Here is a 72,089-nt window from a genome sequence, read left to right as displayed (position 1 = left end):
ACACTGCTCATCACAGCATGCTGTGGTGAGCATCCCACATACAAAATAGAGGAAGATTGGCACAGGTATTCACTCAGCAACAAACTTCCTCAAGCAGAAAGAGGAAGATTGGCAACAGATGATAGCTCAGGGCCAATCTTCCTCACCAAAAAATAAAAAAAAAAAAACGTTCAACTTGATTGCAAACCCATATGGCTCTGTTTTTTCATTTCATTTCCTTTCTTGCGATTTTAATATTAGAGTGTTAACCACTTTCCCAAATTCATCTGACAGACTAGTGTTTCCATTTCTACTTTGTTTGAAGCCAACAGATTACCTGGGTACCTGCCCCAGCCCAATTCCTTTGAGCACTTCTCATCCTGGTAGTACCGCTGGGTCCCACATAAAAGGAGCATCTCTAAATGAGCCCCTCAGTGAAAATCAGGTATCATGTGTTCTTGGCCAATAGTATGCTGGAGCTCAGGGCCAGTCTACGAGAGTATAAAATGCCATGTGGCTACTTAGCCGTGTTTCGATACTTACCAGCAAACTTAACAATAGTGCAGATTCTTTAATGTGTGAAGGTTTTAAAGCAGGGTGAGAAATATCCACTAATGGTTTTATTTGTTTAATGTATCATGCCTAAAGTTATAATTTGTCAAATAATTGTCATTTCATTAAACTATCAACATCCCTCTAGATTTGCACTGTCAGATACAATAGCCACTAGCTACTTGTGGCTATTTAAATTTAATTGATTAAAATTAAATAAAATTAAAAATTGAATCCTTCACGGGTACTAGCCATAACAAAGTGTTCACTAGCCATGTGTATCGGACTTTACAGATAAAGAAGTTTTCTATCATCATAAAACTTTCTATCACATAGGAATATTCTGAATACCTACATTTTACATAAATAAAGAGAATTTTATGGATTTAACTAATTAAATACTGCCACACATTTAATCATTTGCAAAATTAATTGAGTACTGTAAAGCATATGGTTAAAATCATAAATCTTTGTCAGATATTTGAAAGCATCTTAATTCTTGTCTAGTAGAAACAATATGCAAAAATATTGTTTAAAAATAGTAAGTTGGAAAAATGTTGACTTACATTTTGTTATTACCATTTTTATGTTTATACTTACTCATATTCTCATTTCTTACCGTATTTCCCCTGTGATTATGATAACTGGATGATTTTAGATAATTCCTGCAGTTTCCATGTTTTTGCCTGACACACACACACAAAGTGTAATCACAAAAAGTGAATGTTTTGGATCTAGCTTATCAACCAAATATTTCTCAGTCAGGGCCTAGGTGTTGGTGACCTTGCGATGGAGGCCCCTAAATATCTTTCCTTTATTTCCTTCTTACAAATACGTGATTGAGATGGGTTAAGTTATAGTTTCAGACCCTTCCTCCCCTATGATAGAGTAACAAGGATAGCAGGCACTCTTTCACCTCAAACAACTTAAAAATATAAAAATATGTGTGAAATGACAGTGTTCAGACATTAGTCAACTGCTCAAGACTAAGATCCCTGACTGCATAAACAGTCAAGGTGAACCCTATTATTTCTCCAAACGTAATGAACCAATAGCCACAGTGGAAAAACTCCATAATATATGGAATATTGGGTAAAGTACGCAAAAGGAGACTGGCTTAATAGAGAGGAAAAATTAGACCTATGACATAAAAAAGCCCTTAACTTTTTAAAAGCTATTCTGGTCTTGCCTAACAAAGCTTCAAAATGCACCTTGAAAGGATCAAACACTTTCCAAGTTATACCACCTGCAAAGAAGCAGGAAAATGTGATACACAATCAGGAGAAAAATCAATATTCAAAACTGACTCAGATATAGAATTAGTAGACAGGTTATTAAAATAGTTATACCTATGTTTCATATGGTGACAAAGGTAGAGCAAAATATGAGCATGTTAAGAGAGTCATGGGAGATTTTTAAAAACCCAAATTAAACATATGGAAATGAAAACTACAATGCCTGAAATGTAAACTACATTGGGGAAATTAACAACTGATTAGGTACTGCAGAGGAAAGATTATTGAGGTTGAAGGTATACTAATCAAAAAGAAACAGAATGAAAAGACTGTAAACTTATCAGTGAGCTGTGAGACAACTTTAAGTGAACTAATATTGTCATTAAAGCTCCCAAAGAATGAAGAAAGAGGAGGGGACTGAAAAATTATTTGAAGAATATGGTAAACAATTTTCCAAAATTGATGAAAATTATAGACCTAAAATTAAAACTCAGTGAACTGTAATCATAGGAATGTAGAAATATAAACCAAGGCTGATCATAACCCATGATTTTGAAACAGTGATGAAGTAAAGAGGAAGTCAGCAGAGAAAGGAGACTCATTATATAAAGAACAAAAACAAGAATAAAATCAGATTTCTATTTGGAAACAAGAAGGTAGAAGGCAATTGAGCAAACTCCTTCTGCAGTGCTGAAAAGAAAAATATTTCCTTGAATTCTATGTAAAGTAAAATATTTTCGTAAAAAAGTAAAAATTAGTGTATGTCCAATTTTCTCACAGACATAAGAAATGAAAGAATTGATTTAACAGCATACCTGCACTATAAAAATGTTAAAGTCCCCCAGACAGATAGAAAATAAAATCAGATGAAAACTTAGATCTACACAAGACATGATAAAAATGTGTGTAAGTATATTTCTTTCTTATTTTTTAAATTAGTAAAAAGATAACTGAGTGGGACCCTCAGAATGGTGTAATGAGGAGCTTGGCAATTTTCCCCACAAAGCAACGATGAAACTGAATAACGTTATTAAAACAATTACTTTCACTCTGTGGAAATTGAGCAAACACATAAATGAATCAAGAAGCATTTATTCAAGCAAAACTACTGAACTCCAGGAAGGGACAATGGGAGTGTCCAGAGTTTTAGCCTAGGGATGCTCCCATCTGCCTCTGGCTTTGTTTTACCAGAGTTGAACAAGCTCTGAAAACCAGCAGCATTGAGCTCTGGGAGACTGACATGAGTTGGAATGGAGTCTGGAAAAACCCCATGCCTGGAGGTGTTGTGCAAAAGGAGTGTGAACCTCAGTGCAAACAACTGGGGATGGATAGCCAACACAGACGGTCTGAGGGTGCAATATCATGAGACTAACCAGAGGTTAAGACAATTCTGGAAATGAGAAAGCCAGAGAAGTTCTTAATAAGATTTGACATATTCGTGGTGGTCCGGAAGGTTGGTTTATGCATAAAGTTGTGAGAACCCTAGCCATCTGTTCATCTCTGGCTGAATATGAGGCCTTGAGTATGCAAAGAGGTGACAGGAGAAGGCCCTGCAGAAAGTAAAAAGCCAAGGATTTGTTTGTTTTATTTTATTGAGGTCATAATAATTTATATCATTGTGAAATGTCAGTTGTACATTATTGTTTGTCAGTCACTATATAAATGTGCCCCTTCATCCCTTGTCCCTACCCCCCAACACCCTTCGCCTCTGGTAACACTAAACTGTTCTCTTTGTGTGTTAGTTTATCTTCCACTTATGAGTGAAATCATATGGTGTTTGTCTTTTTCTGTCTGGTAAAAGCCAGGGATTTTAATGTGTTTCCCAACCAACACTCAGAGCCATTGCCAAGGGGTAGAAGGCTCACCTAATCAAGGGGCTTATGGACAACATCTGAGCATTCATTGGCTGACCACTAAGCTATGCTGACCCAGAAGTGACGCTGTGAAGCCAGGCTTAAAGGAAAAAAAGAATTTAAAAAATAACAATAAAGTGGTTGGAGACATCAGCATCTCCACGTTGCAAAGGAGACAGATTACAGAATTAGCCAAGTCAGTACACAAAAAACAATATCAGTTCCTGGGGGAGTAGTAGATCTAAATCCAGAGTTGGTGCAATATATTATCTAACATGTCCAGTTGTCAACAATAAAAAATGGGAACTGCAAAGAAATGGGAAAGTGTGAACCATACATGGGGAAAAGTCAACAGAAACTGTTTCTGGGGGAGGTGAAGATAGTGGACTCAGGAAAAAAATACTTAAAAGGAGCTACTACAAATATATTCAAAGATCGAAATGAAACCATATTTGATGAACTAAAATAATGTGTACAATGGCTCATCAAATAGAGAATCAATAAAGAGAGATTACTTTTTAAAAACATAATAGAAATTCAAGATATAAAGTGTTGAATATCTCAAATGAAAAGTTCCAAAGAGAAGCTCAACAGCAAATTGAGTTGTCAGAAGGAAGATTTTGTGAACCTGCTGATAGGTCAATGGAGATTATCCAGTCTGAAGAAACAAAGATAAAAGGAATAAAAATTAACAGAATGTCACAACCTGCTGGGAAAACAATCAAGCATAGCAAGCATACACGACAGAAGTTCCAGGAGTATAATAGTTACTTTGAAGGAGAGTAGAGAAAAGGACAGAAGAGTTCTTTGAAGAAATAATGGCCCCACATTTCCCCAAATGAGGAAAAACCAATCTACAAATCCAAGAAGGTCAACAAACTTCAAGTAGGATAAACAAAAGGAAATTCACATATAAACACATCATAGTCAAGCTACTGAATGCCAAAGACAAGTAGAAAATCTTGCAAGAAGCAAGAGAAAGAGGACTCATTATGTACAAGGGAACCACAAGCAACTGACAGCTGACTTCTCTTCAGAAACAATGCAGGCCAGATGACATTGAAAATGCATTTTTCTCTTTCTTTCAACTGATTGTAAAGATGATTGCACAAAACGATGAAAAAACTGTAATATTGGACCTATATAAATATGTAATATATGAAAATTGCACAAAGACAGGGAAGAATGGAGCTATATCGAAACAGTTTCTAAACCTTACTGGAAGTAAATATTAATCTGAAGAGTATTATGTTAAGATGTATATTGTCTTCCCTTGAGTAACTACTAAGAAAATAATTCAGGCTATTAAGACAACCAGTAAAATGTTTCTCTAGAAAAAAATATATTTGATATGAAAAAGCAGTAAAAAAGGCACAAAAACACATAAGACATAGGAAACAGCAAAATGGGAGATAAAAAGTTAACAATATCAATAATTGAATTAAATTTGAAATGTATGAAGTACTCCAATTGAAAGCTGAGATGGTTGGGGCCAGCTCTGTGGCACAGTGGTTAAGTTCATGTGCTCTGCTTCGGTCACCCAAGGTTTGCAGGTTCTGATCTCAGGTGGGAGCTATCAGCTCTCATCAGGCCACACTGCAGCAGCATTCCCACTAAAGCAGAGCAAGATTGGCACAGATGTTAGCTCAGCAACAATCTTCTTCAAGCAAAAAGAGGAAGATTGGCAACAGATGTTAGCTCAGGGCCAATCGTCCTCGGGGTAAAAAAAAAAAGCAAAGATTGTCAGTCTCAAAACAAAACAATATACAACTGTATGCTGTTTACAAGAGACAAACTTTAAATTCAAATAGACAAATAGGTTCAAAGTAAATCATAGTAAAGTACACCATGCAAATAGTAACAAAATAGCTGGAGTGGCTATATCAATATCAGGCAAAATACTGTTTGATGCAAAAAATGTCACTAGAGACAAAAAGGAATATTTTATAAGGAGGAAAAGGGAAACTTACATAAATATTTAACAATTATAGACATAAACATATTTGACAGCTGAGCAACAAAATATATGAAGCAAGTCTGGCAGAATTAAAGAAGATATAAACAAATTGTCAACAATAGCTGGGGTCTTTAATATGCCATTCTCAGTCTGGGTCCAATGAAGGAAGAGAAACCTCACAGTAATTTGAACAGGAAACTGTTAATATAAATGACTAACTATTAATTAATACTTACATAAGGGGATTAGAATAATGAGAGATTAGCAAGTAAGTAAACAGTACGCTACAGAGTATAAGACTACAGATATAAGGAACACTAAACAGGGGTGAGATTGAGAGCCCATGGGAGATCCACTTGACAGGACTGAGATCCAGACCTTGTGGGAGAGGGCAAGGCCTTTACTTACTGAAAGGACTCTGCGAGTAAGCCATGGTAATGGATCTTCAAGAAGCCCACCTCCTAGTGTGCTGTGTAAAGCTGTCCGTGGGGCATCTCACCAGAGATACTTAAGTGCGAACCTGTGCAATGGAGGACACACATGGAAACTGCTGATTACTGTGAGCTGCTGGCACCAGGCACTGGAGATGCTCTGAGTGACACAGGAGCCAAGGGGATACTCTGCCATAAAATAACCCAAGGATGAGTGTGTGATTAAAGAGCACAGATGTATTTACAGAGCAGCCAGAATGAATGAAACTATAGCTGAGTCAATAATTTTTTAACTGTCACACAGCATTCCCAATAATGGAGAGAAAAACTAGATTAAAAAATGAATATGAACAATCTTATCTGCCAATTTGATTGACATCACATGTGTAGAATAGAGGCAGAGACCATATGCTAGGCTATAAAATGACTCAATATATTTAAAAGAACTGAAATAATGTAAAGTTCTCCTATCACAACATAATTGAATTAAAAAGCAACAGAAAGAAATGTGGGAAAAATCTCAAAGTTTGGAAATTAAACTACATGCTTCTAAACCGCCCATATGTCAAAGAAGAAATCACAATGGAAACTAAAAATAATTTGAATGAATGAAACAAAAACAACATCTCACAACAGATTAGAAGTAAACGAGGATGCAGAGGAAAATTTATAGCTTTAACACCTATATTAGAAAAAATTATTTTAAATAAATACCTAATTGTTCTAATTGAAGGTAGAAAAGAGGAGCAAACAAAACCAAAAGCAAGCAGAAGGAAGGAAATGATCAAGAATAGAGCAGAGATGGAAGTCTATTAGAAATAATAAAAAATTACAGCAAAGATACAGGGTACAAAACCAACTTACAAAGATCAGTTGCATTTCTATACTCTAATAATGAACTAAGAGAATTCAAGAATACCATCCCATTTACAATTGCAACAAAAAGAATAAAATATCTAGCAGTAAATTTAATCAAGGAGGTAAAAGACCTATACAATGAAAACTATAAGACATTACTGGAAGAAATTGATGATGACATAAAGAAATGGAAAGATATTCCATGAACTTGGATTGGAAGGATAAACATAGTTAGAATGTCCATACTACCTAAAGTGAGCTACAGATTCAATGCAATCCCAATCAGAATCCCAATGACATTCTTCACGGAAATAGAACAAAGAATCCTAAAATTCATATGGGGGAACAAAAGAACCCAAGTAGCTAAAGCAATTCTGAGGAAAAAAAAAAAAAAACAAAGCTGGAGGCATCACAATCCCTGACTTCAAAATATACTACAAAAATATAGTAATCAAAACAGCATGGTACTGGTAAGAAAACAGGCACACAGATCAGTGGAACAGAAGAGAAAGCCCAGAAATAAAACCACACATCTACAGACAGCTAATCTTTGACAAGGGGGCTAAGAACATACAATGTAGAAAGGAAAGACTCTTCAATAAATGACATTGGGAAAACTGGACAACCATATGCAAAAGAATGAAAGTAGACCATTATCTTTCACCATAAACAAAAATTAACTCAAAATGGATCAACTACTTGAAGGTAAGACATGAAACTATAAAACTGTTAGAACAAAATATAGGCAGTAGACTCTTTGACATGGGTCTTACAAAGATCTTTTTGAATACCATGTCTCTTCAGGCAAGGGAAAAAAAGAAATAACTGGGACTTCATCAGACTAAAGAGCTTCTGCAAGGAAAAGGGAACAAGGATCAAAATGAAAAGACAACCAGGGCTGGCCCGGTGGTGCAGTGGTTAAGTTTGCATGTTCCATTTTGGCGGCCCAGGTTTCACTGGTTCGGATTCAAGGTGTGGATCTGGCACCACGTGGCAAGCCATGCTGTGGCAGGTGTCCCACATATAAAGTAGAGGAAGATGGTCACCGATGTTAGCTCAGGGCAAGTCTTCCTTAGCAAAAAGAGGAGGATTGGCAGTAGTTAGCTCAGGGCTAGTCTTCCTCAAAAAAAAAAAAAAAAGAAAAGAAAATATACTAAGGCAGCAAGGCAGAAGAAAATAACTTGCAAAGGAACCCCATCAGGCTTTCAGTGGATTTCTCAGCAGAAACCTGACAGTCTAGGAGAGAGTGGAATGATCTATTCAAAATCCTGAATGACAAAACTTCCAGCCAAGAATACTCTATCCAATGAAAATCTCCTTCAGATATGACAGAGAAAAACTTTCCCAGATAAACAAAAGCTAAGGGAGTTCATTGCCACAAGTGCCCCCCTACAAGAAATCCTCAAGCAGGCCCTCATATCTGAAAAAAGAAATAGGAAAGGCGCTACAAAGCCCTGAGCAAGGAGATGATAGGCAGGCAATAATCAAGAAGTGGCAGATCTCTATCAGATAAGGTTAGTAAACAATTCTAACGTCAAGGATAATATAAACAGAAAATACCAAAACAAAAATGACCTCATCTTTTTATCCATAGATGCACAACACAGGTTGGAAAAAGATATGACAAAATAACTTAGAAGGGAAATAGTAAAGGGATGGAATCAGTATAGTCTAAGGAAGTAGGAGGCTGTCAGAAAATGGACTATCTCAACTATGAGATTGTTTATATGAACTTAAGGGTAACCAATAACAAATAATCAGAACAGACATCTTTACAATAAACGAGGAGGAAAAGAAGAAAAACAACAGAGAAAACTACCTAATCAAATTGGTAGTCCAAAATACATAGGAAGGAAACAAAGGAAATGCAGAAGAACCAGGAAATGTGTGAGAAGATGGGAGTGTTAAGCCCTATATATCAATAGTCTCTCTAAATGTAAATGGATTGAATTCTCCAATCAAAAGATACAGAGTGGCAAGATGGATTAAAGAACAAATGCCAACAATATGCTGCCTCCAGGAAACATATCTCAGCTCTAGAGACAAACATAGGCTCAGAGTGAAGAGATAGAAGACAATACTTCAAGTTGATGGCAAACCAAAGAAAGCAGGTGATGCCATACTTATATCAGACAAAGTAGACTTCAAGATAAAACTGATAAAGAGAGACAGAAAGGGGCAGTGTATAATAATAAAGGGGACTCACCACCAAGAAGACATAACACTTATAAACATGTCTGCACCCAACAGGAGCACCAAAGTACATAAAGCAACTATTAACAAAGCTAAAAGGAGATATTACCAACAACACAATAATAGTAGGGGACCACAATACTCCACTTACATCAGTGGATGGATCATCTAGACAAAAAGCCAACAAACAGATACTGGACTTAAATGAAAAACTAGATGAGATGAACATAGTAGACATATATAGAGTCCTCCATCCCAAAACAGCAGAATACACATTCTTCTCAAGAACGCATAGAACATTCTCAGGGATAGAGCAAATATTGGGAAACAAGGCAAACCTTAATAAATTTAGGTAGATTGAAATGATATCTACTATCGTTTCTGACCATAATGCCGTGAAACTAGAAATCAACTACAAGAAAAAAGCTGGGAGAGGAACCAAAAATGTGGAGACTAGACAACATGCTACTGAACAACCAAAGGGTCATCAAAAAAATAAAGGAAGAGATCAAAAGATATTCAGAGGCAAACAAAAATGGAAACACCATGTTGACTCTTATGAGATGCAGTAAAAGCAGTCCTAAGAGGGAAGTTTATAGCAACACAGCACCACGTTAACAAACAAGAAAAAGCTCAAATAAACTATCTTAATCTACACCTAACACAATTAGAAAAAGAAGAAGAAACAAAGCCCAAGCTCAGGAGAAGCAGGGAAATAATAAAAATTAAGTGCAGAAATAAATGAAATAGAAACAAAAAAGACTGTGAAAGGATCAATGAAACAAGGAGCTGGTTCTTTGAGAGGATGAACAAAATTGACAAACCCTTAGTGAGACTAAGAAAAAAAGAAAGAAGGCTCAAATAAATAAAATTAGAAATGAAAGAGCAGAAATTTCAATGGATAGCACAGAAATACAAAAGATTATGAGAATACTATGAAAAACTATATGCTAACACACTGGACAACCTAGAAGAAATGGATAAATTCTTAGACTCTTACAACCTCCCAAAACCGAATCAAGAATAAACAGAGAATCTGAATAGACCAATCACAAGTAAAGAGATTGAAACAGTAATCAAAAACCTCTCCAAAAATAAAAGTCCAGGACCAGACGGCTTCTCAGGAGAATCCTGCCAAACATTCAAAGACAATTTATTACCTATTCTTCTCAAACTATTCCAAAAAGTTGAGGAAGATGGAAATTCCCCTAACACATTCTATGAGGCCAACATCACCCTGATCCCACCACCAGACAAGAACAATACAAAGAAGGAAAATTACAGGTCAATATCGCTGATGAACATAGATGCAAAAATCCTCAACAAAATATTGGCAAACTGAATACAGTAATACATTAAAAAGATCATACACCATGATTAAGTAGTATTCATACCAGGGACACAGGGATGTTTCAACATCCACAAATCAGTAAATGTGATATAACATATAAACACAAAAGGAGGAAGAAAAACCACATGATCATCTCTGTAGAAGCAGAGAAAGCATTTGACAAGATCCAGCATCCATTCATGATAAAAATTCTCAATCAAATGGGTATAGAAGGAAAATATCCCCACACAATAAAGGTCATATATGACAAACCCACAGCCAACATCATACTCAGTGGGGGAAACTGAAAGCCATCCCACTGATAACAGGAACAAGACAAGGATGCCCACTCTCTCCACTCTTATTCAACATAGTACCAGAGGTTTTGGCCAGAGCAATTAGGCAGGAAAAAGAAATAAAAAGAATCCAAATAGGCACTGAAGAAGTGAAACTTTCACTCTTTGCAGACGACATGATTTCTATACATAAAATGTATAGAAAACTCTAAAGAATCCATTGGAAAACTCTTAGAAATAATCAACAACTACAGCAAAGTTGTAGCATACAAAGTCAACGTACAAAAATCAGTGGCATTTCTCTACTCTAATAATGAACTAATAGAGCAAGAACTCAAGAATACAACCCAATTTACAATTTCAACAAAAAGATTAAAATATCTAGGAATAAATTTAACCAAAGATGTGTAAAACCTATACAAGGAAAACTATAGGACATTACTGAAAGAAATCGATAATGACATAAAGAAATGGAAAGATAGTCCATGTACACGGATTGGAAAAATAAACATAGTTAAAATGGCCATACTACCTAAAGCAATCCACAGATTCAATGCAATCACAATCAGAATCCCAATGACAATCTTCACAGAAATAGAACAAAGAATCTTAAAATTCGTATGGGGCAACAAAAAACCCAGAATAGCCAAAGCAGTCCTGAGAAACAAGAAAACTGATGGCATCGAAATCCCGGATTTCAAAACATATTACAGAACTGTAGTAATCAGAACAGCATGGTACCAGTACAAAAACAGGCACACAGGTCAGTGAAACAGAACTGAAAGCCCTGAAATAAAACCACACATACATGGACAGCTAATCCTCAATAAAGGAAGCAAGAGGGGCTGGCCTGGTGGTGCTGTGGCTAAGTTTGCACATTCCTCTTTGGTGGCCCAGGGTTGGCCAGTTTGGATCCTGGGTGTGCACATGGCACCACTTGGCAAGCCATGCTGTGGTAGGCATCCCACATATAAAGTAGAGCAGGATGGGCACAGACGTTAGCTCAGGGCCAGCCTTCCTCAGCAAAAAGAGGAGAATTGGCAGCAGACATTAGCTCAGGGCTAATTTTCCTCAAAAACAAATAAATAAATAAATAATAAAGGAACCAAGAACATAGAATGGAGTAAGGAAAGCCACTTCAATAAGTGGTGCTGAGAAAACTAAAGAGCCAAATCTAAAATAATGAAAGTAGACCATTATCCTTCTCCATAGACAAAAATAGACCCAAAATGGATCAAAGACTTGAATGTAAGACCAGAAACTATAAAACTTCTGGAAGAAAATATAGGCAGTACACTCTTTGTCATCAGCCTTAAAAGGATCTTTACAAACATAGTGTCCACTCAGACAAGGGAAACAAAAGAAACAATAAACAAGCGGGACTTCCTCAGACTAAAGAGCTTCTGGAAGGCAGAAGAAACCAAGATCTAAATGAGAAAACAACTCAGGAACTGAGAGAAAATATTTGCAAATCATATATATGATAAGGGATTAATCTCTGCAATATATAAAGAGCTCACGCAACTGAACTATGAAAGAATAAATGACCCAATCAATAAGTGGGCAGAGGATATGAAGAGACATTTTTCCAAAGAAGATATACAGATGGTCAATAGGCAGATGAAAAGGTGCTAAACATCACTAATCATGAGGGAGATACAAATCAATGCTACAGTTAGATATCATCTTATGCCTGTTAGAACAGTTACAATCACCAAGACAAAAAAATAACAAATGTTGGAAAGGTTGTGCAGAAAAGGGAACCCTCATCTACTGGTGGTGGGAACGCAAACTTGTGCAGCCACTTTGGAAAACAGTATGGAGATTTCTCAAAAGGTTAAAAATAGAATTACCATATGACCAGGCTATCCCACTACTGGGTATTTATCCAAAGATCTTGAAATCAACAATAAGAGATGTATGCACCTCTAAGTTCATTGCAGCATTATTCACAATAGCCAAGATGTGGAAGCAACCCAAGTGCCCAACGACTGATGATTGGATAAAGATGATGTGGTATATATATACAATGGAATACTACTCCACCATAAAAAGCACATAATCGTCCCATTCACAACCACATTGGTGGAACTTGAGGGCATCATGTTGAGAGAAATAAGCCACACAGAGAGAGAAAAGAACATATGATTTCACTCATATGTGGAATATAAACAAACTTATGGACAAAGAGAACAATTTAGTGGTTACTGTGGCAGCAGGAGAGTGGGTACAAGGGGTGAGGTGGCATATCGATATGGTGTTTGATAAATACTGATGTACAACTGAAATTTCACAATGTTATAAACTAGTTAGACCACAATAATTTTTTTTAAACTGGTTTTTTGGAAAGTTCAAAAAAGGTGAGACAACATGAGTGACATCAGCCTCATGGTGGAATTTTCCCCCTTGTCACTCCCCTCTAAGTTACAGCCAAATGGACATGCACTGACCAAGAGAGGATTTCCTATACAGCACTAGAGGATGCCTAAGAGATCCATGCGTCTATACATCTGAAGGTGGGTGGACTCAACCCCCAGTAAGCAGTGGAACTAGGGGAGAAGCCCCCACCACCCTCCCTGAGTGGCAGCAATCCAGGTTGTGGATCCTCACACAGTGGCTTGCACAAGTGGTGAGGACAGCCCAGCCTGGCCTGTGTGACTGCTGGCACAGTGGAGGTGGCCTGGCCCACACAACTGTGAGCAAACGGGGTGGGGGCAGAAGAAATAGCCCCTTTGCCCCAGCAGTGGCAGGTGGAACCTGTGACCAGAGGCTTCAGGAAACACAGCAGATCTGGTGACCTAGCCCCCACTGGTGGCACCCCCCAACACCAGCTCAGCAGCAGCAGGAGATACATATAGTTCTCCAGGTCCCTGGCAGGGATAGTGACACCTGTGAACCCAGCACCCCTGGCAGCAGTGCAGTGAGCACCTTCAGACAACCCAGGACAAGCATCACCGGTCATGATGGGGCAGCAGCATCCAAGCCTATGGGAGCCAACAGAAAGCCAGGGGGGTCTCAAATAGACCAGCCTCACTATACCTGGAAGACCTAGAAAAAGAATAAACAAAGCCCAACATCAGGAAAAGGAAGGAAATAATGAAATCAGAGCAGAAATAAATGAAACAGGAAGTAGAAAAACAATAGAAAGGATCAATGAAACTAAGAAGTGGTTCTCTGAGAAGATAAACAAAATTGACAATATCTCAGCCAGATTCAGAAAAAAAGAGAGAAGACTCGAATAAATACAATCAGAAATTACAGAGCAGTAACTACAATGGACACTGCAGAAACACATTGGATTACAGAAGAATACTATGAAACACTATATGTCAACAGACTGAATAGCCTGGAAGAAATGGATAAATTCTTAGAACCATATGACCTCTGAAAACTGAATCATGAAGAAATAAAGAATCTGAATACACCAATCACAAGCAGAGATTGAAACTGTTATCAAAAGCCTCCCAAAGAAAAAGTCCAGGACCATACAGCTTCTCTGGTGAATTCTAACAAACATTCAAAGAAGATTTAATTCCTATGCTTCTCAAACTATTCTGAAAAATTGGGAGGATGGGACACTTCTGCATTCATTTTCTGAGGCAAACATTATCCTGATATGAAAACCAGACAAGGATGACACAAAAAAGGAAAATTACAGGCCAATATCAGTGATGAACATAGACGCAAAAGTACTCAACAAAATATTAGGAAATTGAATACAACAATACATTAATTGGATCATAGACCACAATCAGGTGGGATTTACTGTAGGGGTGCTGAAATGGTTCAACATTAGCATATCCATCAATGTGATGTACCACATTAACAAAATGAAGAATGAAAATCACATGATCATATCAATAGATGGAGAGAAAACATCTGACAATTTCCAATATCCATTTATGATAAAAACTCTCAATAAAATGGGTATAGAGGGAAAGTACCTCAACATTACAAAGGCCATATATGACCAACCCACCGCCAACATCACACACAATGGTCAAAAAGTGAAAGCCATTCCTCTGAGAACAGGAACAAGACAAGGGTGCCCACTCTTGCCACTCTTCTTCAACATAGTACTGGGAATTTTAGCCAAACAAGTAAGGCAAGAAAAAGAAATAATAGGTATCCAAAAAGGAAAGGAAGAATTAAAACTGTCACTATTTGTGGTTGACATGATTCTATATACAGAAAACTGTAAAGAATCCAACAAAAAACTATTAGAAATAATCAATGAATACAGTAAAGCTGCAGAGTACAAAATCAACATTCAAAAATCATTTGCGTTTCACTCCATAACGGGGGCCTGCAGTTTGCCAGTTGGGATCCTGGGCGTGGACCTACACACCGCTCATCAGGCCATGCTGTGGTGGCATCCCAAATAGAAGAACTAGAACTATTTACAACTAGGATATACAACTATGTACTGGGGCTTTGGGGAGAAAATAAAAGAGGAAGATTGGCAAAATACGTTATCTCAAGGCCAGTCTTCCTCACACACACAAAATCAGTTGCATTCCTATACACTAGTAATGGACCACCAGAAAGAGAAGTCAAGACTATAATCCCATTTACAACTGCAACAAAAAAGAATAAAATACTTGGAATAAATTTAACCAAGGAGGTGAATGCCATATACTCCAAAAACTATGACATTAATGAAATAACTCAAAGAAGACAAAGAAATGGAAAGATATTCCATTCCCACGCATTGGAAGAATAAACACAGTTAAAATGTCCATATTACCTAAATCAATCTACAGATTGATCTACAGATCAACCTACAGACTTAATGCAAACCCGAATGGAATACCAATGACATTCTTCATGAAAAGAGAAAAAAGAATCTTAAAATTTATATGGAAAAACAAATGACACTGAATAGCCAAAGCAATTCTGAGGGGGGAAAAAAGAAACAATATTTGGATGTATCATGCTCCCTGAACTCAAAATATACTACAAAGCTGTAGTAGTCAAAACAGCATGGTACTGGCATAAAAAACCCGGATATACAGATCAATGGAACAGAATTGAAAGCCCAGAAGTAAAACCACACATCAAGGGACAGCTAATCTTCAACAAAGGAGGCAAGAACACACAATGAAGAAAGGAAAATCTCTTCAATTAATAGTGTTGGGAAAATTGGACAGCCACATGCAAAAGAATGAATGTAGACCATTGTCTCACATGATACACAAAAATTAACTCTAAATTGATTAAAGACTTGAACGTAAGACCTGAAACCATAAAACTCTTAGAAGAACATATAGGCAGTACAGATTTGACGTAGGTCTTAGTAGTATCTTTCTGAATACCATGTCTCTACAGGCAAGGGAATCAAAAGACAAAATAAAGAAATGGGATTACATCAGACTAAAGAGCTTCTGCAATGCAAAGGAAACCATCAGCAAAACGAAAAGACAACCTACCAATGGGAAGAAAACATTTGCAAATCATACATCTGACAAGGCGTTACTTTCCAAAATATATAAAGAGCTCATACAACTCATTAACAAGAAAAAAGAATAATCCAATAAAAAAATGGGCAGAGGATACGAACAGACATTTTTCAAAGACGATATCCAGATGGCCAACAGGCACACGAAAAGATGTTCGACATCACTAATCATCAGGGAAATGCAAATCAAAACGACAATGAGATATCACCTCAGACCAGTCAAATGGCTATAATTACCAAGACAAAAAATAACAAACGTTGGAGAGGATGTGGAGTAAAGGGAATGCTCATAAACTGGTGGTGGGAATGCAAACCGGTGTGACCACTATGGAAAACAGTATGCAAATTTCTCAAAAACTTAAAAACGGAAATACTGTATGATCCAGCCATTCTGCTACTGGGTATTTATCAAAAGAACATGAAATCACTAATTCAAAAAGATATATGCACCCGTATGCTCACCACAGCATTATTCACAATAGGCAAGATGTGGAAGCAACCTAGGTGCCCATCAAGAGACAAATGGATAAGAAGGTGTTGTATATATATACAATGGAATACTAATCACCCATAAAAACAGACAAACTCCTCCCATGTGAGACAACATGGATGGATCTTGAGCAAAATAAGTCAGACAGAGAAAGAAATACTGTATGATTTCACTCCTATGTGGAATATAAGCAAACACATAAATGAGAATAGATTAGTGGTTACCAGAGGAAAAAGGGATGAGGGAGGATGAAATGGTAAAGCCACATATGTATGGTGATGGATAAAAACTGAATTATTGGTGATGAACACAATGCAGTCTAAAGAGAAACTGAAATATAATGATAGACACTTGAAATGTATACAAGGTTGAAAGCCAATATGACCCAATAAAATAATTATATATATATAAATACATATATATACATATATATATATTTAAATACAGACACTGACCACTAAAAATAGGCACATATAGAAAAAGCAAGTTAAAATGGAATTTTAAATAAATATTATTAACCCCAAAGAAGAAAAAAAGAGAAAGGGGAACAAAAGCCAAACGGAAAAAAAGAAAACATATAGTAAAACGGATGACCTAAATCTAACTGTCAATAATTACATTAAATGTAAAAGGATAAAATTCTCCAATTGAAACTTAGAGTTTGTCATAACAGATAGAAAAACAGCATTTAAAAAGAAACAAAAGAATATCTTAAATACTCAAATTCTTTGTTAAATTCTATCATATGTAGTTTCATTATTTTGACAAATATTTTGAATGGCTGCATAGCACTCTAACTTATGGTATAATAGAATTAATCATGTTTAGATGATTATGATTTTATACATTAAGTTGGACAACATATCTAAGGTCTTTTCTGCTCTTGCTCTCTGTTAATTTAAGACATGATTTTACTCTCTCTTATGGCCACTAGCAATCCGACTTAGTACTTCTGTGGTTCATGAGTTAGAGGATACTAATGTAGGATGATCCAGAATTATATCAAAGTCATTAAAATTCATCGCATCCTAGTCAGCAATAAAATAGTCATATTTATCATTCAGGAATCCCTTACCAAGGACCATGATCCATATATTTTCAAGTCTTAAATCATATTGCTATTCAATTCCAAAAACCTCACAGAGCATTGGATCTCAGCCTCCAGAGATCGTTCATTGCTGGGCTTTATCACGTGTATCTAGAAAACTCACGTCTGTGAGAATGTCAGAGTCTTTCCCTGCTTGGCCAAATGGGATCTCCATCTCTCATGCAACTACAGTCCTGACACGGGAAGCTCAAATCATTTCTTGACAGGACTTAATTTCTTCATTCCTCCATTATAGCTCTTAATATTACTAAGTTGAACATATAGGAGAGAATAATCTGGTCAGTGAATACATAAACACTGGCTAGAAGAGACTCGGCCACATAAGGAGGACTAGGTTATTTGGAACCATTGTTCAGTTCACTGGAATGGGAGGAACTGGGAAGCACATAATAACATGGGGTTCTTTTGGGTAGGAAGCTTCAGAACAATTAATGAAAACATTTACGTCCCACTATTTCAATGAGAAGGAAACACTAACTTACACATACCATGGTTGTGCACCTGCCAAAACGGATCAGTCCTCCTTGGGATTCCTCTACTGGGAAAGAACAAAGAGAATCCAGAGCTGGGAAAGGAAAAAGAGACCATGAGAGCAAGCATAATTTAGGGTTACCATGAGAGGAAGTAACATTTGGCTCCTCCATTCCATTTTGCATAATACCTCTAACTGTACAAACATAACAATATGAAAAAATTAGAAGGACTGTAGATAAACCCAAACTCTTCCCCTAATGCCCAGGAAACCCAAACACTTCAGCAGACAGTTTTCTGGCCAGACCTCCACTTTGGGGAAGCTGCTCTGCACCTGAGACTAGGCTGCTCAGCCCAGCCCTGAACAGGTCCTCCTCCCTCCATTCACACCTTCCAGGACTGAAAAGGAGCCACGCCATCCAGGCACACCTAACCTCATGGCCTTGGGGTCAGGTGAGGTTGAAGAGGTTAGAAAAGACATAGAACTGGTCAGGAAATATTCAGTATTCCAATTCCAGAAAAACTGACTGTGATTAAACACATTACAACATATCCACGTAATAAACGTGAAGTCAGGAAAAATATCGTGAACATGGAAAGCATTCCGGAAACACTGTCAGTAGAAAAATCAGGTTATAAAACTATAGGTACAATATGATACCATTTGAAGAACATATGTGTATCTCAATATCAAACGACTGAAAAATCATCAGACTTCAATAGACAGAAAAAATCTAGAAAGTTTTACATTTACATGTTGACAGTGCTTATCTTTTGCCCCTGATGGGGGATTTTGTTTGTTGAGTATATCTTAACTTGCTGATTGAATGTTCATTTGTTAAAATATCTATGCATGTGAAGATTTGTTGTGTGTTAAGTGGAAGCTGTTTTCCAAAATGTGGAAAGTTCATTCTTCTAAACAGAGTTTAGTTGGTCTTGGGGAAATGTACTAAATTTGGGTTGTTTTATTAAATGGTTTTTGTTTCCTTCAGTTATCAGTGACACAATCTCCTCTCAGGTTTCTAGGCATGCTCATTGTTGGATTACTGTCTAGACAGATGGCTGAAGTCCCTGAGTATAGCTAATATGTATTGTTGCTGGTCTCGGGGCTACATCCTTTTGCAAGTTCTCTTCATGGAACCCTTTCCCATCCTGTTAGCCACGTCCTCCAGAAAGCTGCTCAATTATCTTATCCCATCAGTCTCACTCAGCAACCATCATCATCAGAAAAAAAATGTAAAGTAGGAGTTACCATGTGACCCAGCACTTCTGCCCTTAGGTATATACTGAAGAGAATGGAAATATGCATTCACACAAAAACTAGTACACAAATGTTCACATTTGTCACAGCCAAAAAGTGGAAGCAATACAAATGTCCATCAACAGATGGATGAAGAAAATGCCATTTATGGATATAAGGGAATATTACGCAGCCAGAAAAATAAGGCTATTTTGATACCGACTCCTCATGGATGACCTTGAGGACACTGCACTAAGTAAAATGAGCTAGTCACGAAAGTATAAATTTTGCACGATTGCTCTACTATGAGGGTCCTAGAGAAGTCAAATTCATAGACACAGAAAGGAGAATGGTGGTTGCCAGGACTGGGAGGAGAGGGGAATGGGGAGTTAGTGTTTAATGGGACAGAGTTTCAGTTGAAGATGAAAAAGTCCTGGAAGTGGGTGGTGCTGATGGTTGTACAACAGTGTGAATGTACTTACTGTCACAGAACTGTACACTGAAAAGTGGTTAAAATAGCAAATGTAATGCCGTGTATACTTTCCAAAATAAAGTAAAAGAATGATGTGCTTATCTACCACATGGACGAACTTTGAAAACCTCAGGCTAAGTGAAAGGAGCTAGACATAAAAGGACACATACTGCATGATTCCATGTAGACTGAATTTCAAGACTCAGCAAATCCATGGAGACAGACGACGTGTTAGTGGTTTCCAGAGTATGGGAGGACGAGGGATAGGAAGTGACAGCTGACAAGGACAGGGTTTCTTACTAAGGTGATCAAATATTTTGGAATTAGATAGTGGTACTGATTTGTACAACCTTGTGAATATAGTAAAAAGTTTTCTTTTGAGTACATTTTTACAAGGTGAATTTGGGGCTGGCCCAGTGGCGTAGTGGTCAAGTTCAGCACATTTTGCTTTGGTGGCCCGGGTTCACAGGTTTGGGTCCCAGGCATGGACCTACACCACTCATCATGCCATGCTGTGGTGGCACCCCACATACACAACAGAGGAAGACGGGCACAGATGTTAGCTCGGGGCCACTCTTCCTCAAGCAAAAAGAGGAAGATTAGCCACAGGTGTTAGCACAGGGCCAAACTACCTCACCAAAAAAAAAAAAAAGGGGGGGAATTTTATGATCATGTATATATCTCAACTGAAAAAGTAAGGTAAAAATTTACAACATAAATTCCTTACCATCATGGTGCTCTCATAGGTCATCATAGTTTGATCGCAACCCGACAGTGGTGGCTGCAGTCAGAATGACATCACTGCCTTATCAAACACCAAGTCACATTATCTGAATCTCCCTAGTGGCCTTCAATGCATCTATTCCTATTCAGGGTTTACTTTACCTACCAGAAGGAACATAAGAGTATCAACAGTGTCATTTGAGTCTTTTTATCACCCCAAATACTAAGATGGCATGGTCTGGCATATGATAAGCATTTACTAAAAATCTGATTATTTTACCCCAAATTCTAGTTCTAGACATTTCTTAAGAAAATATTGAGATAAAGAAATGCATGTACGAGTATCTTCAATACAGAGTTTTTGACAGCCAAAAACTAGAAACACAAAAATCTAACAGGGAACAGGTTAACTAATTTGGTTCTGCTGTGTGATGGCATGTACAGGATTATTAATCAGGATGATACTGGTCCCAGTGTAAAGTACACACTCATAACCGGGGAATGGTATCCAGTTGAAACTTAAGACATAGATTCTGTTCTCAGATTTTCTAAATGTAACTGCTCTTAGAGTTCATGACATTTTAGTGTCTTGGGTTTTTCATCAGTAAAGGCAAGAGTACGAAGATCACTTACTTAGCATGAATATGTTGGAGAAATATGATCTACATTCAAACTTAGTAATATGTTGTAATCCCATATAAATATAAATATGTTAGCTATTTTTATTGAAGAACATTGCATGTCCCCTAATTGGGTATTATAAAAGAAACGATTCTCCTTCCTAGAGTAAAATTGTGCTTATCAGCCCTGCTCTGATAATGCTCACAAAAATAATGGGCAAAATTAGATCTTTTGCTTGAGAATGCATTTTTAATTCATACATCAAGAGTTTCTAGAAAAGAGGAGGAGGAAATTTCCCTCCCGCCGAAATGCAGCAGAAACAAAGAGACATTTGTGAATCACAACCTGCGCAAAGAAGCTGATGTGATCAAGCGTCTCATAAAGTGAGAACATCAGTAAGACTCTCAGTGCCCTGAAGCAGCAACAAAAGGCATGTGGGTGAATAAAATGATTCCTTATTTTCTTGTATTTCAATCAGTATTTGGAAATCTTTTTGGGAAGACAACTAAAAATCAGATATTATTGCAAAGTTTTGTTAAATTTTTCTTATATCAATAATTTAAAATCAGTGAATTTATGAAAGAAAGAAACAACTATCCTCAATGTTGATTTTTGCATGAAAACAATTCTTTCCCCTCCCCAAGGTTCTTCTTTGGGGGATGGCAGGACTGAGGAGGAAGTCACCAGGCACCAGGCTGTTCTTGGGGCACAGAATGACTCCCTTACACGACACTCTCCAGGTCCACACCCGCCCTGCTCATACACATAAACAGATGGAAAAGACGACAGAGCCTGGACTACGGGTATAGGTTTACAGCACGTTCCTGGGGTCCGAGCTCTGGGAACCCCGAGGCTCTGAGACAGTAGCTGCCCCTCAGAGCTCCCAAGTAGAGAACTCCCCAGGCTTTCCCAAACTAACCTCGGTGCCCCCTGGCTGGAAATCTTCCTTTAGGGCTCAATGTCCTACTTCCCTCTTGCAGCCAAGTGGCTGTGAGGAGAGAAGAGGAGGAAGCGCCAGGCAGCCCAGAGCCACCAGACAGTGACGCCACAGAGCCACAGCCATCACACCTGCACAGGTAAAGGACATGCAACCAAATCCCCGTCACCCCAGCACAGCCACGCACCTGTCACAGCCTCGCAGCCACACCCACGGCACGGAGGCGCATCCCACCACTCACTCGCGTCTCTCACACACACCCCGCCACACGCTGCCCGTCTGTCCCCACAGACACACACCGTCCTCTGCCTTTCAGGCCCGAGAGTCCCCTGAGGACTGGCGTCCTTACTATGGGCCTCCACCCTGTGAGCGCTTCTGCCGCCACCCCACCTGGTTCACGTCGGGCTCCGAATTGACTCGCTTCACAGGATTCCCGCATCCTGTGCTAACACATCCACAAATGAGCTCAACTCACCTTGCAAAGTGGGAGAAGCGCGCGAAAACGGAATGGAAGACAAAGATCTGGCGTGACCGCTGCCCTCTGGGAAGTGTCGCTCCAACCTGAACCTCTCTGGGCGCGGCGGCTCGTCAGACAGGCCGCCGAAGCGCGGAAGTCCCGGTGGAACTGCAGCGGCGAGAACCGCCCGGAGCCCGGCCCCGGAGCGCGCGATGCGAGGGCACGTGCACGGGCAAACGCCGCTGCGCCCAGGAGGCCGAGCAGGGCAGCCCGGCGCTGGTTCTGAGCCTCTGGCCTGTGCACGCAGAGTCGCACTGGAGTGTCGGGGGGCGGCCCCTGGGGCGCGAGCGCAAGGCGGGTGTGAGCTCTGAGGGCGGGGCCCCGGGCGAGTCCCCTCAGGCGGCTGCAGCCTGGCGACAGCATATGCGGAACCTAACTCCTGATACCGCCGGGGGCGGGCTGGTTTATTCAGAAAGCCTGTTAGCTGCGTTTAAACGGTGTGTAGGAGTGAAGTAACACATGTTTACTTAATTCTCTAGGCTAAGCTATAATAATAAAAATGGAATGAATATTTAATTGTAAAGGTGCTGTGGTGAATATTTTGTATATACTTTGCAATATTGATTTAGGGACAGATTTTCCAAGCATACCCAAAGAGAGGAATCTTAGTAAAATTCTAAGAGTTCACTGGATAATTATTGTAATCATCCTAATCACTTGAATGCAAATCAATTAATAAAAGTAAATCCTAGACAAAGATTTGATAGATTTATTTTAACAAATATAATGAGACTGCATTACAGCCCGCTGAATTAGAATCTCTGGAAAGCTTTTGTTTATGTCTGTGGAGGATTTTGACACAGCCAATGCATGGACTAAGATTTGAGAGTCAGTGCCTAATAACAAGTATAATAATGCAAATAATAACTAATGTATACTTAATCCATGCCATGAGCCATGCACCAGGCCAAGCACTTCAGATTATCTCCTTTAACATTCATAACAACCCAATGGTGTAGGTACTGTTACTATTCCTGTTTTATATGTGAGGGAATGGACGTTTAGAGGGGTCAAGTTACCTGCTTAAGGTCACATGGTAGGACTTGAGCTCATGAAACAGACAAACAGCTTTTCAGCCTCTAGCTGTAACCATCAATTATATACAGAGGGCCAAGGAACATGTTAAATGGCACCATGGGGATTCAATCAGAAAACTCCAGAATGTGGGAAATTCCATGACATAAATGACTTGGGTTTTTTTTGACAATCAAAATGGATGAAACAGAGAGGGAAGAGAGACTTGTAGATCAGCACTGTCCTATAACACTTTGTGCAATCGTGGAAATGTTCCGTATCTGCACTTTCCATGCGACTATTTGGCACTTGAAATGTGGCTGTTGCAATGGAGGAACTGAATTTTTAATTTTATTTAATTTGAATTAATTTGTGTTTAAATTTAAATGGATACATGTGGCTAGTAGCTGCCATGTTGAACAGTGCAGTTATAGATCAGACTAAAGAGACAGGTCAGTCAAATGCTATGTGTAGACCTTATTTAAATCCTGAGTCAAACAAAATAATTCTAAAAAGATTTTATGAGACAACTGGGAAATGGCCACTGACTAGGTATGTGTTAAAATTTTTAAGTAGCATAATGGCTTTATAGTTAGGCTTTTAAAAAAGAGACTTTACCTTTTAGAGATACACACTAAAATATGTAAGCATGGGGATGATATGACATCTGGAACTTGCTGTATAAGATTCCTTTGGGGGCAAGAGAGAGTACTGGTTGGAGTATAGATGAACATCACTGACCGTGAATGGATGATTGTTGAAGCTGGGTGATGGGCACATGAGGGTACAACTGTCTTCTCTCAACCTTAGAATAGGTTTGAAATTTTCAACAATTAAAAATGTAAAAAGATATTTGCGTAGTGCTTTTCCATGTATTATCTCATTTAATCATCAGAACTTAGGAAGCAACTGGAACGACTGTTTACAGATGGAGAATCCGAGGCTCAGAGAGATTAGGTAACGTGCCTGAGGTCACACAGCTAGTTGAAGGCCTAGACTCAAATCCAAGCAATCTACCTCCAAATGTTGTGATTCCATCTCCTCATACTCTGTGTGACAACCTGTGTCATTGTCACGGGTTGCTTAACGGTGAATGAAGCAGGAAGGGTGAGGGAAACAGAGTAAACACCATGGCTCTCATTCAGAATGATGGCTCTGCAGCACGTGCTCCTCTAATTAGGAAGAGATGACCGTCAGCCACCAGCTGCATGAGCTGATTAGTGAGCACAGAGAGAGAATGCTGCTGAACAGGATTAATTTGTAAGTTCCAGCTGTGAAAGAGGCTTTATTAACCTTTTTCTATATACCACCAATGATGATAATAAAAGCCATTTAAGACATTAAGTCCATTGATTGCAATTGCTCTTCTCAGGACTCAAAGGTTATATTATGCTCCTTTTCCTTCAAAATATAGTCAATATGTGCTGAGGAAAATTTTCTCAGGGTAGTATCTGAAACAAAAGACAAGTAACTTGTATTTGATCTTGTTAATGCATCTATTCTCAAATTAAATGATTTTGGTCTTTAATTTCTTATACCTTCCTCAAAGGCCTTGGTTCCTATCGGCATATGATGACACGTTAACGTTTCCTACATAAAAGATTTCACAGCAGAGGCACAGCTCGGCCAATGCTTTTAGGCAATATTTTCACTCCTTGACAATTATGATACAGTGAAGTATCTTTCTTAAGCTAATAAATTAACCACTTAGTATCTGTGGGAACTACAAACAAGAGAGATGAATATACTAATTATTACCCTTCGTATCCGGACCTTTGTCTAGGCTTCACTGCTTACTGGTTGTAGCCTATGATAGTAGTCACTCAGCACTTGAGTGAAGAGTCACATGTAGCTTCATCTCTAAAAATATTTGCAAATATTTGCCTGGATCTGTTGGAATGTAATAAAAGGGACAAAAAAATAATGGCCTAATAATGACAGGATGCAGGAAAAAGGGTTATGAATTGAATCTTGAAGCAATTAAACTGTGTCCCGTAGAATTTTATTCCTGGGCTGAGAGTAACGGCCTTGAAGCACTGAGCCTTCTTGCTCAGAACAACTGCCTGCTTCCCAAGCAGCTGCTCTGAATCCAACATCTCCATCATCTCAAGCAGCCGTCACTCCCTCCTCAGGTCTGAGCTGACCCATCTCACCTGAGAGCTGGAGTTGCAGGAAGGCACGAGGCAGGAATTGGAGTCAGAAGGCAAATGGCAAGCGCAGATTTATGGAATGGTGAGTTCCAATAATTAAGTAACCAAAATGTCATACAGAAATGAGATGTGCCACACAAATTGTAACCATGAGTGCCTTAGAGTTTGCTGAGGAGAGAATAGGATTACGAAGACTTTACCCTAATGGTCTAAGAAGGCTTTGAAAACTACGGATGTCTTTCCACGTGCTTTGAGTCAAGACTTGTTTTCTTCACGTTCTTATTAAAAAATCCACCTCTAGCCAAAAGGGTTTAAAGACATTACCACCTTCTAAAGATCATGAAAATTGAAAATCAAAATGACTTTGCTTATGTAGGATCCAAACTTTTCTGAAGTATTTGAGTTCTCTTCAAAGGAAATTTCACACATAATTTGGAGGAATGCACGTGTTGAGGTAAAGATTCTTTTAGGGACATTTAGATGGTGAAAGAAAGTAAGCCCTACCCTCACCCCCACAGATAGTGCAATAAACCATTATTAGATCTTATACTGTTATTAAATAATATGTTTTACAAAAAAGATTGAACACATAAAATAAGAACATACCTCTGATTGTTCCAGCAGTAAAAATATCATCATTTTGTGTCAAAAAGCTCTTCCTGATTGACCACACCTGCTATGTTCCTTGTTCACTGTGTAGTTTATTGCTTATTTCTACAGGCCGGCTCTGCAGATGTCACGTCTGGTTATGCGACAGGTTTGGAGTTTTAGTTTATTTTTGGCTGGGATGGCGTGACAAAGTTTAATGTCTTGCATAAGCTTAACATTTCAAAAATTTTTAGCCTGAACTTTGTTACATCTAGGACTTTCCTGAAACTTTGACCTGATAATGAGGAGAAAGTGAACATTATTCAAAAGATGTAGGACAAGGAAGATAGGGAGAAAGGAGCATCAGTACTGAACCCTCCAGATCAATCTTCGCCCTCGACCTGATACAGTTATCAATGCTGCATTAGACAACCCGGCTCTGGGCAGTGAGCAGAAGCCTTTCAACGAAGACGTCTGGCTACTACATACAGTGTTTAGCATGGTTTCCCAATTGAAGGTTTCTGAATTTAATTTAACCTCACCGTTAGCCTCCCTTAATATCTGGCAGGCAAAGTGTTGCACAGTCTGGATAGAATCCTGCTGCAGGATTACCAGATTTCTGGACTATTAGTACTATTCTCTTTTAATGTCATCGTTGTGAAACAAAATGAACAACCTGAAAACTATATTTGCAAGTTAAGCTGCAGTAACCATTTACTGCCAAAACTAAACGTGACCAAAAACCTCTAAACATGACAAAACACACGCACACCACCCTACACCACACACACACACACACACACACACACACACACACACGGGCCAGGAGCCATAAGGCAATAGTTTGATAAATTATACTACTATCAAAATCATACAACTCCCAAACACAGAGGATACACACAAGAGACAGAAAGGATGTGGGTAAGAGGAATCCTCACTTACTACTAGGGAAAAGTATGAACTCTAGGAGACAACCACGCTGAAGAACACTTTACAATAGCCAGTAAGGAGGGTGCAGGACTCACAAACCAACAGCCTCCCTTGTAGACAGACACACTAGGGAAATCCTTGGACACGTGCACAAGGAGATATGTCAATGCAGCATTGTTTTTACTAAAGGAAAAAGGAATAATCTAAATGTTTATTAATTTTAAAATAGAAAAATATATTCATAAAAGGGACTACTATTCGGTAGTTAAAAGGAATAATCTCAATCTATATGCATCCACATGGATAAATTTTGAAGTCATAGTGAATAACCATGCTGAATTGCAGAATGATATGCACAGTCTGGTGCAATTTATAGAAACTTTATAATTTTAAAAAATTATATATATACATTTTTTAAAGAAACAGATCTGTGAAAAAGTATAAAACCATGGGAGTGTATTGTTTAAGGTGTTGTCAAAATCACAGGTGACTCCCTTGTTTAGGCCAAGCCCAATTTGGGTTCTTTTAAAAATAAGCAATGAGGTAGAAGTTTCAGAATATCCAAAGACTAGAGAGTATTCAGAAGTTTCTTTTACCGTCCTTTAATTCTTTCTGCAAAAACGTTCAGACATGAGCACATTGGTTCCATCAGCCTCCTCAGGAAATGTCTTCATTTTTCATGTGCCCGAGCAGATAGGAACGCCCCAGGCCCCCTGCCTGCAACCTTTCATAGAGGCAGACGTTAGAGCTTTGACCCCAGCTAAAATCTGCTCCAAAGTGGGCAGAAAGAGGTATTATGGCCTTTTTCAAATGAACCTCTCCTAGGGTCAAAATAAATTATTGTATAATATATAATATATCCAATCGCAACTCAACGACCTCCCTTGAGGCAAGTTTGACGGGCAGATTCTTCTCTGTTCTTTATTAGCAACATCAGTCAGAAGGTGGCACAGTTTGTGAACAGCTTCTCACGGGAACTTTGCGAGCCTCACTGTTGCAACGATGTGAACCTGGTCTCTCTTGGAAAGATGCTTGCAGATCCCGGGAAGGCTTACTTGAGAACAACTGTCCACAGACAATTCATTATTGCTGTCTTTTTTTCTTCTAAAAGACACAGGAAAATATTTAAACCTTTGGTGCATGTGAGGGGGTTTTCAGGTGTACAAAGGGTCTCCACAAATGATGCACGTCACCTTCGAGGTGGTGGTCACCTGTGGGGAGACGTGGAGAAGAATGGCATCAGTGAGAGTGGAAGAGAAGCTTCAGCTGTACCTGTAACATTTTATTCTTTAAAAAACAAAGGTGAAGCAAATATTGCAAAATCACGGTAACATTTTAAAACTGGATGGTGGACATATAGGTGCTATTATATAATTCTCTCCTGCTTTCTGTACACTTGAAATGTTATACTTAAAAAAATGATAAAGAAACAAAGCAATGCTGAAGGGTGAACAACAAACTTGGAAAAATATATTCAGAACATGTATGGGTGTGGGCCCTGTGGCCGAGAGGTTAAGTTCATGTGCTCATCTTTGGCAGCCTGGGGTTTGCTGGTTCGGATCCTGGGTGTGGACCTACACACTGCTCACCAGGCCATGCTGCGGTAGCATCCCACATAGAAGAACTAGAATGACTTGGAACTAGGATATACAATTACGAACTGGGGCTTTGGGGAGAAAAAAAATACAGGAAAATTGGTAACAGGTGTTAGCTTAGGGCCACTCTTGCTCACCAAAAAAAAAGGAAAAGCATACTTAAAAAAAAAGGAACATGTATGAGAAAAGGGTCTATTTTCCTGATATGTAAAGACAAATCAATAAGGACAAGATAAATGACCCAAGAGAAAAATCTGTGGAGGATATGAATGGGGAATTTATAGAAAAATAGCTAATGAATTTATAAAATATATAGCCTAAATATATATGAATCTCTCTCCATGTGTGTCTATGTGTGTGTATACACTCATCAAACAAATGCAAATTGAGAAAACAATACTGCTTTTCACTATCATATTGGCAAAATTTCTTATATTTGGCAAAACACAGTGTTACTAATGGTGGAGAAGAAACATTCTCATGTGTTTTTGAGAAGACTGTATTGGTATAATCATTCTGGAAGGCAACATTTTTTACATTCCCTTTGAAAGACCAATTCCATTTCTAGGGTTTTTTCCCTTTGGATATAATTGCATGAATGCACACAGATATATGTATAAAGGTATTGTTTATCATAGTAAAAAATTGAAGAGAAAATAAATTTTCACCAGTGGAAGACAGATCAAATTGATGATGATACATCCAATTGCCGAATAGTCTGTATCAACAAATGAAGATCTCCACAATACAACATAAGTTTAGAATGAGCAAGTGGTGGAACCATGTATACAATACAATTCGATTTGCATGAAAGGCATGCGTTATACATACGTGTGCACCCAAATGTCTGAACGCAGCATCACAGTGATTACCTCCGGGGCATGAAACTGGAGGTTGGGAACAGGCAAGAAACCTTTTCTTTCCTCTTAGACTTTTATTGCATCAGTTAGGACTCTATGCTGCAAATGACGGAAAACGGAAACTCAACCTGCTCTAAGAAGTGGGTGGATTTGTTGGCTTAATGTAACTGAAAAATCTGGGGGGAGTTTCAGTTCATCTTGAATCACGGCTCTGCAATGTCACCAGGATGCTTTTCCTGGGTCATGACTTCATCTTTTGCGTATGTGAATGGTGTCCTCTAGGGGTGTGTACCTGATGGCCCTGATCATCTGGATAGCTCCCCTATCCATTACCAAAGGCAAGGGGGAATGCTTCCCTTTTCCAGAAGCCTCTACTTACTGGCTCTCAAGGGTTCATCAGTTCTAATTGGATTGTATACCAATCTTTGAATCAAACATCATCAATCGTGGCAACGGGCTTGTGGATCAATTCCAGGCAAACAAATTAACATAAAATGGAGTCTGGATGGTTTCCCAAAAGAAAGAGGGATGCTGGGCAGCAAAGAGCAAATATCCACTATTGCTAGATAATGTTTTCCCAAGGGCATGTAATTATCTGTCTGTCTATCTATCTATCTATCTATCTTTCTATCTATCTATCTATCTATCTATTTTATAGTCCACTAGGGCCTAGACTCTGAGCTCCACAGGAAGGGACTATGTTTGTGTCACTCATTATCTGTCCTTTGGGTCTAAGACGGGTTCCTGGAACATGATAGGTGGTCAGATAATATTTGTAGAATAAAAACAAGATGAAACAACCTACATTGCAACCTGACTCCTAATCACTGTCTACAGATTAAGAAAACTTAGTCACAGAATGAGCATCCTCAAGGCTATCTTTCACAATATTTTCATCCCAAGTGATCAGAAGAGAGGCTGATGTAGTGAGAGAGACACAATTTTTAGGAGAAACACTGATGGCTCTTTTAAACATTTGCTGATACTGCTTTTTGTTGATAGAAATTATTTGATACATTGTGTGAATTCATTACTCCTGAACTATTGCAATAGTGGATGAACTCAGCTAATTCACTTACTCTATTGTTCAAATAGCTTAGGGTCAGGCTAATTTAAGACTTTTCTTCTTCTTTCTCTTCCCTTTCCTTGGCCCTCCTTTGGGTACTCCCCTCACCGGGCCACCGAGAACTGCTTCTGCCTGTGCAGCTTGCCACATATTTACGGTTGCCAGATAAAATACAGGATGCTCAGTAATGTGTGAATTTCAGATAAACAGCGCATTATTTTTCAGTACGTGTATGTCCCAGATATTGCATGGGACCAGATATTACATGGGGTATGCTTATCTAAAAGATTATTCATTGTTTATCAGAGTTCACATGTAACTGAGCATCCAGTGTTTTTATTTGCAGTAATTTCTTATTTTTATTTGCTAAATCTGGCAACTCTACACATAATGCCGGCTACCTGCAACTACTTTCAGTTTCCCAAAGGGTAAACCCCTGGGCTTTCTGGACCATGAAATAGCTGATTATTGGATTTTTACTTGTTAGTATGGCTCTTTTATACTTAAAGAGCAATCCTAAAGTAAACCCGTGTGTAACCACCCCCCAGGTGAAGAAACATAGCAGAACGATGCCAGTACCTTAGCGCCATCTGTGGTTCTTTCCTATATCAGCATCCTCCTCCCTCCCTTGAGGGGTAACGACTGGCTTTTTTCATCATTCTCTGGCATCTCTTTAGGTTTGCCACCTGTGTAAGCATGCATAACGATATAGCTCCTTTTGACTACCTTTGATAGCTTCTTTGTGACTTGTTTCTTTCACCCAACCTTGCACTTGTGAGGTTTATCCATGTTTATGAGTGCCGCTGTGCTTCCTTACTTGTCATTGCTGCACAGTGTTCCAAAATGTGATCATACCCATGATTATCCATCCATTGTACTGTTGTGTGGTTGATGGTACAGTTTTAACTTAAGTTGAAAATTTTAGAATGTTTTAAATTTATTGCAGGAAACTAAAATAACTACCATAAAATAGTTTCATACCGTTTAGGGAAATTTCTAATACTTAGTACTCCTCTGAAAATTTCTGTTGCTATATTCAATAATTGGGCAAAGTTTAGAGGCTTATATAAATTGGTTCTCATTTATATTCACAAATTGTTTTTTATTGTGGAATAACAGACATATAGTAAAATGCACAAATCTTAAATATATATCTTGATGAATTTTTACATATGTATATACCTGTGTAACCATCACCCAGATCAAGATCTAGAACGTTTCCAGCATCCTTTTACTATGACTGTCTTGCAGCTCTTTTATTTCCTGTTGCTACCTACAAGATAGCTGTCTGTCTAAATTTTTGGACATGCCCAATACAAGTCTGTATGATGATGGGTTTTGGGCTTTCAGGTGCACCACATGGTGAGTCTGCACAATGCTAAGTGGTTCCTTTAGAGAAGGGCTCAAGCCATTCGATTTCCAAAAGGAAAAGTGATAATACAGATGCTGATGGGGCTAACAAAGTAGATGAACTAATGTTTCTATTAAATAAAAAAATATTTATCTTCCAAAAGGAGGATTTAAGATCAGGCAGATAGTAACATCACATGTCTTTATAGTTAAATTGAACATATAACTCTCTGCTTGTGTATTTATCATATAAAGAAAAAACTGACTTATTGCAAATATTATCACCCACTAGCTGTAAAATGCCTTGAACCTGGTGATGTGTAGAAAGTATAAGGATAAAGTTACATGCAAGCAATTTATTCAAAACTTTGAACTTATTGATATATTTTTTATTACTATAATGTATTCTGTATACTGCTCTGTATTCTGACCACAAATTGCTGTGATTCCCCTCAGAATTATGCCACTCTCTAATGGCTACATAACAGCAATGTCTCTTAAAATATACCCAGTGGCACAGTGGTTAAGTTTGCACCCTCCACTTCAGCGGCCCAGGGTTCACCTGTTCGGATCCCGGGTCCAGACAAGGCACCACTTGGCAAGCCATGCTGCGGGAGGCATCCCACATATAAAGTAGAGGAAGATGGGCATGAATGTTAGCTTAGGGCCAGTCTTCCTCAGCAAAAAGAGGGGGATTGGCTCAGGGCTAATCTGCCTAAAAAAAAATATATATATATATATATACACTCTGAAATTTATTTATTTATTTATATTTTAATTGCAGTAACATTGGATTATAACATTATATAGCTTTTGGATGTACAGCATAATATATTTCGAATTCTGTGTAGATTACATCCTGTTCACCACCCCAAAATTAATTATAGTCCATCCCCTCACATGTCAGCCTAATCACCCCTTTTGCCCTCCCCTCCTTTCCCTATGGCAACCACCAATCCAATCTCCATTGCTATGTGTTTGTTTGTCATTGCTTTTATCTTCTACTTATGAGTGAGGTCATACGGTATTTGACTTTCTCGCTCTGACTAATTTCACTCAGCAGAATACCCTCAAGGACCATCCCTGTTGTCAGAAATGGCCATGTTTCATCATTTCTTATGGCTGAGTAGTATTCCATTGTGTATAAATACCACATCTTGTTTATCCATTCATCCCTTGATGGGCACCTAGGTTGCTCCCAAGTCTTGGCTATTGTGTATAATGCTGCAATGAACATAGGGGTGCATGCATCTTTATGCTTTTGTATTTTCAAGTTCTTTGGATAAATGCCCTGCAGCAGAATAGCTGGATCATATGGTAGATCTATTCTTAATTTTCTGAGGATACTCCATACTGCTTTCCATAGTGGCTGCACCAGTTTGCACTCCCACCAGCAGTGTACAAGGGTTCCCTTCTCTCCACATACTCTCCAACATTTGTTGTTTCCTGTCTTGTTAATTATAGCCATTCTGACCAGAGGGAGGTGATACCTCATTGTAATTTTGATTTGCATGTCCCTGATAACTAATGATGTTGAGAACATTTTCATATGCCTGTTTGCCATCTGTGTATCTTCTTTAGAGAAATCTCTGTTCAGATCTTTTGCCCATTTTTTAATTGGATTGTTGGTTTTCTTGTTGAGCTGTATGAGTTCTTTGTATATTTTGGATACCAGCCCCTTATCTGGTATATGGTTTGCAAATATCTTCTCAATAAAGGAATACAGTCAAGTCGCAGGAAACAAAATCAATGTACAAAAATTAGTTGCGTTTGTACATACTAACAATGAAGCAGAAGAAAGAGAAATTAAGAATGCAATCCCACTTGCAATTGCAATCAAAAGAATAAAATACCTAGGAATAAACTTAACCAAAGAGGTGAAAGATCTGTACACCGAAAACTATAAAACATTGATGAAAGAACCCAAAGAAGACACATAGAAATGGAAAGATATTCCATGCTCTTGGATTTGAAGAATCAACATCATTAAAATGTCCATACTCCTTAAAGCAATCTGTAGATTCAATGCAATCCCTATCAAAGTTCCAACAAAATTTTTCAAAGAAATAGAACAAAGAATCCTAAAATTTACATGGAACAACAAAAGACCCTGAATAGCCAAAGAACACCTGAGAAAAAAGAACAAAGCTGGAGGTATCACACTTCCTGATTTCAAAATATACTACAAAGCTACAGTAACCAAAACAGCATGGTACTGGCACAAAAACAGACACACACATCAAGGGAACAGAATCGAGAGCCCAGAAATAAGCCCACACATTTATGGACAGCTAATATTCGACAAGGGAGCCAAGAGCATACCATGGAGAAAAGAGAGTCTCTTCAATAAATGGTGTTGGGAAAACTGGACAGCCACATGCAAAAGAATGAAAGATCATTCCCTTACACCATGCGCAAAAATCAACTCAAAATGGATTAAAGGCTTGAATGTAAGACCTGAAACCATGAAACTCCTGGAAGAAAACATAGGCAGTACGATCTTTGACGTCGGTCCTAGCAGCATATTTTCAAGTCACACGTCTGTCCGGGCAAGGGAAACTAAAGAAAAAATGAACAAGTGGGACTACATCAGACTAAAAAGCTTCTGCACAGCAAAGGAAACCATGTGAAATTTCTGAATGCTCACTAGAGATACGTTGTTCAGACAGATCTCTCCAGTATTTTACATTTTCAGCATGGGAAGGAAAGAGAACTCAAGCACTGAGAGTTTTAGTGAATCTTAAGGAAAAGTATTCACGTGTTAAATGAAATGATTTTGTGTGCACATGCAATACATGTTGAAGAGGAAGAGAGGGAAGAAGAAAGTGGATGGGCACTGAACAATGTTTTATTTCTATAAATGTGGAGCTTACAATTGAGAATCTCTTGCAGGAAAGATTCCAGGTCAAGATGTACGCTGTGACACATGATTAATCCCCACTCTCTCATCTCCCACTGAAATTCCAACACAGATACTTTTCAAAATCACAGAACTATATCTGTAGAAAACGATTACAGTCTCGTCAGTGTGCCAGAAATTTTGAGGACTACCTGGAAAATAGAAAGCAAATGGGTTGAAATTTCCTGTAAAAATCAAAAGAGAAGAAATTGCATCTCAGGACACCAAAGCCAAGCCAGGTTCTTTCTAGGAAGCCTCAGATAAGCTCTAGGCTCAGCATCAGCGGATTCAAAGGGAGGAGCTGGCTGTGGAGCAAACATCAGTGGAGTTCCCTCAAGATGCTTCCTCGTGAGAGTATTTGGGCCTGAGAGAAAAACCAAAGCCAGACTTGTAGTAATGTCAGAATTTAGACCCAAAAAAGCATTAAAACAAGATACTTTATAATATTAAAGGGGGAATTTGCAATGAAGGTATAAAATCTCTGCACCAAATAACATAGCATCAATATCGATCAAGCAACAACTGTAGGAGATGCAAGGAGAAATAGAAACCCACTAGAGATGGAGCCTTCAGTTCACCTCTCTCGATCTATTTTAGAGCAAGTAGACAAAAGTAAGAAAATAGAAGAAAGTGCAGTAATGTCTTCAAAGGTCTAGGGAAAGACTTTTTGAATTTAGCCTTATTGTTAATTAAGCATCAGGATAAAATGAAGACATCTGGAAATTAAAAAGTTACCATTCAGTGTCCCCACGAGAAAACAATTACTTGAAGTTCTTCAGGCCAAAAATGGGAAACCAAGACATCAGATTGTACATAATGGTGGCAACTAAGTACAACCAGAAAAAATAAAAGAAAAATTTAAGCAGCAAACTTTTAATGTCGTAGCCTTCAGTTTCCTTCTAAATTAGTTCAATCGCAATGTTTGGTTTGCGGTGAACAATACTTATGTAATCTTAATATTGTACATGCCGTGTATTGGTTTTCACTTTTGGGTGTCAAACAATGTCAAAAGCACAGAAGATTTAATAATTATATTACAGAACAGCAAGTAAATCTCATAAATCTTGGCAATTTAAAGATTACGTGGCAGGGTATCTCAGCCAACAAATTCAAGTGTATAAGAAATATCACTTTATTTTCTACATTTCAGTTTAATTTCCACCTCTGGGAAATATTCTCTTTCTCCCTCTACCTCTCTCATAAGACCTGCTTGATGGGAAATGTAACCACAGACATTCCTGGGCTTTCTCTGCCCTCCTGGGGTCCCACCAAGGTATGCAGTTGCCAAATATTCAGAGAGAAGGGCGCCCCCCAGGCTTCAGTGATCTGCACACCCGGGTAACCGGGAGCCTCCATGAATGACTCTTTGCAGCGCAGCAGATCTCTGCTCCTTTGGGGCTCCACGCGCGGCATGGGAGTCTCAGCTGAGGTTGGAACCCTGTGCTAGGGTCCTGCTTTCCCCAAATAGCTGACACCACTACCTTTTCTGAGGTTTGCCCCTCCTAGGGCTCCACCATGGAGCAGTGTTTGTTTCCCACGTAGCTTCTCAGCACCGCTCCGGCCCTCGCGGACCTCCGACGGGGGAGCCTCTCCTGCCCCTGCTCCTCCAGGGCCCCTGCGTCCTCCTGAACGTCGTGTGCTCCTCGCTGAGCTCAGGTGTGTGGACAAGTAAAACAGGCAAACATTTGACTGGCTAACTCTGCCCTCCTCCCTGCCCTGTGCCTCTCCTGAGGCAATAAAATTCACAGCACGTTACTGCTTGAATGGAAAAATGGAAAAGGGGAAACATGAATTAAGATCACACAGTATTTTTCAGACAATATTAACATAACTGAGAACAATAGGGAGGTAACTAGAGAGAAGAGGAGTAGAAGGGTAGTGTTCTTGCCTTTCATTGTGGATACTGAATCCATAGTAAATTTGATAAATCAAGAATTAAACATTTATATATGCTATTTAGAGTAAATAAGGCAATGACTAGAAAATAAAAATATAAACAATATAATCCAGAGGTGGAAGGGGAGTTAAATCATGATAAATTCTTAGTCCCTCAGAGTGGAATATCAATAGATTCTGTATAAACTTGATAAAACTTGAAGAAATATGATATAAAACTAAACTAAAAACTATTAACAGAGGTGATTTCTGGGAAATGAGTTAGGGCCTAGGGAGAAGAGGAGAAAACTGGGAAGAGGAGGGAGACTTTGTTATTTTCATTTTAAGCTTTTTTATTTTAATTTTTTTAATGATGCAATCCTTTTCTAACAAAAATTAGGTTAGTTAAAAATAAATGACTATTTTAACACACTGCCTCATCAACATTTATAAGACATACTTAATAAAGAATTCACACATTAAAATGTGCCTATGGGCACTAGGCCTTTACTTTAAAAATTCACTATTAAATTCCTTCCCATATTAGGAAGAGCTGCTAAAAAATCCACACCGAAAAACAAACCCCCTTAGCTTTATATAGATAAACAAATAATTTAGCCAAAAAGAAATACTTGAGAAACGACTAGAAGGAAACACTAACAAAAATTAGCAAGAGTGACAAGGCAATGGTAATGAGCACGCCGTCTTTCAAAAGAAGAAATCATTCAAAATATTTCTTTATCAGAGTCGCAAAAAAAATCATGTCCTCTGGTACAGTAAAACCACTTTAAAGATATATTCCAGCACCCTGCTAAATTCCATCAAAGTTCCTGTATGTAATCTCTATCAGTGCACACTACACTATATATTTACTCCTGAGATCTAAACTTCATGTAAAACTACACATCATCCTGAATAAGAGAGAGTGCAAGATGGCACAGGCAAGCACACAGACTCAGTGCCCTCTTCACAGTCTACTTTCCTTCAGAAGGTGGGCAAGTTCCTTTACCTCCAGCTCTTGTTTTTCTCCTCTGCCAATATGGAACTTCCAAATCGAGGTCTTATGAGGCTTTCCACATATGCCAAGAAGTAACCCAGCTACCAGGCAAAGAAGTCCAAGAGAGACCAAATGGAGAATCTGCTGGGGAAGGAAAGCCTAACCAAAGGGAGAGAATGGCCCCACTTGATAGTCAGCAACTGGGTCCACAAAGATGAGCGAGACGGCCGTGGATTCTCTCACTCTAGTGGGAGAATGAGAAGAGAGAATTAGAAAGGGGATCAATACCCATCCCAGCCAGTGCCTGGCCCTTTGAGCCAACCCAGCTGAGAACACAGACATGAAACACAGATGACTTGTTCCACTGAGGTCTGCCCAAATTCCTGACCCACTGAATCAAGAGCAAATAAAATGGTGGTTGTTTTATGCTGCACATTTTGGGGTAATCTGCTACAAAGGAATAAGTAACGCATATAGTCCCCTTTGTGTATTCTCATTCATGATACTGTTTGTGTCTTCTTTTTTTGATCAATCTTGCTAGAGTTTTATCTATTTTAATTTTTTCAAAGAATGAAGTTTTAACTTTGTCGATTTTCTTATTGTATCTTTACTTTCTATTTCACTGGTTTGTGTACTTTCTTTTACTATCTTTCTATTTTCTTTGACTTTACTCAGTTATTATTTTTCTAATTTCTTAAGAGGGACACATATTAATTTTAAGATTTTCTTCTTTTCTAATATAAGCATTTAAAATTTCTTTCAAAATTCCTTTCAAAGCACCTAATCCCACTAGTCTTGATTTGCTTCTTCATTATCTTTTGGTTTTAGACATTTACATTTTCCATCATAAGTTTCATCTTAAACCCAGAAGTTACTACACAGGGATTTTAAATTTATTTTTCGCTTTTAATTTCTAACTTTCTTGAGTCTATGCAGTTTGTTGAAGTTTTCTTCATGGCCTAGTGTGTGATCATTTGTAACTCCTCCATACGTGCTCAAGGAAAATATGTGTTCTCTGATTATTGAATGTCCATTCGGTCAAGTTGGTTAATGCTTTTGTTGAGATCTTCTTTATATCGTTGCTGAATTGTGTCTGTTTGGTCAATCAGTGCTGAGAGAGGTGTGTTGAATCACTCACGATAACGGCGGATTCATCATTTTTTCTCTGTAGTTCTGTAGATTTTTGCTTCATCAATAGTGAGCCTATTTTATTAGCTCCATACATGTTTAAAATTGCTCTAGCTTGGCGAATAGAATGTTTTATCATTGCACCATGACCCTCTCTGTTCCTAACAATGTGCCAGCTTTCTTTTGGAAAACTGCTTGGCAATTTCTTATAAAGTTAAGCATACCCAGAATGACCCAGAAATACCACATCTATATTTCCCCAAGAGAAATAAAACATGCCCACAAAAAAGACTTGTACAAGAATGTTTATAGCAACTGTTGACCTTAAACAGACAGTCAGTTATTTCTCCAGCAAAAATGGGTTTATGGGGGACCAGGAAAGAATTGCAGTTCAAAGTCTGAAACCATCTCGAGCCAGGTGCAAGTCGCTAGCAGCATGGAGGAGAAACTCTATTCTGGGAGGAAGAGCAAGTTGGGACGGCCATTGTAAACATGGAGTCCAGAGGTATAGCAGCGTTTCACTAGCTGAGTTGTGATAGTCTCTCATTGGCTGAGCTTCTTGGTCAAGAAGAAGTCTGTCTTCTTCCTGTTGGGCTCTGCTAGAAGGTAGGGTGTGAGAGCTCCGCCTTTGGGCCCCAAGACTCCAATTTAATGAAGTTTCTATTTATTAATTTCCACACAACTTTATTCATAATCGCTAAAAACGGAAACAATCCAGATGTCCAGCAATGGGTGAATGGGTAGACAAAGTATTCGATGGAATACTTTTCAGCAATAAAATCCAACTCCTGATCACGCAACAGTAGGGATGGATCTGGAAAGCATGGTTAGAGAAAGAAGGCCCACCTGGGAGAGGACCTACCCCCTTTATGTGTGTGGTGATGGAAATCAGAGCAGAGGTTGGCTGCCTAACAGTGGGCGCCTGGAAAGGGGATGAGGGAACTCTCAGTGATGGAAATACTCTGTATCCCGATTGGGTGGTGCTTACACAGCTGTTTACGTTTAGCAAAACTCATCAAATCACACACTAAAAGATCAATCCTTTCCACGGTATTTAAATTTTACCTCAATAAAAAGCGGATGGGAAAAAAAAAGCCTGGCGATGTTGGAAAGTAACGCTAAGCGATGTAAGGAGAAATCTGCGGTAGTAAACCCTTTTTAAAAAATATTAAGTGAAGAAAACGTTCCAATAAGCTGAGCTGTATTTGTGTGACTAAATAAGGACGTTAAAAAGCCCTGCAAACAGTGAATCCCTTCTGCTCCGAGGAGCGCTTTCATTTTTCCTCGGATGCTGGGGCCCTGGAGCTCCGGTCGGATTAGGGACCCTAACGCCTCACCTGCGCCCCGGCCCCGCCCCTCAGGCATAATCCCGTCGTACCCGCCCATCCTTTGAACCGTGCGTTCCCCTTTCAATCAGTTCGAATAGCACAGGGAGAGAACCAATCGCAAGCCTCGTGGGAGAGAAGGGGCGGGCCCCTTTCCCGCAGGGGTTGCTCAAAGGCCCTCCAATCAGAGGCTGGGTGTGGGAAGTTCGGATTCTGGGCGGCTCAGGTGTAGGCGGCACTGCTCCGAGGCGGCGGCGGCGGCTCTCCAGACAGGGAGCGTTCCTTTCCTTTTGGTTTGACTGAGGTTTCACGCGACAGGCTGCCTGAGGAAGGTGAGTGCTGGGAGCTGGAGGAAGGGCGCTGGCTCGCCTCCTCCTAGAAGGTCTGGAAGGGTCTGAGGTGGGCAGTGGCGAGCTGGACGCCGCTTGGGGGAGGCTCCTCTAGGACCACTTACCTGTCCTTCCCGCAGCCGATGGCTCCGTCCTCCAGAAGAGTAAGTATTTGTTGCCATAATCTATGCAGCAGTCAGCGTTTCACCACTGGGCCGTGATTGGCCTCTGGGGCGGGACGATGCTTAGCATCCTTGGCCCCGACCTTCAATTCCAGTAGCTGCTCCCAGAGCCAGCGACAACTAAACCCGCCCTGGTTGGGAACCTCTAGGCAAGCAAGACGAAGGCATTCTAGACTTTCAAGCTGGAAGAAACTCCACTCAGCCAAGAGGGGAACTTAGATGTCCTGTATGTGAAGAGCCAGGCTGCGGGGCTTGAGATCCCAGCTCCAGCGCCTGTTGGCAGTTCTCTCCCTCACCTGTGTAACAGCGATGACACTAACCACCTGTGCTGGTTTAGGTGACAATTAAACACGCCTTTACTATTAACTCGAGCTTTTGCACACACCCTGTCTCTCTTTGTGGAGCATAGTCCTATGCAGTATTTTAAAATAACTAATGGTTTATTGTTTAACATTTAGCACATTAATACTTGCAGGAGGTGGCAAGTCAAATAGTAGAGGAGCATGCTTACTGAAAAGTAGAGTCCTTTGTCACTTCCCCTGGGCTCTTACAGGAGAATGTTATTAGCATCCAGGTCAGAAGAATTCTCATTTTTTATATACTCTGTTGATTGCTTAAAATCATGTAACATTTTAATGGGTTGCATTTCTTGTGCAGATTTTTCTTTTATCTGGAGTTTTCTAGTGGACTGTCTCAGTTATTCTTGTTGTTGAAGAGTATAGTGTGCTTAGAACTTTTCTATCTTCCTATTGCAGACCTTCCCCTTTTTCTTTCTTTTTTTTTCTTTTGAGCCAGCAACACTTGTGGAGAATCAGTCATCTTTCTCCCATTGGGCTTGGTTCTTTTCTATACCAGCTGCATAGGTGACTCCCTTAGACTTTCCACTTTCCTTTATTCTTTTCCTCATTTGAATGAAGGATTTCCTGGAACACATGGCATCCTGTTTCTTGTCCTTCTCCCTTGTTTTGCTTGAACACGTTCTCAAGAATCTTTCTAAGAAAAGAGTATGGGCCAGGTAAACAATATGATTTTTCACATGGCCGAAAATAATTTCATTATGCCCTCAAATGGCAAACTATGGTTATCCTTCTGTATCACCATGGTAGTTCTTCTAAAATCCCATCTTTTGCTCAATCTTGTATATCCAACTGCCTGCTTATCATCCCTGTCTGTCTAATAGGCATCTCGTGTGTTTGTTTTGTTTTGTTTTTTGGCTTGAGAAAAAATGCCAGGCTGCCTGCCTTCATCACAGGGAAAGGTTAGGAAACGATTCTGTATACTGTCCTTCACTTACTTTCCCTATTCTCTCCTTTCCTTCACTCTTGTCACTTTGTAATGCTGTGCGGTGAGCCTAGAGCCTCTTGTTTGTGTTATGGCCCACAGCTTCCTGGGCTTCACTTCATCTGTCAAGCAAGGCCCTATGTAGAAGCCCAAAATAGATCGTACTATCTTTTGATAACTTTCTTCCCACTCTGCAGTGTCGTATATTTATTCCATTTTGTACTGAAAATTTTTTATTTCAGAATGCTCTGAGGTGGGGCAGGAGGTGAACTGGAATCTTAATTTTTTAAATAATATGAAAATCTATATAAGTTGTCTACCTTTCTTTTCCCTGGCAGGATGGCTGCATCACATTTTGCCAGTCAACTGAGAAAGGATTTAAGTATTGAGATGATTAGAACTAAAATTGCTGAGGAGAGTTTTCTCTCTCAGAAAGCAGACAGATATGATAAATATGAACGAAAAAGACACTCTGGTTTGACGGATGTCAACCTTCCAACCTTGGAAGGTAGAAATCTTGAATTAGAGGAGACATCTCAAGAGCCTATTCCAGAAGAGATGAGTGTGAGGCAAAGTAAGTAAAGAGCTATTGTAATTTTAACTGCTTTGAAGAGGGGAAAAAAGTTGGTTTAATACCTGAGGTTAAAAAATCCTTGACCAGGGGCCAGCTGGGTGGTGTGGTGGTTAGGTTCACATACTCTGCTTCTGCGGCCCGAGGTTTGTGGGTTCGGATCCTGGGCGTGGACCTACATACTGCTCCTCAAGCCTGTGGCAGCATCCAGCAAACAAAATAGAGGAAGCTTTGGCAACAGATGTTACCTCAGGGACAATCTTCCACATCAAAAAAAAAAAAAAAACTTACCAGAAGAATGGAGTTTTGAAATACCATTCTAAATAACTTGATATTTTCTATGACTAAATACTTCCTATTTAAGGTAAAGGCTGTGAAAGTTCCATTCGCTTGTGGAGTGTTGTAAGTTCTGACTTCTGGAGTTTGAATAAGATAAGTGTTGACAAGATTAATTGATAAGGGACATTAAAATAGAAGTTTTGTAGCTAAATCAGGTCTCAAGTTGTTTAAATGTTCACTGCTTCAATTTTGTCATTTTCCAGGACCAGTGAAATATGCAGCCCAAGGGCCTTCTTTACAGGGAGACCAGCTTTACTCTGAGTGACATGAGAAGCCATTATTGGATTAGTGTGTTTATAATCTGCTTTATGTTTTAAAGCATCACTTACGGATGGTAGGGTGACCAGCATGGCCTCCAGAAGACCAGCTGGGAGATAACTGCAATAATTTAGCTCATGGTTGACCACAGTGGGAACGGCAACCCTGGGTGGTTTCATTCTGGTTACATTTTGAAGTTTGAACCAATAGGATTTCCTAATAGAGTGGATGTAGGTTGATAAAGAAAAGTCAGGATGGTTCTAAGGGTTTTGGCCTGAGCAACTAAAAAAATGGAGTGGCCATTTACTAAGTTGTAAAATACTGAGAGAAGAACTTGCCATCTATAGATGGCAAGTCAGGGTGCTGTCTAGTATGGTCTGATGATGTGAAATATAAAGCTGGGCTGTTTTAGTGAAGAGGAAGAAATAATTGAGAAACAGCAATGAGGGACCACCCCCCACCCCGGCCCGCTTCAGGCCCAGTGATATGACCTTTGTGGGAGAAGAAAACAGTCAACCACTTGAGAGGACAACTAGGGGAGCGTTGTCTTCAGGGGAGAGCCAGGTTACGGTTAGATCAAGAGATGAAGGGAAGAGGAACTTCAGGGAAGTTGAGGATATAGGGGTTTCATCGATGATTAACCACTTCATCATCTGAGCTTTCGCATCTTCTGTTCTCTGCCTGGATTATTTCTTTTAAACAACTTTATTGAGGTAGAATTTGCATACCATAAAATTCACCCATTTAAGTAAATGCCTTTTGTTTAGTAAATTTACTGAGTTGTGCAGTCATCTCCCTGGATTATTTTAAACCCTCACCCAGTGGGCAAACGCACTCTCATTCTTCAGAAACCTTCTCGGGTATTCTCTCTTCTGACAAGCCTTTCCTGACCTCCCCAGACAGGTTTATACTGATTCTCGATTGTGCATTCTCGTAGTCTTCATTCCATGCTAAACCAAATTGAAACTGTGCTCATCTCCCCCACGATACTGTGAGCCCTTCAGGGGCAGAAATTCTCTTATTCTTACTTCCTAAAAATGTCTGGTACATAGTAGCCACTCACATTTTTCAAACAAGTTTAAATAAACATGAGAATACATAGTAGAAACCTGAGTTGAGAATCACAGGTGGGAGATAAGGAATCTGACAGGTCAAGGTGTCATCCAGGGATGCCTCTGAAGCTTGACTGAGGCTGGAGGAGCTGTTTCCAAGATGACTCACTCACATGACTGGCAAGTCGATGCTGGCTTTTGGCAGGAGGCCTTAGTTCTTCGTCATGTGGTGTCTCCATAGGGCTGCCTGAATCTCCTTAAGGCTTCACATGGCCACTGACTTCCCCAGCGCAAGTGATCTGAGAGAGAGCAGGGCCAAGCTGCACTGTCTTTAATGATACAGTCTTGGAAGCCACACTCCATCATTCCCACACTTTTCTTGGTGACACAGCTCAGCCCTATTCTGTGTGGAGGGGACAACACAAGGGCATGACTACCAGGAGGTGAGAATTGTTGGAGGTCAGCTTGGAGGTGGGTGATCATAGAAGTTAATTAATTTAAAAGTGAAGTAATGGATGCCTAGGGGATGGCAAGCAGTTAATTTGTGAACAAGAGAAGGCAAAAGGGAGAGAAATTTTGAAAGAACAGGGGTTGAAATGACTTGTGTGGTTAGCGTGCTAAGGAATCAATACGAAGTTACTGAAAGTATTGCTTAGCAGCTGTTGAAGTTAGATAATGGTATTTTAGACATTTGGATAACTTTTTATTTGAATGTTTTATATGCTATTTTCCCCCCTGCTTAGGATCAGCAAAGTCTCTTCTAAGTGATCAACGAAGACAAATGTTCCAGAAATACGTAGAGGAAAAGCGACTGAAAAAATTGAGAAACCTTCAGCGATGACCATTTATAGTGTGTGTTTATAGACATGATAAGACTATTTTTCTTTCATGAATACCAGCACACCAACCAAAAAAGGTAAATTTAGTATCATAACTTGATATTCAGGAATAGTTCTTAACCAGACTTTTCTTTAAGAGATTATACTTGATCTTAGCCAAGAGGCCAAGAAGCGATTATTTGAGAGTTTAAATGACTAAAACAACCCTTTCCCTGTAGTCCCTTTATTCACTTAGCTAGTTGGCAGGAGCTGGGAGTGACATCCTAATAGTTCAGAAGATGGAGATGAGGTCTCTCGGTGCAGCCATAGGTAGGTTGACACGGGATAAAACTAGCAAAGCAGTCAGAGCCAGGCTGGACGGGCAAGGCCGGGCGAAGGATCTGGCGTCCACCCTGTCGGATGCGGAGAGTCAAGAGAGGCTTATACATGAGCTTGTACCATGATCAGATTAATAATTCAGGAAGATTACCCTAGGCTGGAAGATCGTAGTCTGGAAGGGGAAGAACTTATAGGTAGGAAGACTGTAGTGAGACTGTCGTGATGGAATAGATGAGACAGGATAAGGGGACTGGGGCAGTGGGCTTAAAGGAAGAAACAGGTGTGAGACATCTCAGGAGATAAATTTGACGGGGACCAAGCAGATGGTGAGGGGTGAAGGAAATTGAAGAGTCGGAGATAAGATGATTCTGAAGATAAATTAGTTTGAGCAACCATATAAATTGTGCTGCAGCTAAAAGAGGGGTGGAAGCCAGGAAAAGGAACATGCCTAAGTGGGTGCATATTGATAATGCTTTTCCTGCTTTTTCTGCAGCTCATTTGGGCCATCTGGATAACAGGCAGTTGGGAATAAAAATTTGAAAATCAGGACGGAGATCCATGCTGAGTGGTGGATTTAGGATATGATATTGGGAGTATGGATGGGGGTTTAAGCTGTAGGGCTAAATGAGACCACTCCAGTAAAGATATACACATTGTGAAAGAGTGAGGTCTAGAGAGCACCTTCAAGTGGGCAGAAGTCAGGTACCAGTGATAGGTCAGATTGGCAGGAGAGCTAAAACAGGACAGAAGCTGGAGGAGGGGTGATCTAAAGAAGAGAATGATCCATGAGTTAAGGGGGATGAAGTTTGAACACAGGCAGCTGGATTTGTAAATTAGGTAGTCACTGGTGATTTGCTCTTTTCAAGGTCGTCTCTTGTTGGCTGTGTATTCATTCCTGATTTAAATAAGAATTGAATAATATAAAAGCTCAAGATATCGCCTGTTTTTGTTTGCTTCAGGAATGTCATTGATTTGAGAGACCTTTGATTACTCTGCATGTGACCTTAGGATAAGGTGGAAGTGACCAAAATTAGTAGAATGTAGCTCAAGGTGGAAAGATACAGAAAAATATGGTGTGTATGTGTTCGAGGAGGGCGAGATTGTTTCTGTTTGGAGGAACATCAGAGAAGACCTCTTGGAAGGGGCTGAATTTAATCTGGCTTCTCAAGAGTATGTAAGGCACCAGTCATTGGTCTAAACTGTAAACAGCTATTTACAAAGTGTTATATGTAGGGGGAAAAAGACACACATTGTTGTGTTAAATAATACGATTCACCAGTAGTTTTTTATTCTACTTAGACAATAGCCATCGCTGAATATTGTTTACTTTGTGCCTCGTTTCTTCAGCACTAGATCTTCCCTGAGATTTGGAGAAGCAAGTGGCTTCTAATCTACAGAAGAAGTCTGATTGTGCTTCTTCAGGAATTTTAGAGTTGATAAATAACTTATCACTTTTAATCAATCCTTCTCTTGCTGGATTTCTTCCTTGCTTTGTGATCAGGTCTCCATTTTCTTATGGACAGAGGACAAGTGCACAATCATTGGATTTGAAGGCAAACTGTCAAAGCTAAGAAAGTAAGCTGTGCAGTATCTTTTCATAAACAGGAGAGAAGAGATCTTAATACTCTAGTTTCTTCATTGACCCCTTCCAAATATTTCCAGTTCATCATATTAACAAGGATTCTAATACCTGGAAAATATAGTATGAAATTTCTCCTTTGTGCTCACTGAGAAATATGAGTAAGTTTTGAGGCTTTTAAGCATAATTTAAATCAAACCAGAACCAGAAAAGAGAGTAATTTAAGTTAGCAAGTATCTTTTTGCCATAAATGATTAAGGGTTGGATGACTAAGGGTAAAATTTAACTTTAAAATGGAGACTTTATTTTGTAATGAGACATGGAAGTAAATTATGGCAGTTCATTTTTTTTAACTTTGTCTGCTTTTGATTGTTTTAATGCTGTTCCATCTTGTATGGATTGCCAGGTCAAAGGCCAAAGCCCAAATGGAGCTGACTAGGGTGAAGTTGATAGTAGATAATTGTTACTAAAATGATGAATCGTGCTCCTTTTCTCAGAGTAAGTAAATTCATTTTAAATCTATTATCAGCTTCAATCAGAGTGATTATTTTACTAGAGTTAACAGTACCAAACTCCCTGTTATTGGCATGGTGACATAGAGCAGTTTTGGCTAGATGCTAAGGAAGTACTCACTTGAAATATTCATTGCCAAACATCCCTTATGAGATCTATACCAACTCTGTGTGTCACTCTGTTTGTTTACTGGGCTCTATTATGCATCCATGTCACTATAAAATGCAGATAGGGATATAAAGCACGTAGGGTGGGGGATAAACTTACGGGTCTTCAGAACACCATTATGGACAAAGTTAATAGGACGATTACTAAAATAAAGTGAAGTGGGCAAGGAGGTAAATAGCATGTCTCTTTATCAGGTGAGAAGGCTCCGTTTCACGTATTCAATAAATTGAGTCACTGCCATGTTCCTCTAGGCTCTAGGATATAGTAATGAATAAAGCAACATTCCCTGTTTTCATGGAGCTTACATGTGAGATAGGCAATGAAAAGAAAAATATATAGTATGTGATGGTCCTAAGTATTATGCGGGAAATAAAAAAAAAAAAAGAAGGCAGATGGGGAGTATTGAAGCTGGTACAGGGTGAGCTTCCGATGGGGCCTCACTGAGACGGTGGCGCTTTGAATGCAGTCTCCAAGGAAGTTGCAGAGTGCACTGTGGGAAGAGTTTTCTATCCAGGAGAAGATTTTTCCAGACAAAATTCAAAAGTTTTGAAGCGAAAACATGCTGGTATGTTTAAGGACTCTCAGAAGATTATAGTCAGCTATTTAGAATAGCTTAGGCTATTAGCATTTTCAAAATTCTAGGATTCTACAAAAAGTTTGTAAGGAAATCTATATAATGGAAAACTTTTTTCATCTCATCTTATTTGGGGTGGTGGATTTTTTGCTGGGTCATTTACAATAGATTTCAGATGAGGGGTCAAAATACCGATTGAAAATGTGGTAATTTGATTCATCAAGCAATTAAATCACATACCACCTAATCTTTTCAATAGATCATTAATAGGAGTGATGTTCGAGCAACACGATCTGGTCAAAGACAAACCTCTGAAAAGAAAGTGTCCAACGAGAAAAAGGTAGCTTATTATTATAAGCTCTGACGTTGCCGCAACAATGCTTTAGTAATTACCGAAAGCATTTAATTTCATGGTTCCCGCAGCAGGGCAGCCTGCAATGCCCACGTGCGTGAGAACCACTCGGTCGATGACTCAAAGAGCGAAGCAGACCTCGGGGGCAGGCACCGCCAGTGTAGCCTCTGCGGGAGCAGCCTTGGCTGTGCCGGCCACGCGAGCGGCACGTGGTGAGAACTGTTCCTTCATCAGTGGCTGAAGTAGAATGCTCTGGTCCCTGAGGTTTTTCGTGTTCAGTTTTTAAAGTCATCGTGTACTTCTTTGAGTAGGCGAGGAGGAAACGGGAGATTCCAGGTCCCGAAGACAGGTTCAGTGCCCCACCATCCAGTTAGCACACAGTGGGCGCTCAAGCGGTGAAGCATGTGCACCGGTGGGCAGCGCCACAAAGTGAAGATTAATGGCCCCAGTAAATTACAGCCCATTTGTTTGGTGGAATACAGTGTAGCGTTTAAGAACGATCCTGTGAAAGACACTTCATGACATGGTCCAGGATGTATTAAGTGGGCAAAGAAAACAGGTCCAATTCTGAACAGTGTGATCACAATTCTAAAATATGTATGTGAATATGTGAACATAGGAAAAAAACTGGAAAAGCATACCCTGAATTGTCAGCAGTGATGATTTCTGAATAAGGTCATCTTGAGTGATTTTTATTTATTTATTTTTTGAGGAAGATTAGCCCTGAGCTAACATCTGCCGCTAATCCTCCTCTTTCTTGCTGAGGAAGAGTGGCTCGGAGCTAACATCCGTGCCCATCTTCCTCTGCTTTATATGTGGGACACCCACCACAGCATGTTTTCGACAGGCAGTGGGTGGGTCCGCACCCGGGATCTGAGCACCTGGGCTGCCAAAGCAGAAGCGTGAACTTACCTGCTGCGCAGCGGGGCCAGCCCCTCTGGGGTGATGTTTTTTGCGCTTTGCTTTTCCTGATTTTCTATAATAAATATGCATTTGATAGTCAGAGGCAAAAGGTAAAATACTTTAGCACCTTTGGTTTTGTAAACAGATATCCTATACTTGGCAGGAAGTTTTATCTGTATTTATCGTATTTAAATAGGGTATTTTAAATAGGATATTTTAAAATGACTTTTAATCATAAAATCCATTAAGGCATAGATTCATATTGTTGCCTTTTTTCTTTCCCAAATTACCTAGTACTTTTTAATTTTTTTCGAGGAAGATTGGCCTTGAGCTAACATCTGTGCCCATCTTCCTCTAGTTTATATGTGGGACAGCTGCCACAGCATGGCTTGATAAGCAGTGCATAGGTCCATGCCCAGGATCTGAACCAGCAAACCCCGGGCCACCAAAGTGGAGTGTATGAACTCAGCTGCTATGCCACTGGACCGGCTCCTTACCTAGCATTTTTAATGCAGAATTTTCTATCTAGTCAAAATGGATCTGTTATGTCATTTTTATTTTAGATAATATAACAGAAAGAAAAGTACCAGATCAAGGAAGGCCTGCCAAAAAGATCGAAGAAGAACCAGGCAAGGTAGAGTATAAGTATCTGTTTATTTCTAGACATTTGGAAAATCTCATTTTTATTTTCATGAAGCTGAAATTAAGCTTACAAAACTGCTTCAAGAGGTTAACCTCCACGTGTGTGAAAACCTCTTGAAGCACAAGGAAGCGTCAAGAGGGTTTACTGTTATGGTTTGTGAGGTGTCTCATCTTTAAAACCTTATAGGTAGAGAATGTGTAGTTTGGTTAACAGAAGAGAGAAAATAAAAACACAGCTGACGGAAACCTTCATGTGAGCATCGGCTAGGAGATGGGTGCAGTGGGTGAAATGCGTTGACTCTGGATTCAGCTAGGCCTGAGTTTGCCTATTGTCTCGCTTCCAATTGGCTATATAATCTTGGGGAAGCTATGAGTTTGTTCTCCCAGCTGTAACATGTAATATCTACACAGAGTAGTTTCAAGAATGAAATCACCTGACGTTTCTGACAGCATCTAGCATAGTGCCTGGTAGAGTCTTCAAAAAGAGCCACCATTTCGAGGACCCAATCCCTTAATTTATAATCCATGCTATAATTCCTTAGCCTTAAAAAAAAAAAAAAAAGTTATGCCAAAGTGTAAGAAACCTGGCTAGGTTCTTACCAAAAATCAGACATAGATCCTCCAAGGAAGGCAGTACAGGGTGATCTTCACAGGCGAGCAGCTGGACCTCACAGCTCCTCCCTCAAGGTTGGTTTTCTCCTTAAGGATTATCGCTAGTGTCTACCTTTGCAGCCACACAGGCCTCAAGCACAGTGTTACCCTTAAACTCTAGTCCGGGTAGAAATACGTATCTCATTAAAACTCAGAAACGTAGAAACCTCTAAAAATTATGTTGAAATGAGTGGATTAAATTGGCAAAGGTGGTTGAAAGGTACAAACTTCCAGTTATAAAATAGGTAAGTAGAGAATGTAATGTACTGCATGGTGACTACAGTTAATAATATTGTATATTTGAAAGTTGCTAAGAGTAGATCTTAAAAGTTCTCATCACAAGAAAACAAAATTTGTAACTGTGCATGGTGATGGATGTTAACTAGACTAACTGGGGTGATCATTGCACAATATACAAATATTGAATCATGTTGTATACCTGAAACTAATGTAATGTTGTATGCCAATTATATTACAGTAAAAAAAAAAACTACCAAATAACAAATTGACTTGAAAAAGAAAATACGCTTCACATTTTATATGGTTAATCTTACTGTGCCACATTGAAAAATAGTTTTGCTCATATGATAAACTTATTTATAATAATCCAAAGTTATTAAAAAAGATTTTGTCCTTGACAATACTGGTAATCCAATAAACATTGGATTTCTGATTCTCAAACCTTTGTAATTATCAACATAATTTAAGTAAAAAGATACGTATTTGTTAGGTGAGTGAATTTTTCCACCTTAGTTTTCATATATTTTAATTTTTGGTAATACCTAAAACCTATTACATAGTTTTTTTAATATGGATTGGTTCTCCCTCTTTCTGGACCATAGCAATGGTTTATGTAGCTGGTCTTCTGACTCCATGTAAACATTTAATTGTATTTGTTTTTGTTTCTTAAATTATGTACGTGGGATATATCTCTTAACTTTCACATTTTCGGGCCTAAAAAATTGGTGGAATATATCCCAAGAAGAGAGACTCTCACTCTATTCTGTTTATTCACATCCAGGTCATGTCTTTTAAAGTTGATAGCGAAGTAAATACTTTGGAATCACAAACCAGTGTGACAAACGGAAGGGATCCAGATGGAGTCTTATCCAAAGTGGAAAAGTTACCTGAGACAAATCCTGCAGAAGTGAAAGGGAGGCCATCCTTCGCACCAGTAGATTTTCTGTTTCGGCCACCAGATGGTCTGAAGAGCTATGACGTAACACCTAGACTCCAACAAGCACCGCTACTTTGACAGCCAGTGACAGAATGAGATGTTATGAATGAATTCCTTGCTGACATGGAGAACGAATGCCTTTCTTAAATTTGGCCTGTGCTTTTTAAGTTATTTAGTTAGTAAACTATGTTCATTACAAATCATGAAAATTTGACCTCTCCAAAAAATTTTTCAGAAGGATACAATAATGTATTTGACAGATTTGATATTTTCTGTGCATTATTATTTTCACGATTCAATTTGCTTTTTTTTGCTTTTAAGAAGTGACTTAATTGCAACACTTAGAAATAAATTTTTAGAAAGAAGAAATTGCTATACTGCAGCTCAGACATGGTTTGGATTTTTTTGTTTGTGTTTTTTTTACTGAGTACTACTTTATAAAAGCTATCTCAAAAGACAAAATGATTAACTTGTAAAGTGGGGAGAAAAAATCAGTTTGAATCTTTACAAGAAATGGCAAGGTTGCTTTCCAAAGGCTGGCTGGCGGCAGATTGACCGAGAACTGCTCTGCGGCATCTGAGACTCCTAAGTGTGTATGTCCGGTTGAGAGGGCTTTGCATCTGTGGATCTCATCACAGGGGGCAGAGACGGGCCTTCCCGCTGGAGGTGTTTACGGTTTTTCCCTCTAGATTAGACATGTTTTAAAAAACAGAAACATATTTCTATTTTATCCCATGTTTTTAAAAAACAACATAATTTTGAAATCCTTCAGTGAGATGTATGGGTTCATGTTTTACGAAGTGTATTTTTGCTCTTGCTTAGTGATGAGGCTCCAGAAGTAACAAAAGAAATGTTGGCACACAAAAGTGAAACTTCAGTACATCAAGATTCCGACGAATTACGCCGTCCTTTGAGTTCTCTGACAGTTGGGAGCACAGGTATGGTATTTTCATGAATTTTTTACTTGTTTCTCTGGGTTATGGTTTATCAGAGATCGTTTAGAGTCTTTTCCACCATGTGTCTCACCATGTAGCTCAGGGTGTGATCTCAGGGTCAGAAGAGACGGAAAAGCATGGGGAGGGCTATCTGGAAACAGAGCTGGAATGAGGACTGCAGACTGAGAGGAGGACCGAAATGTAAATTTCAAGAGATGAAGAACATTGAGAGACACTGTAAAAGGAGATCTGATGAATGAAATCTTTGAGGCAGAAATAAAATTTTATTTAAATTTTAAATTTATTTACAATTTTAAATTTCAATGTTGAAAAAATTGAAGGATTTAAGAAATTTGTCTTGTGGGGGATGTCGTTATAGGAGTTGCTGCTTTGAAATGTATATGTAATGTTTTCTTTAATCTATAGATCGTGTCTTAAATAAAAATGAAACTACTACTGAAAATTTACATGGCTTTCCAATAAAAGAAGTCCCATCACTTGAAATAAAGGAGGATCAGACATCTCAGCAGCGACATGTGCTGCATTTCAGGTCTGTGCGTTTGTTCCCAGTGTAAGCATTTTGTATTAATGTCTAGACATTTAAAACCAAAATTAAACTATTTTAACCTTAATATAATACGTAGATGAATTAGGAGGAAACTGACCTTGAGTGATTTTTATTTATCTTTTAAATTAAAAATCTTTTTCAATGGCTAGTATATTCATGTGGTTGCTAACTTAAAAGATAGAAAGAGGTACAAGTGAGAAGCCTTTTTTCCAACTCTGCTCCCAACCCTACAGTTCGAACCTTCCACAGAGGCAAGTGTTATTCATTTCTTGTGAATTCTTCCAGAGATACATAATGCATATGTAGATAAACTTTTTTTAAATGTAAACAGTAGCATACTATTCTGTTTTCATTTAATGTTAAATGTAGGAGATATTCCATTTGAGTCCTTTAAGAACTTTCTCATGCTGTTTTTGTGTGTGTTTTAATGGCCGCATGGTATCCAATTGTATGGCTACACCACGATTTACTTAGTAGGTCCCTGTTGCTGGTTGTTTCCATTGAGTTCAGTCTGGTAGTATTACTGTCAAGCCTGCAAAAAACAAGCCTGGATGCTTTTCAATCCTCTCCTGTGCAAATAAATAAAGACCTCAATTTACATTCCCTCAGCAAAATATGGGAGTTCCTATTTTATCATACCTTTTTTTCAAACAAAGAAACTAAGTTAATGTTTATTTTACAAAAGAAGGATAGAGGGAGATGATGGTAGGCTCCTTGGCCCACTAAATCATAAGATAGGATTATGTTTCTCCAACTATGAAGACTGAAAATTAGAGTTCCTGTTTGGGAACCTAAAAGCCATGTCACCTAAATGCCTTGGACACAGATCAGAGGACTGCATCTGGAGAAAGGCCCCAACGCTCCACATCACACAGGAAATGATGACATACTATGTTCTTGAGTGAATGTAGCAAGGAGATTCTCACATCTTTTCCAATACAGTACTAACCACTTTTTTGGGCTTTGACAATCAAATAGAGGAGAAATATTATCTTCCTATACTTTTAATACTCATTTGTTCTATTATGAATGAGTATATTTCAGAGCCACTTCAGCTGTTTGTAGAACGTAAGGTTTTATGATTGTAAGGGATTTTAGAGATGAGCTAGTCCACCGTGTTGTTGGACTGAGACATTGAGATAATAAGCAATTTACCCAACTAAATAATGTCGGATCTAAGACAAGTCTCCTTTCTCATTAATTAAGTTTTCATTAGATATAAACAGCTAATTTTTTCTTCTAAGAAAAAAAACTATCCTCAGTTTCTCCTGCTAAGATGCTTTTTATAAAGAGACAGAGTCAATTTATCTTGGGCCGGGGTTTCTCAACTTGCACTACTGACATTTCAGATTGGATAATTCTTGTTGTGGGGCCGTCCTCTGCATCGCAGGATGTTGTGTAACGTCCCAGACCAGTAGCACTCCTCTGGTTTGTGACAAAGGTGCTCTAGACACTGCCAGATGTCCCCTGGGGGGCAAAATTGACCAGTGTTGAGAACTACCGCCCTTGGACAAGCAAAGCCTACTAATTAGAATCTGTGAGGCCCTGACACTGTAATTCCAGTCTTACAGGGTTTAGCTTCAACTTACTCTGGGCAGTTGGGTTGGTCTCAGTTCCATGGGCAATACCAGAAGTAAAGACAGAACTCAGGCATGTCTGGTTCTTTCTGTTTCATCTCTGATAAATGAGAACGGAAAGAACTAGAAATATTAGCTTGGAAAGTTGCTCTTGGCATTAACCATCCACGTAAGTTTTAGGTGTAGAAAGATGGACATGTATAGGATATCAACTTGTATTTATGGATTTTAATATATCACAGTTCATAAAATAAGCATCAGCTCTGGAAAATCGCTATTGTATAAGTGTCATATTGCTAATACTTAGATATTAGTATGAGAAACATTTGTAAAGCTGAAACATGTCATAATTTTAGAAAGATTCTCTGATATGAAAGAGAGGAATTAATATTGACCGACTGCCTTGAGTGGGAAAGGAAGCTTGAAGTATAGATTCCAAACAAAGGGGAGGGAACATTTATGTTTTTTGTCTTAGCTTTGTTTATTTTATTTTATTTATGTATTTATTCTTTTTAGGAAGATCGGCCCTGAGCTAACATCTGTTGCCAGTCTTCCTCCTTTTTTTCCCTCTCCCCAAAGCCCTGACATATAGCTGTATATCCTAGTTGTAGGTCATTCTAGTTCTTCTGCGTGGGATGCCAGCACAGCATGGCCTGATGAGCGGTGTGTAGGTCTGGGCCCAGGATCTGAACCAGTGAACCCTGGGCTGCTGCAGGTGAGTGCATGGACCCAACCACTTGGCCACCAGGGTGGCTCTGCATTGTTTATTTTAATATGTCTACATTTATCTGAAACAAAAATCTAGTGTTGCCGAACTTTATTGTTTTGTTAATCAAAATAGCAAGACTTTTCATTTCTCAACATACGTTCACTAGTATCTCTGTGCTAAAATGGTAGATGACTTATAAGGTGTAAGTAATTAGAATGTTAGCAATCATTCCTGGGAGTTAAACGTTTGCCTATTTTATTATTAGATTTTTTATGACTTTTTGAGTGACATCTATATCTAGTATTGTTTAATTATGCAAAATATTTTCTGAATGAAAATGACCTAAATAAATATGGAACAAATTTTCTGATATTTCCTTAATCTTATTTGGAGAAGCTTTTTAGAAAAAATCATTTGTGTGCTGTGTGAAGTCCTTAGATGCTGATGTACAGTGAGTTGTTTGAGGTTGAATTCTTGTAAAATACAAGGTGAACAGAATGCTGTTTACTATGTAGCAACATATATGAGAATGAATATTGCTACGTTTTAGTGGGAACAGAAGCAGACAGTTAATGCTCAGTATTGGTATGACAAAGTTTTGTAGTCGATGTTTTTTTGTTTTGCTTTAAGGTAAGAGTTTGATTCTGGAAGCCCCAGGATATTTGGGGTGAGGTCGTCTTATCAGCTGGCTGACTTGCAATCAAGGTCCTGTTTTGTTCTCTAGCTTTTAAAAATCTCATCTTTTCCTTAGCAGAAGATCTTATTCCCCTCGCAGTTGGTCAAAAAAGACTCCTTAAGGCAGAAATATTCAAACGGCTTGAAGAACTGGTGGACAATTTGGAATACAAATGAGGCAAAAAGGATACCACCTGTGCAGACCTGGATGGGTTCTGGAACATGGCCAGCCTTCAGGTATGTGGCCAGGATTTGGAATGGCTTAACTTTCGAGTCGCATGTTTTTGGAAGTGAGGTAACAGTAGTAAAATGGGAGTAGTAGAGGCTGCTTAGGTATCTGTAATATTAAAGGAGATATTAGCCCCTTTACAAACTGTAAAGCACTGTCTAAATTTTATGGCTGCTGTCCCCTCCTCCTGCATACTGTCAGGGTAATTTCTATATGGGTTGGAAATTGAGATTCTATTCAGCTGTTGCCTAGTCTGTGATGATTCCATGTGTGCGAAAATGAGGACGAGTCTTCAGTAGCTGGGTCCATCGAGCAGTTATTGTCCCTGCTGTGTGTCAGGCGTTGTATGAGGAGCTGACAAATAGGCACATTCTCTACCCCAGAGGAGTTTATAGTTTTATCAGAGTCAGACATAGCCCTCATACCAATCTGGTGTAGAAAGCGCTGATAGAGGCCGTTACTAGGAAAATCAGTGAAGGTAGGGAGATGACAATTTCTAGCTTTTTGAGCTTATTTTAGAAATAAGCATATAAAATACTAATTCAAGAACCAGTGGCCAAGAACCATGAGACATTTGCAGACAGCCCGAAACCTGGAAGAAGGGGCCGCAGCAGCACAGGAAGGAAGCTGTCTGGATGAGGCCGTGGGCTGATCCAGGAGAAAGAACTTTAAAAGCAAGTGTTAATATGCTCAAAGAGACCAGGCATTTTTTCTGCCAAATGAGAACAGCTATGCAAAAAAGAACATTCAGAGAACGACAACAAGAGCTCTTTGAAGTTAAAAACTATATGAGCAGAAATGTAAGATTCACTAGAAAGATGGAATATGAAGCTGAGATCTCCCATAAATTAGAGCAAAAAGAGAGAGATAAAAGAGGAGAGACTAGATAAGAATATTAAGGGGACCAGTCTAGGAAGTATAATATCCAAATAACAGGGATTCCAGAAAAAGAGAACAGAAAAAATAGTGGAGAGGAAATGATCAATGAAATAGTTTGACATTTTCCTGGAACTGGAGGACCTGAATTCCAGATTGAAGGAGCCCATTGAGTGCCTAGCACTGTATGTCAGTGTAGACACACACCAATGCACAATGAAATATAATTGTACAACTCTTGGGATGAGGAGAAACATCTAGAAACTTCCAGAGAGCAAAAACAAGTTTCATACAAAAGGTCAAAAATCAGAATATCCCTAGATTTCTCAACAGCGACATCGAAAGCTGGGAGAACAAGGCCCTCGAACTTCTCGGGGAAAATAACACTCAGCCTGGTGTTGTATACCCAGCCAGTCACGCTTGAGGGTGGAAAGGCATGTTTCAGACACACACAGTCTGAAATTTTACCTCCCAGGCACCCTTTCTCAGGAAACTGAGAACGGCCCTCACAAAAATGAGGGAGTAAGCCAAGAAAGGGGAAGGAGCTGGGACAGATCCCCAAAAAGTCTAAGGGAATTGTGGCTGAGGTGAGTAAAGAGGGTGAGCAGCAGGCTTAGGAAGCAGCTGTTCAGACTGGAGCAGGAGGCTGGGGCTCGGCGAGATACTGTCTCTGAGGCTGAACGGAACAGAATACCCGAGTGGTTTGCTTTTCTAGTTGTATTAAGAGGGAATTTATACATACTGTGCAGACTTTAGAGGCAAATTGATGATAGATACATTAAAAAACTAAGCAAACAAAAAGCAAAGCAATGATGAAGTCTAGAGAAAAATGTGAAGAAACACAATATTCTGGTAATTATATGGCGCAGAAGTGAATAGTGTTTATGGAGTCACTTTATGACCAGTTGACATAATAATGAGTTGGTTCACTAGCATCCTTCAATGGTGACCAATTAATTTTGTCTTTCTTAGTATCATAATTATTTTATGGATTTAAAAGTATTTGTGTTGGCATCTTTTACAGTCATTATCTTTAGTGATGCTCATTTCCCAGTTTTGGCCAGTGGGAGCCTCTTCAAGTTGGCTCCTGGGGCTTTTATTTATTTTAAAGAGCTATACTGAGGATAAACAATCTACATATGATAAAATCTGCCCATTCTAAGTGTAAAAGTCAATGATGTTTAGTAAATTTACAGAGTTGTGCAACCGTCGCTGCAATCCAAACTTAGAACGTTTTCCTCACCGCAGAAAGATGCCTCTTGCCTGTTTTCAGTCAGTTCCCATTGCCACTCCCAGTCCCAAGCAACCACGAGTCTCCTTACTGTCTCTGTAGATTTGCTTTTTCTGAACGTTTCATTCTAAGAATCACCCAATATGTGGTCTTTTGTATGTGGCTTCTTTCCCTCGGCGTGGTGTCTCTGGGGTTCCTCCATGTTGCAGCACATGCCTGTACTTTGTTCCTTTCATGGCTGAGTAGCGGTTCATGGAGACATCAGTCTGTATCGTCCAGTTGATGGACATTTCCACTATTTGACGATTACGAATAATCTATGAATATTCACTTACAAATCTTCATGTGGGCATGTTTTCTTTCACTTGGGTAGATATGGCTGGATCATGTGGTAAATTTCTGTTTAACTATTTAAGAAACTGCCAAACTGCTTTCCAAATTGATTACACCCTTTCACGTGCCCGCCAGCAGTGTGTGAGAGCTCCTGTTGCTCCGCATCCTCACCAGTGCTTGCTCCTGTCTCTCTTAGTATTGGCCATCCTGTGGGGTGTGAACTGTCATATTGTAGATTTGATTTGCATTTCCCTAATGAGTAATGATGATCAGCATCTTTTCATGTGCTTATTATTAGACATTTGTATGTCGTCTTCGGTGAAATATCTATTCAAATCTTTTTGCCCATTTTTAATTGGGTCTGTCTTTTTATTATTGAGTTGTAAGTGTTCTTTGTATATTCTGGATACAAGTCCTTTATCAGAAATATTTGCAAATATTTCCTCCCAGTTTGTGGCTTGTTCTTTAATTTTCTTAATGGTATCTTTTGGAACACAGCTGTTTTTAATTTTGATGAAGTTCAGTTTATCAATTTTTTTAATGTTGTGATTTTGGCATTATTTCCAAGAACTCTTTTTGCCTAACCATAGGTCACAAAGATTTTATCTTATGTTTACTTCTAAAAGCTTTATCTCTTTCACTTAGGTCTGTGAACATTTGGAGTTCATTTTTTAAAAAAATTAAGTTGTGATTAATTATTTTTTGCTAGGAAAGATTTGCCCTGAGCAAATCTGTTGCCAGTCTTCCTCTCTTTTTTTTCCTCCCCAAAGCCCTGGTATATAATTGTGTATTCTAGTTGTAAGTCCTACTAGTTCTTCTGTGTGAGCTGCCACCACAGCATGGCTACTGCTAGACAAGTCATGTGGTTCCACACCCAGGAACTGAACTTGGGCTGTCAAAGCACAGCATACTGAACTTTGACCACTAGGTTATCAGGGCTGGCTCTGGAGTTCATTTTTGTGTATGGTGTAGGAAAGAGCCCAAATTCATATTTTTTCTTGCAGATATCCACTTTTCTCAGTCCTGTTTGTTGGAAAAAACTATCTTTTCCTCACTGAATTGCATTGGCACTTTTGTTGAAAATCAATTGGTCATAAGTGTAATCCTGAGTCTTTTTGACATTTAAATTTTTTTGAGAAAGGGAGATTGAGAGTACCTATTTGTATAAATGCAAATAGAGTACCTATTTGTATAAACAGAGACTCAAAGCATATTTACCCAACTGTTGACAGTGGTTACCACTTTGAGGAGATTGGAAATACCAGAAGGATGGGATCATACATTCCCATCCTGCTAGTATGTATATTATTTGAATCCTTTAAAATGAGATTGTGCCAGGGTCAGCCCAGTGGTATAGTGGTTAAATTTGGCACACTCCACTTCATTGCCCCAGGGTTTGCGGGTTCTGATCCCAGGCATGGACCTACACCACTCATCAAGCCATGTTGTGGTGGTGACCCACGTACAAAATAGAGGAAGACTGGCACAGATGTTAGCTCAGGGCCAGTCTTCCTCAAGCGAAAAAAGAAGAGGATTGGTAACAGATGTTAGGGCCGATCTTCCTCACCAAAACAATAAAAATGAAAATAAAATGAGATTATGTCAAGAGAAAGAGAAGGCAAGCTACAGACTAGGGGAAACTTTTGCAAAAGACCTATCTGATAAAGGACTGTTTTCTAAAATATACAAAGAACTCTTAAAACTCAACAATGATAAAACAAGCAACCTGATTTAAAAATGGACAAAAGAACTGAACAGACAGACACTTGATCAAAGAAGACAGATGGATGGTAAGTAAGTGTATGAAAAGATAAGATGCTCAACATCATATGCCCTTAGAGAATTGCCAGTTAAAAGTAAAATGAGACACTAGTACACACTTATTAGAATGGCAAAGATCCAAACCGCTGACAGCACCGGATGTTGGTGAGGATGTGGAGCAACAGGAGCACTCATTCATAGCTGGTGGGGGTGCAAAATGGTGCAGCCACTTTGGAAGACAGTTTGGCAGTTTCTTACAAAACTAAACAGAGTCTTACCATACGATGCTGCAGTCACGCTCCTTGGTGTTTGCCCAAATGAGCTGAAAACCTGTGTCCAGACAAACATGTGCACAGATGTTTATAGCAGCATTGTTCATAATTGCCAAGACTTGGAAGCAATGGATATGCTCCTCAGTAGGAGAAGGGATAAATAAACTGTAAAAAAAAAACAAAAAAACAAAAAAAAAACGGAGAGATTGTGTTCACACTGTATAATTTAGGATATCTCTCCTACCATTTTAGTCATCAAAATAGTTTGGGAGTTATTCACATATGACATCCTTTATGTAGATTTTTAACATAAAATAACAATGAACAATTTTACCATAAGAATTCATTTGAATACAAAATTGACAATGACAGTCTAATTTTATGTCACCAGTCCAAGTCGTTGTCAATTTGTTTGAAGCTTTTGGGCATTAATTTGTAAATTTAATATGGTTAGCATTAATCTGATAAACTTGTGCTTCATTTATTAACAGATACAGGATCTACGCCAGAAATTCAACAATCTGACCATACTTGAGGAGTGTGGATGGGAGAAAGCCAGCAATACGAGCAAAGATGTGTTTCAGGTAAATTTGTGGATTTCTAATATAGACTTTTACTTTAATGAATTTAAGCTTTAGAAACATTTAGCTTCAGGTTTTTCATTTCACAAAACGTGTCATCTATTACAATGTCCTGATTGTCTTGAAGAGTGAGGAAAGGTCAACACAAAATTCAGGATGGTTATTTCTGGCGGGGGAGGTGGGGCTGAGATTGGATTTGGTCCTCCTGAGAGCTTCTGAGTTGCTAAGTAACGGTATGTACCAGTGTGTTTTATTCTTTAAACTGTACCTATACATTGTTTTGCAGTAATAATAGCAGTAGTACATAATTTATATAATGTGCCAACTATGCTTCCCAGGCCCTCACACACATTGACTCAGTTAATCCTCACAACAGTCCTGTGAGGTGGGTGCCGTTATCCCCGGGTGGGGAATCTGAGGCCAGGAAGACTCGAGCACGTGCCCAGGGTGGAGCTGGGTTTCTCATTCCAGAACCCATGTTCTTAACCCACAGGTTATGCCATCTCTGCTTTCTATACTCTTGTGTGTGATATATTTCAAAATGAAAGAACTTTTTAAGTAGAAAAGAGGAACAATGACTCTTAGACTCTCTCTCTTCTTCCCAAATTTTATCATGTAAAATTTCCTATTTTCTCTGTAAAATTGGCTTTGTTGACATGATAGATTCCATTCTTATCTATTTGTACTAATTTTTTTCCCAAAATATTTTAACTCCAAGCTTTTGGTTCAGAATTGCTACTTCTCAAGCCAGCTTGGAGCCCTGCCACTTTTTCTTTTAGATTTTAGAAAAATGCCTCTGGTTGTAAAATCAGGTTTCTAAACTGGTACTTTATTATGCTGTGTAATCCAAATAAAAACTCTGTTTTGAATTCTGTCTTAGGAGTTTAAGATGTTAGAGTATTAAAGGATTATTGTAGGATTGTTTTACTAATGAAGTCTCCTTATTTTACTAATGAAGTAATGTCTTAGTAAGACGTTAGTAATGTCTTACTAATGACAAAGGCCCTGAGGACAGTGACGAGATTGATTGAATGAATTTCAAGTCTGTTAAACAGGAAGGATGCTGGGACATTTGGACCTGCCGTGCGCATTTCTTATCGGGTGCTTAGTCCTGGGGACATAACACCATCAGTGACGCAGATAACGGCTGTGTCAAGACAGCATTATGTCGGAGCCTTGTAATTCTGCCCCTTACCACCAGTGTTTCTCTCCTACATTATTTTATAGGCCACCGTTAAGACTACTGAACAGTTAAAATCAAACTAATCTTTTATCTATACTTTGGAACCATTCCCCCAGATCTCTTATTCATTGACCTCTCATCCCATCAGTTAGCCTTGTTCTCTCTTTTCCATCAGTTTTTAGACATGTTGAAGGGTCCTATCTTTGTTTACATTAAACGACAACCACAACTAACTCCTTGAGGGCAGGAACTTTGTCCTTTACCTTTGACCCCCAGCATGTTTAGCACATACTAGGAACTTGATAAGCATAAGATGGATGTGTGAAATATTTTAGGCATGCTTTATTCATTTTTCTTATAAGATGGTAATGAGTTGCTTTAGTAAATGTCATAATTTCTCTTTGTAGGAAAAAGTTGTCTCGGGTATAGCGAGTGAACCAAAACATGATGATGCTGGGATCGCAGATGGGGGTCGCCTCGCTGCTGTGAAGAAGGCAATGAGAGAGAGGATGCAGCCGGGAGAGCGTGCTGAGGCCGTGGGCTCTGCGGTGCCAAAGGAAGTTGATCATAAAGCGTTTGACACTGGATCTTTTAGAATTGAAAGTCCCGTTAAATCATTCTCAGGTTAGTTTTTCTGTTGAGACTACTTAAGAAACGTACTTGGGTTGGATGGGAGCTTGTACAGGAGGTGAAAAAGTTTTCACAGGAAGCAATATAAGCTGTCTGTGATTTCTGGAAAATAGACCACATCCTCACCACCAAACACTTGCAGATTTTGTTTGATGGATGGGATTAGATTACCTGAAGTGACATATCTCCTAAAGTTGCTTTTCTGTGTTTTCTAAGTGACTTCACTTCCATTATTAGCCCCTAACCCCACGGTCCTGGGAGGAAGGTCCCAGGTCCCAAGAGGGAAGGGCGATGAGCATGAGGAGTGAGGTGATTTCCTTCAGGTTGGTGCCAGGCTGGATGAGAATTTCAGCAGGAAAGGAAGCTTAGGCACCAAACCATCACACTTCTCTGGCTGTTCTTAAAAAATGACGCTTAGGGAAGGTGGGTTTGGTTTTATTTTCATTTGTATCAAAACTTTTGCCCAGATCTTTTTGAAACACAACAGGCCAATCCACAGACAGAAAGGGGACTCATGGTTGCCAGGGGCTGGGCGTGGGGAATGGGGAGTGACTGCTACAGAACCCGGGATTCCCTTGTAGGGGGATGTGAATGTTCGGGAACCAGACAGTGGTAATGGTTGTGCAACACTGTCTATGAAATAAAGGCCCCTGAATTGTACATCTTAAAATGGTTAAAATGCTGGTGGAACTTTATGTGAATTTTACCACCATAAAAAGAATGAAAGTATCTGCAGTATGATTTAGTTTATGTACAATTCTAGAAATCCCTAATCAATAGTGACCACAGGGAGCCTGGGGCTGGGGGTGGGAGGGATGAGAATGAAGCAGAGTTTAGGGGCCAGTGGAGACGCTCATCATGCTGACTGTGCTGACGGCTTGACAGGCCCACTGGAGCTCACCAAACTGTCCACAGCAGACACCCACTGCTTCTCGCCCAGCAACCGTGCCCGGAGAAAGCCGCCAAAGAAGTAGAAAAGCTACACAGGTTTCAGCTCGTGGGGTCACTTTCATGCTCCCACACGAACATGCAAAGCGAGGACCACCTCGCCAATGGGGAGTGATCGCCACCCATAATGTTCAGAGAGAACACACCCAAGCATAGAACAGCGTGCTACTTCTCATCCAAGAAAGGGAAGAAATTAAATATGTGTGTACATACACAGATGTATATTTGTAGGTATTTGCTCATATTAAAAAATAAAGGATAAGCCAAATTTATGAAAACTGTTACTTATGGGGGAGGAAGAGAGCAGAGTTGAACAGACAGGGGTAGACTCTGGACTTATGGGAATATATCTGGTTTGTGAGTTTTGACCTTGGAACCATGTACGTTTTTACATACTTATAAAACAAAATTTAAAAACATACTTTAAAAAGGCGATCTCTAACAGAAGAGAAGGGGACACTTCCGATCTTCCTCTTGGACCAGTGTTACCCTAATACCAAAACCAGACACAGGAATCACAGGAAAACTGCCAGCCAGTATCTCTTCTGGATACGGACACAAAAACCATCCACAGAATACCAGCCAGTGAAATCCAGCCACGCAGAAAAAGGACCACACACGATGGCCAAGTGGGATTTGCTCCAGAACGCAAGGTTGGTTTAACATTGGAAAAACCAACTCACGTAATGCACCTCATCCATAGAATAAAGAACCAAACCACACGGGCCTCTCAACAGACACAGGAAAAACATCCGACCAAGCTAACATCTTTTCTTGATAAAAACGCTGACCAAACCAGGAATGGAAAGGAAGGTCCCCAACCCGATAAAGGGTATCTGTGAAAACCCACGCTCACAGCATGCTTAGCGGTGAAGGACTGGATGCTTTTCCCAAGGGCAGGATCAAGAACCTCCACTCTCGGACATCAACACCACACCACGCTACAGGTTCTTCCCAGAGCAGTCGGGCGCGACGAGGAAATAACAGATCCACACCGGGAAGGAAGAAGCGAAACTATTTCTAGCCGCAGGTAACATGATCATGTACACACAAAATCCTAAGGAATACGCTAAAACACTATTAGAACGAATAAATGAGTTCAGAGGACTGCAGGATACAAGATCAGTACACAGGAATTAATTGCATTTTTATACACTTGCAATGAACAAGCTGAAAATAAAATTCAGAGAAGCATTCCAGTTATAATAGCATCAAAAAGAATAAAATGCTTCAGAACAAATTTAACAGAAGATGTGCAAAACTTATACTTGAAAACTACAAAACATCTTCGAAAGAAACTAAGACCTAAATGAGTGGAAGACGTCCTATGTACACGGATGAGAAGACAGTAGTAAGACGGCCATACTCCCCACACCGATCTACAGAGTCAACGCGAGCCCAGCAGAACCCCAGCTGGCGTCTCTGCAGAAACTGACAAGCTGACCCTAAAATCCATAAGGAGTTGCAAGGGTCCACGGAGAGCCAAAACAAGCTTGAGAAGGGACTCACACGTCCCATTTCAAAACCGACTACAAAGCAGCAGTAATCAAGACAGGGTGGAACTGGCATAAAGACACAAGGACAGGTCAAGGGCTAGAATCAGAATCCAGTACTAAACCCTCATATTTATGGGGAACTGATTTTCAACAAGGGGGCCAGGGCCGCTGGACGGGGAAAGAATGGTCTCTTCAGCCTTGGTGCTGAGACAACTGGATTTCCAGACGTAAAAAATGGAGTTTGACCGCTGCATCACTATATTCAAAAATTAACTCAAAATGGATCAAAGACCTAGACGTAAAGGCCGAAACTAGAAACTCTCAGGAAAAAACAAAAGCAAATCTTCATGACCTTGCATCTGGCAATGATTTCTTGGATATGACGGCAAAAGTACGGGCAACAAATGAAAAAACAGATAAAGTGAACTTTATCAAACAAACAAAAACTTTTTGGCATCATGGAAGACTATCAAAAACTGAAAAAAGGGGTCAGCCTGGTGGTACAGTAGTTAAGTTTGCACACTCTGCTTCAGTGGCCCAGTGTTGGTGGGTTCAGATCCTGGGCACAGACTTACACACCGCTCAACAAGCCATGCTGTTGCAGCAGCCCACATCCAAAATAGAGGAAGACTGGCACAGATGTTAGCTCAGGTCCAGTCTTCCTCAGCAAAAAAGAAAAGGTTAAAAAAGACTCAGGTCAATTCTCAGTTTTTCAGGTGCTGAGTACATATAATTAAAAAAAAGAAAAAACAACTCAGAGAATGGGAAAAAATGCACACCAAGTATTGGATAAGGGACTTGAATCTAGAATATATAAAGAACTCTTACAATTGGACAATAAAGTGACAATCCAGTTAAAGAACGGGCACAGGATCTAAACAAACATTTCTACAAAGAAGATGCACAAATAGCCAATAAGCAGATGAAAAGCTGCTCAACATGACAGTCTTCAGGGAAATGCGAGTCAAAACCACCAGGAGACACTTCGTGCCCCCTAGGACACGCTGTCTACAATCAGCAAGACACAAGTGCTGGCGAGGGTGTGAGAGATCGGAACCCTCCTACGCTGCCGGTGGGAATGCAAAATGGGGCAGCTGCTTTGGGAAATGGTCTTGTGGCTCCTCAAAGCGTTAAACATGGTGTCGCCATGTGTCCCAGCAATTCCACTCCTAGGTGTGTATATCTGAGAGAACCCTACACCTGCACACCAAGACTCGCACACGCGTGTTCCAGCAGCCCTGTGCACCACAGCCCAAAGGTGGGCCAACCCAGACGTCCATCAGTTGATGAATGGATAAATGCACAACGGGACGCTGAAAGGACGTGCCACTGACACACGCCCCAATACAGACGAACCTTGAAAACACAGGCTCGCTTGTATTTTTGCTTTATTTTGCAATAAAGCACTTCCTTTATTGCTCCTCGCTTTACCGCGCTTTGCTTTATTGCGTTTTTCACCAGATGCTCCACCAGCAAAGAGAAGATGACTTGCTGAAGGCTCAGGTGCTGGTTAGCATTTTTTAGCAATATGGTATTTTTTAATTAGGGTATGCACTTTTCTTTAGTCATAATGCTATCACCCACTTAGACTACAGCATAGCATAAACCTAACTTTTATCTGCACTCGGAAACCAAACAATTCGTGTGACTTGCTTTATGGTGACATTCACTTTGTTGTGGGGGCCTGGAGCCGAGCCCCCAGTGTCGCCCGGGTCTGGCTGTGTGCTGAGGGAAAGAAGGCAGACACAAAAAGCCACACATGGTATGGATCTGTTTACATAAGATGTCCAGGATACTCGAACCTACAGAGACAGGAAGTGGATTAGTTGGGGGTGGGGGAGGGGGGATGACAGCTAAAGGGTACAGGGTTTCTTTTAGGGGGTGACAAAAATGTCCTCCAGTTGACTACGATGATGGCTGCACAACTCCGGGCATACACTGCATTGTGCTGAGTTGTACGTTTTAAATGGGTGAACTGTGGTCCGAGAGTTATATCTCAATAAAGCAGTTCCAACAAGAAAAGAGGACAAGCCCTAAAAACTGCAAGCAAAAGGAAGCACGTGAACCATTCAGCAGGTGGAACAGAACCTGCTCACAACACACATGGACGGAGGGTCAGCATCCAGAATAGGAAGAGACATTCCAGAGGGGAGGGTGGGGATGAAGAAAGAGAGAGAAAGCACCCCGGAAGCACAGGGGCAAAGGGGAAGCACAAGCACCCCAATGCGGCCTGAAGGCGGAGCTCAGGAGCACAGCCCAAGGCAGCCCGATCCATGGGGGAGCGGGACGCGTCAACGCCAGCACCCAGGAGGGGCCGTGCCAGCCGCCGGCTACACGGGAGCCTTCCCACGCGGCTGAGGCGATGTGGGAAACCACGATTGTGCTCGTCTACGTGTGTCTACACATGTCAACATGGATGGCCTGGAGACATGCCACCGAATTTCAAAACCAAATGGTGAGACAATGCACGGGGGATCATGTGTTAGGCTAAGTTCAAAATCGACATGTTGCTGCGCATGGACTGTGGGTCCACTAGCACCCACCCTACACAGGGAGAGACACGGGGCAGGAGGGCGGAGAGGAAGGCCCAGGCTGGACCTCAGGGGATCAGTTGCTTAAAAAATGCAAAGGTGAACGCTGCTCCATCTGGGAGGGCAACAACGCACAGGCATGTCTGTCTTCAATATTTGGCACAACCGTTAATACAGAGTCTCCACTGTGTTTCAGATCCTGAAAACAGAACACAAGCACCAACCCGTGAACGTGGTGCTGCCCAGAGGCAGCACGCAGGGCACCCACCTTGGCCACCTTGCCCATGTCCTCCATGGTGGCTCTCTCGTGCGGAAACTGGGCGAAGGTCCGCTCAATCTTGGCGATGACGGCATCGACGTCCACTGTCCCCTGCGGACGGCCTCGGGGGAAGTAGAAGGTGGGGATGCTCTGGCTGCTGGCTGGTGGCAGGGGCTCCTCCTTTGTCTGGACCTGAGAAATGAGACAGGTGGTGAGGACTTGGGAACAGGAAACATCGTCCTCACATGAACCCGTAACAGACAGGGGCGGCACCGTTCTCAAAGTGAGCGCACGGGGCCACGGAACCCCAATGTGCACAGAACGCCAGACAATCCTGGGGGCCAACTCCAGCCATGAGGCCACCCGCATCCGAAAGGTCACACACCACAAGAGAGCGTCACATACCACTGATCCACACTGCTGAGCCTCCCCCAGCCCTGCCTCAGTGTGACCCCGCAACAGTGACAGCTGACGGCCCAGGCTGCCAGGGAGGCTGGCACAGGTCCTTGTGGGGAGCCTGCCCCGCAGTCCTCCTGGGGTCAGGGTCCTCCAGGCGGGCCGTCAATGGCGCTCGCTCACAGCCAGGACAGGTGTGGCCTCTCTTTGGGGCCCACACCTGCAGTCGCTGGTTCCCACGTGTGCCTCCCGGAGAATGGGACGTACGTCTGTCACCTGACCTGGGATGGCCCTCCGGGAAAGGATCTGGCCCTGCAGCCTCTTTCTCGCCAGAAGGCAGAACGGCAGCTGAGCCACCCCAAGTGAAGCCAGCACCTTCAGCAGCAACTACTTCGGAGAAGTTTGACCTCCTGACATGCTTTCCAAGACACAGTGGTGTCGGGACGTGCCCTCGGGGATTCAGGGAGCTGACCTGCTGTGGGGCTGTCGTTACAGGCGGAAGGGGGGACTCTGTATATAAAACACGGTTGTTTAAAATGCCCCCAAGCAGAAAGAGCTGTTCAGTGGACCCGGTTAAGGAATGACTGCCGAAAGTTGGCCCCAGGCCGGGTCTGCAGCACCGAGGGGGGAGAGGCTCTGAATCTCCTCTGAGGCCGAGCCCATGAGGCTCGCTGTTCCCACTACGGTGGGCACGGTCGCCCAGCAGGACTCAGCAGCATCTCCCTGCTGACTCAGGAGAGGCCTTCTGGGGCCAGAAACAGCTCCTGGGAGCCGGGTCGTAGACGGCCGCCGAGGACCAGGCACCCGGTCGGCCTCGACGGGCAGTGACGGGGAGGCACAGTCTGGCCCATGGACGCATCTCCGGTCTACACCCTACATTCTCTAGGGCTGGGGACACGAGGCCACAGTCTCAGGAGGCAGGAACAGCCCAGCGTCCTACTGGGGAAGGACTGGACTGAGCAGCAAAAACCCAATGCCTGAGGCCACGGGGGCTGATGGGGCCGGGAGTGGGCAGATGGTCAGGAGAGTGCACTGTGAGGGTCCCCAACTCAACAAGGTCTGGGGAACCCAATGCACACGGGACACCACGGGACCACATAGGACCTGCAGACCCTGAGCGTGCAGGAGACACACACACAACACAGCAGGCCGAGGAAACACCACAGAGGGTTCAGGGCCGGCCCAGTGACCGGGCACAGCGTGGTTCTTACCCAGAGGAATGGCACCGCCAGCAGGCCCGAACGCCCAGGTGGGGGGTCCCCTCCATGCGCCACGGGGCACTCACATGTCAGCCACCCTCCCCAAGGCCGAGTGACAGAGCACAGCTCATGCAGCCACCGCCTCATGCCACAGGGACCAGGGGCTGGAACACCAGACACCAACAGCACTACCAATTTGCCACCAGGATACACAGTCAACACGGCTCCCCACTGAAACCTGCGGGTGTCCTACACATCTCGTCCTGCAACGGGGGCCTCTTCACCACCCAGCTGCAGCCTCTGGGACCGGCTAGTGTCCTCCTCAGTCCATCAGTCCATCTCAGGGACGGCCCATGTTCTCTCAGTCACGTCTCGGGATGGCCCCACGTCCCCCTCACTCATGTCTTGGGGTGGCCCCCCACGTCCCCTCAGTCACGTCTCAGGATGGCCCCACGTCCCCCTCAGTCACGTCTCAGAACGGCCCTGCATCCCCTCACTCACGTCCCGGGACGGTCCCTCGTCCCCCTCACTCACGTCTCGGGAGGGGCCCATGTCCCCCTCAGTCATGTCTCAGGGTTGCCCCGCATCCCCTCAGTCACGTCTCAGCATGGCCCCATGTCCCCTTCAGTCACATCTCGGGACGGCCTCGCGTCCCCTCAGTCATGTCCCGGGACGCCCTGTGTCACCTGTCTGTTTTCCCTCCAGCACTAGGAGGAGGAGTCACTTGTAAACGCTTTCTGTCCTGCCCCACTGACGTGACCCACAGACGACAGCAACACGTCCAGAGGTGTTGCTGTCCTGAGTCTGCTGTACTGGGGGGCTATGGGGAGAGCCTGCAGACGCACGACAATGAGCCCTGTGATCACAACAGGGCAAATAAAACAGTCAGGGGTTTGACGCAGGGTCACCTCAGTGCTGAGAGCCGAGAGGCAGATGTGGACGGCACGGTGATCAGAAAGGAGAGGCTGCAAAGGGCGGCCCTGAGGTTCCGGCACCTATTGCAGGCCGGCTGTGCTGAGCGAGGTGGATCTGCCATGGACGGTGGGAAGCACGAGGACCACACTGTGGACTAAGCCTCAGAGCAGAGCAAAGGCTGGACGATGACCTCGGGCCCACCCTTCACGAGACTCGGCCCGAGTCAGCACCCAGGGACACAGGCTGATCCCCCTCCTCCCAGCCCGGGATGTCCTGTTCCACGGGGATTGGGTTACAGTGTCAGAATCACTGAGTCCTGATGTGACAGCCCTGCACAGCAGCACTGAGCCAAAACCACACCCACCGTGGCCCAGGGACAGGCGGGAGGGGAAGCCACACCCAGAGCTGCCTCCTTGGAAGGAGAGGGTTCGGTTCAACAGATCTGCTGGGGGTGCCCACGATTCGCTTTGAGGAAGATAACTTTTCCCCTCGATTTCTGGAACAAAGACTGAGGGCCATTTTTCATTTTTTTAATTTTTTGTGAGGAAGACTGTTACTG

The 72,089-nt window shown here is 40.6% G+C and overlaps 2 protein-coding genes and 1 long non-coding RNA gene across 3 annotated transcripts in view; 1 reads left to right on the top strand and 2 right to left on the bottom strand.

Moving 5' to 3' along the window:
- Positions 1-25,837, bottom strand: part of LOC139044335 (uncharacterized) — a 29,770-nt gene extending 3,933 nt beyond the window's left edge. The window contains exons 1-3 of the mRNA XM_070503774.1: positions 25,763-25,837; positions 22,680-23,145; positions 18,229-18,305 (exon numbers count right to left, since the gene is read on the bottom strand). Of these exons, the coding sequence (XP_070359875.1) occupies positions 18,229-18,305; positions 22,680-23,145; positions 25,763-25,837 (618 nt within the window). The remainder of the gene's footprint in view (positions 1-18,228; positions 18,306-22,679; positions 23,146-25,762) is intronic.
- Positions 25,838-27,989: 2,152 nt separating this feature from the next.
- LOC139044334 (serine/threonine-protein phosphatase 2A regulatory subunit B'' subunit alpha-like) lies at positions 27,990-69,389 on the bottom strand. Its single transcript, XM_070503772.1, has 2 exons — positions 69,030-69,389; positions 27,990-28,614 (listed from the first exon to the last, which is right to left on the bottom strand). Exons 1-2 carry the CDS (start codon positions 69,387-69,389, stop codon positions 28,558-28,560), a joined length of 417 nt encoding a protein of 138 aa, XP_070359873.1. The 3' UTR covers positions 27,990-28,557.
- On the top strand, positions 49,838-61,229 carry LOC123284417 (uncharacterized). Its single transcript, XR_011501294.1, has 2 exons — positions 49,838-50,390; positions 52,071-61,229. It is a non-coding gene; the product is annotated as an uncharacterized lncRNA (long non-coding RNA).
- Positions 69,390-72,089: the final 2,700 nt, after the last annotated feature.

Source organism: Equus asinus, unplaced genomic scaffold (assembly GCF_041296235.1).
Source record: "Equus asinus isolate D_3611 breed Donkey unplaced genomic scaffold, EquAss-T2T_v2 contig_803, whole genome shotgun sequence".
NCBI lineage: Eukaryota > Metazoa > Chordata > Mammalia > Perissodactyla > Equidae > Equus > Equus asinus.
The sequence above is the reverse complement of the archived record's forward strand: the minus strand, read 5'-3'. Positions and strand labels throughout refer to the sequence as shown.

Bases quoted from the DNA above. Each gene is read 5' to 3' on its own strand.
- LOC139044334 (XM_070503772.1), bottom strand. From the start codon at position 69,389: ATGCGGGTGGCCTCATGGCTGGAGTTGGCCCCCAGGATTGTCTGGCGT. The intron at 28,615-69,029 runs GTGGGTGCCCTG...GTCTCCCCACAG, and splicing joins ACATGGGCAAGGTGGCCAAG to GTGACCACCACCTCGAAGGT.